The sequence below is a fragment of a genome, unplaced genomic scaffold (genome assembly GCF_019419815.1).
Source record: "Pyrus x bretschneideri cultivar Hongxiangsu unplaced genomic scaffold, Pyrus_bretschneideri_v1 Contig42, whole genome shotgun sequence".
Classification (NCBI taxonomy): domain Eukaryota; kingdom Viridiplantae; phylum Streptophyta; class Magnoliopsida; order Rosales; family Rosaceae; genus Pyrus; species Pyrus x bretschneideri.
The window spans coordinates 3,206,063-3,276,262 of NW_025999746.1; the positions used below are offsets into that span (position 1 = coordinate 3,206,063).

General features: G+C 36.8%; 9 protein-coding genes and 2 pseudogenes across 11 annotated transcripts; 4 read left to right on the forward strand and 7 right to left on the reverse strand.

Annotated features, from left to right (window-relative positions):
• Positions 1-1,509: 1,509 nt before the first annotated feature.
• Positions 1,510-10,145, forward strand: LOC103940325 (subtilisin-like protease SBT3.5). Of its 3 annotated transcripts, XM_018645759.2 has the most exons (10): positions 1,512-1,991; positions 2,212-2,303; positions 3,156-3,253; positions 3,341-3,694; positions 7,518-8,011; positions 8,139-8,224; positions 8,469-8,711; positions 8,804-8,918; positions 8,998-9,178; positions 9,305-10,145. In XM_018645759.2, exons 1-10 carry the CDS (start codon positions 1,872-1,874, stop codon positions 9,874-9,876), a joined length of 2,355 nt encoding a protein of 784 aa, XP_018501275.2. In that variant the 5' UTR covers positions 1,512-1,871; the 3' UTR covers positions 9,877-10,145. The 3 variants fall into 3 exon arrangements, with proteins under 3 accessions (XP_048422490.1, XP_018501275.2, XP_048422491.1); XM_048566533.1 differs by lacking the exon at positions 2,212-2,303 and having other exon boundaries at positions 1,510-1,991; XM_048566534.1 differs by lacking the exons at positions 1,512-1,991; positions 2,212-2,303; positions 3,156-3,253; positions 3,341-3,694 and having other exon boundaries at positions 7,668-7,810; positions 7,887-8,011.
• A 1,962-nt stretch (positions 10,146-12,107) lies between these two features.
• On the forward strand, positions 12,108-12,651 carry LOC103940324 (histone H4). Its single transcript, XM_009350420.3, has one exon. It carries the CDS (start codon positions 12,209-12,211, stop codon positions 12,518-12,520), a length of 312 nt encoding a protein of 103 aa, XP_009348695.1. The 5' UTR covers positions 12,108-12,208; the 3' UTR covers positions 12,521-12,651.
• A 923-nt stretch (positions 12,652-13,574) lies between these two features.
• On the reverse strand, positions 13,575-14,069 carry LOC103940323 (E3 ubiquitin-protein ligase RHA2B-like). The gene has a single exon (XM_009350419.3). It carries the CDS (start codon positions 14,067-14,069, stop codon positions 13,575-13,577), a length of 495 nt encoding a protein of 164 aa, XP_009348694.2.
• A 4,605-nt stretch (positions 14,070-18,674) lies between these two features.
• Positions 18,675-19,241, reverse strand: LOC125469369 (probable E3 ubiquitin-protein ligase XERICO). Its single transcript, XM_048566616.1, has one exon. The coding sequence runs from the start codon at positions 19,239-19,241 to the stop codon at positions 18,675-18,677; it is 567 nt and encodes a 188-aa protein (XP_048422573.1).
• Positions 19,242-21,866: 2,625 nt separating this feature from the next.
• Positions 21,867-23,875, forward strand: LOC103940322 (50S ribosomal protein L11, chloroplastic-like). Its single transcript, XM_009350418.3, has 4 exons — positions 21,867-22,205; positions 22,282-22,454; positions 22,537-22,600; positions 23,493-23,875. The coding sequence occupies exons 1-4, from the start codon at positions 21,968-21,970 to the stop codon at positions 23,702-23,704; spliced, it is 687 nt and encodes a 228-aa protein (XP_009348693.2). The 5' UTR covers positions 21,867-21,967; the 3' UTR covers positions 23,705-23,875.
• A 1,737-nt stretch (positions 23,876-25,612) lies between these two features.
• Positions 25,613-28,328, forward strand: LOC103940321 (metal tolerance protein 1). The gene is made up of 2 exons (XM_009350417.3): positions 25,613-25,756; positions 26,977-28,328. The coding sequence occupies exon 2, from the start codon at positions 26,977-26,979 to the stop codon at positions 28,219-28,221; it is 1,245 nt and encodes a 414-aa protein (XP_009348692.2). The 5' UTR covers positions 25,613-25,756; the 3' UTR covers positions 28,222-28,328.
• A 112-nt stretch (positions 28,329-28,440) lies between these two features.
• Positions 28,441-30,159, reverse strand: LOC125469328 (annotated as a pseudogene).
• Positions 30,160-30,578: 419 nt separating this feature from the next.
• LOC103940319 (protein DMR6-LIKE OXYGENASE 2-like) lies at positions 30,579-32,983 on the reverse strand. The gene is made up of 4 exons (XM_009350415.3): positions 32,709-32,983; positions 32,242-32,489; positions 31,515-31,836; positions 30,579-31,062 (listed from the first exon to the last, which is right to left on the reverse strand). The coding sequence occupies exons 1-4, from the start codon at positions 32,931-32,933 to the stop codon at positions 30,817-30,819; spliced, it is 1,041 nt and encodes a 346-aa protein (XP_009348690.2). The 5' UTR covers positions 32,934-32,983; the 3' UTR covers positions 30,579-30,816.
• A 6,392-nt stretch (positions 32,984-39,375) lies between these two features.
• Positions 39,376-40,079, reverse strand: LOC125469370 (annotated as a pseudogene).
• Positions 40,080-41,522: 1,443 nt separating this feature from the next.
• LOC103940320 (protein DMR6-LIKE OXYGENASE 2-like) lies at positions 41,523-44,050 on the reverse strand. The gene is made up of 4 exons (XM_009350416.3): positions 43,766-44,050; positions 43,266-43,513; positions 42,567-42,888; positions 41,523-42,060 (listed from the first exon to the last, which is right to left on the reverse strand). The coding sequence occupies exons 1-4, from the start codon at positions 43,988-43,990 to the stop codon at positions 41,815-41,817; spliced, it is 1,041 nt and encodes a 346-aa protein (XP_009348691.2). The 5' UTR covers positions 43,991-44,050; the 3' UTR covers positions 41,523-41,814.
• Positions 44,051-48,365: 4,315 nt separating this feature from the next.
• On the reverse strand, positions 48,366-50,509 carry LOC125469346 (mitochondrial import inner membrane translocase subunit Tim13-like). Its single transcript, XM_048566579.1, has 2 exons — positions 50,260-50,509; positions 48,366-48,686 (listed from the first exon to the last, which is right to left on the reverse strand). Exons 1-2 carry the CDS (start codon positions 50,371-50,373, stop codon positions 48,534-48,536), a joined length of 267 nt encoding a protein of 88 aa, XP_048422536.1. The 5' UTR covers positions 50,374-50,509; the 3' UTR covers positions 48,366-48,533.
• Between the last annotated feature and the right edge of the window lie 19,691 nt (positions 50,510-70,200).

A 70,200-nucleotide genomic window follows, 5' to 3' on the forward strand; every position in this document is an offset into this window, starting at 1 on the left:
TTCCACAAGAAAAACCATCGACACTTTTCCACAAGAAAAACAAAAACAAAAAGAGGATGTAAGAAAAAGACAACATCGACATTTTTCCACAAGAAAAACAAAAACAAAAAGAGGATGTAAGAAAAAGACATCGACATTTTTCCACAAGAAAAACAAAAAGAGAATGTAAGAAAAGACTTCTGTATTTGCATAGAAATAAGTTTTAATTTGCGCTCATATTATATTAAATTTACATGCAGTAAAACAAAAGAAAGAGAGTCCACCTGAATTTCTAAATTGAAGCTATATACACTTTCTAAAATTTTTAAGTTTATAAGTCTATCAATTTGCATCTAAATTATAATAACTTTAGACCAACAACCTATGTTGAACAAATTTAAACCCTGACCAGTTTTTCAATTTGATTAACAATGGCTGAATTATAAGTTTGATTTGGATGAGCGCAAAAGAATATGGGTTTTGGGCCCATCAGGAATTTTATATATACTTTTTGGTTTGGATTAACATTTTTATATAATATTATTTTATTATTTTATATATTATTATATTAAATATAAAATATTTTTGGTGGCCTCCTAAATTTTGGGGCCCATAAATATTGTCTAATGAGAATCTCATAATAGATGCATTGCATGGAAGCATGAATCCCGATGATCACAACATCGACATTTTTCCACAAGAAAAACCATCGACACTTTTCCACAAGAAAAACAAAAACAAAAAGAGGATGTAAGAAAAAGACAACATCGACATTTTTCCACAAGAAAAACAAAAACAAAAAGAGGATGTAAGAAAAAGACATCGACATTTTTCCACAAGAAAAATAAAAAAGAGAATGTAAGAAAAGACTTCTGTATTTGCATAGAAATAAGTTTTAATTTGCACTCATATTATATTAAATTTACATGCAGTAAAACAAAAGAAAGAGAGTCCACCTGAATTTCTAAATTGAAGCTATATACACTTTCTAAAATTTTTAAGTTTATAAGTCTATCAATTTGCATCTAAATTATAATAACTTTAGACCAACAACCTATGTTGAACAAATTTAAACCCTGACCAGTTTTTCAATTTGATTAACAATGGCTGAATTATAAGTTTGATTTGGATGAGCGCAAAAGGATATGGGTTTTGGGCCCATCAGGAATTTTATATATACTTTTTGGTTTGGATTAACATTTTTATATAATATTATTTTATTATTTTATATATTATTATATTAAATATAAAATATTTTTGGTGGCCTCCTAAATTTTGGGGCCCATAAATGTTGGCCTCCCAAATTATACATCTATTATTTTTGGTAAAATAATAGATGTTGTCAGATAATTTTGTTGGGGTCATGCTTCCATGCAATGCACCTATTATCTAAGATAACAAAATTATCTGAAAAATGTCGAAAATAATAGATTTTTTCAAATAATTTTGTTGTGGTTATGCTTCCATGCAATGCATCTATTATATGAGATAACAAAATTATCTGAAAAATGTCGAAAATAATAGATGTTGTCAGATAATTTTGTTGTGGTCATGCTTCCATGCAATGCATCTATTATCCGAGATAACAAAATTATCTAAAAAATGCCGAAAATAATAGATGTTGTCAGATAATTTTGTTGTGATCATGCTTCCATGCAATGCATCTATTATCTGAGATAACAAAATTATCTAACAACATCGACATTTTTCCACAAGAAAAAGAACAACAGAATGTAAGAAAAGACTTCCGTATTTGCTCCGCACATGGATCTCTCCACCGCGACGCGTCTGAAACGTGTCGACGTGTGCACGTGCGCCACTCGATTCCTCTCGTATAATTATCCGCATTCAATTCAATTTATTGCAGCAAATCTGTTTGAGAGAGAGAGAGAATGGGTTTCCTCCGGGTGAATGGTAAGATCGACAAGGCCTTACTATTTGTGGCAGTGAGTTTTTTGTTAGTTTTCAATGGCAACAACACTCTGATTGCACCAGTTGATGGCAAGAGTAAAGTAAGTCTGCTTCAAAAGCCTTCCGCACTCTTTTCTTTTTCTTTTTCTTTTTTTTTTTCTCTTTTTTTTTTTAAATTTATATCTCTAAATTTTCTTTTAATTTATTCGATCTGAAAGCCATATATAAAAGTAAGTATGCAGGTGGAGAAAAAATGGAGTGAAGAATTTTTGTTTTTTTTAGGTGGATTACTAACTGTAAATTACTGCCTATCCTATGTAGCTCCACATAGTTTATTTGGGTGCGAAGCACAATGAGGATCCTGAGCGTTTAACCGATTTACATCATGATATGCTGGCATCAGTTGTTGGCAGGTAAATTTACACACATAACATTAGCACCTCACGCTACTTCAATCTTCTCCATAAAGAAAGAGAGATCCTCTCCAGACTTCCTCATTGGAGATTTCAGGGATCAATTAATACAAATCTTCATAAAAAATTGTGTGATCATAGTTTTATATTTTTAATATTTTTCACGCAAAACGGTTGAAAATATAAAAAAAGAGAAAAGCTGTGGTTACACGATTTTTGATAAACGGTTGGTATCAATTGATCTTCGGGATCCTCAGTGAAGAGATATGGAGATGATAGGATCTAATTTCAGGAATGAGTTCAGTATAGACATCTGTAGATAAATTAGCTTAATTCATGGTTTTGCTGCTTTTTAAACTTAATTGCATGACTGAATGTGACTTAATTTAGTTTATTCAATTGAGAATTTAAGGGCTTTTAATTATTTTAATGAATCTAGAGATATTCAATTTGGATTTTAAGTAATTTTCTGAAATTTAACATCTTCAATCAGGATTTTAAGATAATTTATTAAAATTCTTAGAAATCTGGTTGTATTCCATTAGGACTTCAAATAAGTTTATAACATTTTCAGATGTATTTAATTAATTATTTGAAATAGTTTAAAAAAGTTGAGGAGTTTAAGGGAATTGAAGAGATTTTGTAGTGTAATTTAAGCATTCACAAATCTTTCCTCTCCTCTTGAGATTTCGAGGGAATTGAATCAAAATTTTGCATGAAATCTCTATAACTCAATTAATCTCTATGGATTTATAAATCTATTAAAATCTCACAAATTTTCAATTGAATACACGCAGATAAAATATCTAAAAATGGTTGCTAAATATGTGTGGTTTAATCCGTATGTCACAGCAAAGAAGCCGCCATTGAATCAATGGTCTATAGCTATAAACACGGCTTCTCTGGCTTCGCAGCCAAGCTTACAGGATCGCAAGCCAAGAAGATTTCAGGTGCGTACTTTTGAACATACAATTATGTTGCCCCAAAAATTTCGGATCATAACTAATGATTTTATTACTGCTGTTCAATCTTGATAGAGTGCTCTGGAGTTGTTCATGTCAGGCCAAATAGCTTTTACACACCGCATACTACTAGGAGTTGGGATTACCTAGGCATCTCTTCTCATTCCCCCACCAATTTAATGCATGAGACCAACATGGGAGATGGGGTTATCATTGGCATCATTGACACTGGAATATGGCCAGAGTCAAAAATGCTAAAAGATGACGGGGTTGGGCCAATCCCTACTCATTGGAAGGGCAGATGTGTTTCACGTTCAGAAGGCGACTTCAATGCCACAACAGCCTGCAACAGAAAACTTATAGGAGCAAAGATGTTCATAAAAGGATTCATTCATGAGCAACCATTCAATAAAACAGAATTTTTGGCCGTGGACTGTTGAATAAGAAGAGTATCCAAGATAACTCTAATGATCCCAAGAAGAAGAAAATAGAACACACTCTTAAAGAAAGCTCACAAAACAAACTAGTTAGCAAAGCTTTTCTTATTTAGCTCTAGGCTTTGTTTTTCCTTGGATGATTTACAATGCTTGAGAACTTGGGTATTTATAGCAAACCAAATGAATAAACTAAGATTATTTATTACCACACAAAACACATTAATTTCACCTAATTTATTTTTATTCAACCATGCCTAACATTGCCTAATTTTCCATACCTAACTTTGACATTGATTTTCAACATCTTTGACATTGATTTTCAACACTCCCCCTCAATGTCAGCTCTCATTCTTTGCACTGTGCTGAGCAGACAGCGAAAATTTTCGAGCTTGCCTGTACTTAAACTTTTTGTGAACAAGTCCGCAACTTGATCATTTGTCTTGACTTGTCTCATCTCAATCTCTTCTTGTAGAACCTTTTCTCTGATAAAGTGGTAGTGTACCTCCACATGCTTAGTTCTTGCATGAAAGACTGGATTTTCCGCCAAGCGAATTGCCGATTGGTTATCACAGTACAATGGTACTGGATAATCTACTGGTTGATGTAGATCACTCATCAACTGTACCAGCCATGCATTCTCTTGAGCTGCCATTGCTGCTGCTCTATATTCTGCTTCAGTGGTTGACAATGATACCGTCGGCTGTCTCTTGCTACACCAAGAGATGGTTCCAGAACCAAGCTTAAACACATACCCAGTTGTTGATCTCCTGGTGTCATGATCTCCCGCATAGTCAGCATCACAGTAACCAACTAACTTGCAGTCTTCACCTTTCTTGTACAAAAGACCATAGTCAATTGTACTCTTCACATATCTTAGTATTCGTCGAACTGCTTCCAAGTGAGGCTTCTTTGGATTTTGCATGTACCGACTCATCACACCAACTGCATAAGAAATGTCAGGTCGAGTCAAGGTTAAGTAGATCAGACTACCTACCAATTGTCGATACATCGTCGCATCTTCCAAATCTTTTCCTTCATGTGCACTCATTTTGACATTTGGCTCCATCGGCGTAGAGATCAGCTTGCATTCGAGCATTCCGAACCTCTTCAATAAATCTTTGGAATACTTCTGTTGACAGAGAAATATTCCTTCTTGTGTGCGATCAACCTCTAGACCAAGGAAGTGCTTGAGTTGACCAAGTTCCTTCATTTGGAAACGGACTGATAAATTCTCCTTCGTCCGAAGAATTTCTGCCTCATCATCACCGGTTATGATCAAGTCATCCACATACACTAGCACGATAGCTAGCTTTCCTTCATTGGCTTTGACAAACAAGCTGGAATCTGCAGGTGTTACTGAATAACCACTTTGTGTTAGAAATTCAGCAATCTTACCATACCACGCCCTGGGTGCTTGTTTCAAACCGTATAGTGCTTTCCTTAACTTGCACACGTACTCAGGATGAGCTTCGCTTTTAAAGCCCATTGGCTGCATCATGTAGATCTCCCGATCCAGCTCTCCATGAAGAAAAGCATTCTTCACATCCATCTGCCACAGATTCCAGTCTTTGTTGGCTGCAAGTGCAAGTAAGACTCGTACTGTTGTAAGCTTCGCCACTGGACTAAACGTTTCATCATAGTCTAGTCCGTACTGTTGAGAGAAACCACGAGCTACCAATCGTGCCTTATACCTCTCGATTGACCCATCTGGATGACGCTTTATCTTGTAAACCCACTTGCAGGATATGGGTTTCACATCTCTTGACTTTGGCACGAGATCCCAAGTCTGATTTTGCTGAAGTGCATCAAGCTCTTCTTTCATAGCTGTCATCCACTCAGAACTCTGCGATGCTTCTTCGAACGTCTCAGGTTCTGTTGCTTCTTCACTTATGGCTGCATTGGCATATTTGGGATTTGGTCTCCGTGCTCTTGTTGACCTTCGGAGTTGAGATTGTGGAGTTGATTCTTCCAGTACACTAGGCCCACCTTCTTCGTCTGGTTGTTGATACATGCCAGTTTGCCAAGTACTCTTAGGTACTTCTTGGTCGACATCGTCTCCAGTAAGCAAATCTTCAGGCTCATCTGGACTTGATTGGATTTGGGCAGCTTGGTCTCCCAGTTTCCCTTGCAACGTATCTTCAAACTCTTTTGGGTCAGGTGACGCCTCATTTTCTGAGCACCAACAAGATGATGCTTCTGCGTCCCATTCTTCCTCCACAGCTAGAGACGCAACGACATCCCAATCATCTTCAATTTCATTTTCTGAGCACCAACAAGATGATGCTTCTGTGTCCCATTCTTCCTCCGTAGCGAATAATGCTTCAGCATCCCAGCCATCTTCACTATTCTCCTTCGAACTGGAAGTAGCAGTATTACTTTCAACAGGCTCTTTCTTGGTCCAACAATCTTTCGCCATGTGGCCATTCTTTCCACAATTGTAACACTTGCCCTCAAATCTTTTATTATTTTGGGACTGACCACGATTGCCATGATACTTCGGAGCTCCCCCTGGCCGAGAACTCCCTCCTCCTTGATGACCTTTTTCCTTGTCACCATTTCTTTTAGATCCACCACCAGCACGCTGCTTAAAGCTGCCTTTGCTTTTGTTGGTGTAGAGCGCTTCCTCTTCACTCTTCAGTGAGACTCCTCCCATTTGCTTGGCCATAGCTTCTTGACTTGCAAGCAAATTTTCAAACTCAACAAGCGATGGTTGTGTCGGCCATCCTTGTATAGCGGCAATGAACCCTCGATATTCGGGTCTCAAACCATGGATAATTATTCTCTTCATCCTGGTTTCCCCAATAGGAGCTGTTGGATCTAATTCTGAAATTTCACGGCATATCGACTTCACCTTGTGAAAGTACTGGGCAATCGTCATGTCGCGTTGTACCATCGATAGCAGCTCATTCTCGAGAAGTTGCAATTTTGTATCGTTCCTCTTCGAAAAGAGTGTAACAAAAGTGTCCCATGCTTCCTTTGGCGTTCTAGCATCCCGAATGTGCTCCAACATCTCTTCTTCTATTGTGGTCTTTAAAGCAAACATTGATTTGCCTGCTTTAATTTTCCACTTCCGCAAGACGCCGTTAGCATCTTCTGCTGCCGGTTGTGTAGCTTCACTACCACCGACAACCTCCCACAAGTCTTGACCTTGAAGGTAAGACTCTATACACGTTGCCCACGTGTTATAGTTTTGGTTGTTGAGCTTCTTGATTCCTCCAACAACTTGAAGATCACCCATCGTATCGGCAAGACTTTGACTACACCGAACAAGCTTGAGTGACTACCGTGCAGAGTAATACACTACTCTCGACACAAAGAAGCTCTCTCTCAAGGTTTGTGATAACCCCAGCAATAATCTCAAGAAACCTTTTCTGATGTGGAAGATCAGTCAAAACTGCAACCACAGAGCATACTCGGAATTTCAAGAGACTTTACAACCAATGCTCTACCAAGAACGATCCCTGACCGACTTGGCTCTGATACCAATTGTTGAATAAGAAGAGTATCCAAGATAACTCTAATGATCCCAAGAAGAAGAAAATAGAACACACTCTTAAAGAAAGCTCACAAAACAAACTAGTTAGCAAAGCTTTTCTTATTTAGCTCTAGGCTTTGTTTTTCCTTGGATGATTTACAATGCTTGAGAACTTGGGTATTTATAGCAAACCAAATGAATAAACTAAGATTATTTATTACCACACAAAACACATTAATTTCACCTAATTTATTTTTATTCAACCATGCCTAACATTGCCTAATTTTCCATACCTAACTTTGACATTGATTTTCAACATCTTTGACATTGATTTTCAACATGGACTACTACTCTGCGAGAGATGCATATGGACATGGAACACACACTGCCACAACCGCTGCTGGTTCCTTTGTGGCCAATGCAAGTTACAAAGGGCTTGCCCTAGGAGTTGTCCGAGGTGGTGCACCACGGGCTCATTTGGCCGTGTACAAGGCATGTTGGAGACGAAGTGGGCCAGAACCCAGTTGCACTGATGCTGATTTGCTTAAAGCTTTTGATGAAGCAATACATGATGGTGTAGATGTATTGTCGATCTCTATTGGCAGTGACGATCCTAATTTTAAGTTTGAAGAGGTTGGTATGCACAATGGGATTGCCATAGGCTCATTCTATGCTGTGGCCAAAGGTATTACCGTTGTTTGTTCTGCAGGCAATGCTGGACCTGCTCCTCAGACAGTGTCGAACGTGGCACCCTGGATCATAACTGTTGCAGCTACCACCATGGACAGATCCTTCCCCACGCCCATCACGCTCGGAAATAACAAAACTCTACTGGTAACTCATACAAAATACGTTGCAAATTAACTTCTCTAAATTGATCATTAATATGACTTTCCTTTTTCTGATTAAGCATTAATATTTTTTACTTTTACTCCATTGATTTGTTTTATAAATATTTCAGGGGCAAGCCTTGTTTGTAGGAAAAGAGGTTGGTTTTGTTGGTTTGGTGCATTTGGAAAGCTTAGAACCCTTCCATACAGCAGATGGGTAATGTATTTATTCTCACTTTTTTTTCAGTTTGTTTGTTATCTTGTTTGCTGGTGATGTTGAAGAGAAAAACCTACCTAAAACCACTATGGCAGTATCTCAAGCTAATCATATACTGCAGTGTTGGAAAGTTAAAATTCACATCAATGCATGGTTGGCTTGGATACCGCCATAGTGGCATCCCCATTGTAAGTAAATTTCTTTCAGTTTTGGGAACCAAAACCATGACACAAAATACTCGCAGTGCCTGCAATTCCTTTAGAGTCGACAACAACACACTTGTGGATGGAAATGTAGCCATTTACTTCATAACGGAGATCTGGCAAGAATATGTTGCTGCATGTGCTGTTGCAAGGGCCCGCGGAGTCGGGTTGATTATTGCAAGGAATCCTAGTAGTCCCTTGGTTAATTGGAGTGATGACTTCCCCTTCATTGGAGTTGACTACGAACTTGGCACTGAGATAATGTCCTACATTCGTTCCACAAGGTATCTTCATTTTTCCACCACTATAATTATTTAAGAATCATTATTCTCTTTGTAAAAAAAAAAGTGACAAGGCTGCTCTTTGTGGTACACAGATCTCCTATTGTAAAACTGAGCCCTTCTAAGACACTGACGGGAAAGCCTGTATCGACTAAAGTTGCTCCCTTCTCTTCTAGAGGACCCAATGCCATCGCTCCAACAATTTTGAAGGTAGAATTTGCTACAACATTAGTCCTGTTAAGCAATGTGTCTTTAGATTCAGCTGAATATAGCTTTTTGTTGATCGCAGCCAGATATAGCCGCGCCTGGTGTGAATATATTAGCAGCCAGTCCCGCAGGGGATGGAGGATTTGATTTGATGTGGGGGACATCAATGGCAGCTCCCCACATTGCAGGCATTGTGGCACTTCTAAAATCATTGCACCCTGATTGGTCCCCTGCTGCAATGAAATCAGCACTAGTCACAACAGGTTGATCTAAAACCATAATAGTTAGAGTACAAGTGAATAGCAAGTGTCTGTAATGTGGTGAAATTGGATGGTTTCGTGATTATGTCAGCATACTAATAATAACAAAACTTTTTTCTTCTTTTGTAGCATGGAAGACTGATCCATTTGGAGAGCCAATCTTTGTTGAAGGGGCAGGGCTGAAGCTTGCTGATCCATTTGACTATGGAGGAGGATTAGTGAACCCGAACAAGGCAGCTTACCCTGGTCTCATATACGATATGGGCACCAATGACTACATAAACCACCTTTGTGCGTTTGGCTACGACACCTCAACTGTTACTCTACTTGTTGAACATGCCACGTCATGTCCTGTTCCAAAGCCTTCAATTCTTGATGTGAACCTGCCTTCCATCACCATTCAAAACCTAAGAAATCCTATCACACTCACTCGAACCGTAACGAATGTTGGTCCTGTCAGCTCAACGTATAAAGCCCAAATCGAGCCTCCACCAGGCATCAATGTAGTCGTCAGGCCAGAGACATTGGTGTTCAACTCTACAGTTAAGAAACTCTGCTTCACAGTTGAGGTTTCCACCACCTACCGAGTGAACACAGCATACTTTTTCGGAAGCCTGACATGGACTGATGGGGTGCATGCTGTGACAAGTCCTATATCTGTGAGAACACAAATCCTACGATCCTATACTGATACCAATTGAGCAGATCATATAGTCATCCAGTAAATTGTAATAGTAATGGGAATATTTCGGAAGATTAGGTCTACTTCCCCTCTGTTTTGTTGATTTTGTAATGCTTGTTGAAAAATGTATGAGGGAGTATGAATGCTTGATGAACAACTATGGACTCCATAAAGGAGAAATAATCACGCATAAGATTGTAAAAGGCTTAAACAGTTGTTGATGCTCAACTCAGTTAAATCTGAGAGAGGTTGTAAGTGCGTATTTATAGTGATGATTTACATCAGTAAGTTACAAGATGTGCTTGATACAAATAACAATTCTATAAATCCCCAAAGATAGGAGAGAATACAAGAAAGTATATCCGATGAAGAGTTTGAAGAGAAATGACAACTCTCAGCAGCAAACAACCTTGAGGATAAGGATAGGAAACTTATGGTTCATCACTCCATTGTCTTTCAATGTGGAATTGAAATTCTTATGAAAGTGGGTGCAATGGGGAACAGAGAACCAGGTTCCTTGGATTTCACTGGAGTTGTGTGCTATTATTTGTTTATCCCTCTCATCATGTAATTTACGATGAGAAAGATAAACACATACTAATATGTTTTTTATCTTCATATTTTCATTGTGTCATTTGATCTATGAACATAGATGGACATAGCTGCACCGGGAGTAGACGTCACAGCTGCATTTCGCTCACTTGACACGAAACATCGCAGCGCTTACGAGCTGCCATCGGGAACTTCAATGGCGTGTGGTCATGTGGCAGGAATAGCAGCTCTCATTAAGTCTGCAGTAAAATCAGCTATTACAGAGGGCATGTTGATCCAACAAGGCAATCGATCCAGGACTCATCTTCGATACTGGTACAGAGGATTACATTCAGTTCATCTGCTCCCTCGGTTACACTAGCGCATCGGCTACCAGATTAACCCAGAACACAGTAAATTGCTTAACGAAATGTCATGGAATGAACCTCAACCTACCTTCTATCACAATTCCAAACCTCGAAAGAGCGACAACTGTGACAAGAACCGTGACAAATGTGGGACAATTTAATTCGAAGTTACCGATATATCCACCCAAATTCTTTCCTTCAAAGTTACTTTCTTCTCTACTCAAATAGTGAATGTAGGTTACAAGTTTGGCAGCCTAACTTGGACAGATGGTGAGCATATTGTCAGAAATCCGGTGGGGATTCGCGTGATCGGATTCCAATCGTTTGTTGGTGTATGAGAAATCTGGCAAACAATGTGACTGAATAATAAACTCTTAAGGTTTGTGTTTTTGGTAATTTTGTACTTGAAAAATTAATCTGACGAAATTAATGCAATTGATATTGGCTTGGACTAAATTTCAAGCATATGTCCAATTGGATTGAGTTTCAAAATCTATGAATAAAATATCACTTGATTGGATAGTCAAATTATGAAATTTGAACAAAATGCATTGTCACTTTTTATTTATTTATGCAAACTATCTAGTGTATGTTTAAGACCCTATAATATTGAGATGGTGTCAAACGATAGATTGTGCTATACAATCAAGTTTTAGTTTTAGTGACGTTATTGTCTACTAAACGCTTGTTATGGTTTTAAAAGTGCACTTTTTGTTTTATAAACGATTGTGGAATGGATTGAGAGTGGAGAATTAAATACTTTGCAAATCAGTTTTTATGCTTTAAGTAAGTAACTAGCAATATCATTGTAATGTTACTAGCTAACTCTTGTTGACGAAGTCTTGAGAAACTAATCAAATTGCAATGTGCTTGCAAATTGATTGTGTTGGAGATGCTTTAAGAGCACTTAGCGAGGGGTGGAGTTTGAACAAATCCAAGCTAGTCTTATTAAACTTAATCTTTTACCGCACCAAACATGAAATTATAATCCCAATTAGCCTACTCCTCTTGAACAGATGTAACGAACGTAAACATGGAATTTAAAACAAAAATCCCATAGGCAAACTGGCGTCGTATTAATGAAAAGTAAAAGGTAAAAACTGCGGCAGCGGAAAAACCGTATTTGCACGATCTAACTTTTCTTTCCGTAACTTCTATCAGCCGTCCGATGACCCATAATCAACGGTGACCTTAAAGCAAATTTCCATTCACGCGGATCGACAAGGTCAGCCGTCGATAAGTTTCAATCCAACGGTGCTAATTGAAACAAAACGAAAAAAATCCGCGCACAAATCTGAGCTGAGGCGGCAACGCAAAAATTTAAAAGACCGCTCGATTCCGCTCCCCAGTATAAAATCCCCCCTTCCCTCTCAGTTCTTCATTCACCACTTTCACTTCAATTTTCACAAAAAATCTGTTTGGGAGGTCAGAAAATTTAAGTTTTCCGGGAAAATGACAGGGAGAGGAAAGGGTGGAAAGGGGCTGGGAAAGGGCGGAGCCAAGAGGCACAGGAAGGTGTTGAGGGACAACATCCAGGGGATCACCAAGCCGGCCATCCGAAGGCTCGCTCGCAGAGGAGGAGTCAAGCGCATTAGCGGCCTCATCTATGAAGAAACCAGAGGGGTTCTCAAGATCTTCTTGGAGAACGTGATTCGTGACGCTGTAACATACACCGAGCACGCCAGGAGGAAGACTGTGACTGCCATGGATGTGGTCTATGCTCTCAAGAGGCAGGGTCGAACCCTCTATGGTTTCGGAGGTTAAATCAACATATGTAGAATCAAATCCCTCGTTCAAATTGGGGCTTTTTGATTTTCTGAGTTCCCCTATGTAATTCCCAATCAGACTTGTTCTGCTTCCAGTTCCATCAACGAAGATATATTAGTTCAAAGAAATATTGTGCACAATTTGTTGTTCTGTTACACTTTCGGAGTGTCTGACTCGTTTCGAAGCGAATCCATTTTTTATTGCAGGCAAGGTGTTTGTTGTTATGTCCGAGAGAGGATTTGGAAATAAAGTATTTGCCAATTCGTTCGGATTTGAGGCTTATAAGAGCAGCTCCACCGGAGCTGATAATCCTGTGGACAGGGGACCAAATCAACCCAATCCTGTCCTTTCCTCACTTCAGCCCATGTGGGTGATTGGGCTATGGTGGGGTTGTGTGAGAGATCGACGTCACCTACCAAAAAAATGTAAAAAATTAATAAAATTTGAAAAAAAATTAAAAAATAAAAAAATGATTTAATTTTTCCATATATATTTTATTATTATCTTTTATCTTACATTACTATTTTATATTTTTTTAAATATTTTGGTTGTAATTTATTATTTAATAAAATATGATGTAACGAGATTGATTAAAAATATTATTTAAAATTACAAATAAAATTATTTTTTATTTTTTATAACATAGAAAATATTAATATATTAATACCTATTATTATGATTATTTAATTTAAAATTAAAAATATAAAAGATAATTACTGTTCATTAAAAATATATTCATTAGATGAGATTAATAGGCAGTTGGCTGGGGCCTTCCAACATTGGAAGTGCTCTAAGAATGTTATCGAATCTCTTCAAGAATTTAATCAAATTGGTAATTACCACTTAGCAAAAGAAAAAAACTAGTAATTTTGTAAGAAATGTTCATAGGAAAAAAAAAAATAAATATTTCTACTAAAATGTTCACATTTTGTTGTTTAATTCCAGTTTCTCAAGTGTTTCATGAGAAATATGTACACATCAAGTAATTGAATTGGTAAATTACATATGTGGCTTACCAGTAAAATTGCAGAAGTGTTCAAAGAAAAATTACTCATCTCACAATGAATTCTAACCTATCGAAGTAAGCGTCATCCCTCTCCGTCGACCCTAAATTTCCTCCGCCGCAGCTTGCTGTTTCGCTCTTGCCGGGAAACAGCATTGCTCGGCACAAAGGGCAGACCACCTGCCCCTGATTGACCCAACCATCCAGACACTTCCTGTGAAACACATGGTCACAGTTGCACTGCTCCCTCACCTCATGGCTCCTCTCTATGCACTCCAAGCATATACTACAAGCTGTATCTTGATCTCCAAGCTTTGTGTATTTTTCGAAAACTTGACCAAACTCTACCACCGGAAGCCGCCTCTTGATGTATTCCGTTAGAACGTGGATCGGGATCGAGACTAACGACGGGCACTGAGGATCGAGCGCCGGTATCGAATTGTTCGGATTCGGATGCTGGTGGTCTTCCATGGAGTTGGCAGTTGGCTCATTCATCTCTACTGCAGGTTTAAGCAGTCCCAGATGGCTAAGTGCTACTATCATTACGATCTTTAAGCAGTGTGTAAAGATTAGAAGTTTTTCAAGGCTTTTGCGCAATTTGGACATGCTAATAACGCAGGGGAATTCCATGGGGGATTAGAGGGGTGAGGGATTGGAGGTGTTTGTGTTGCAGAGAGAAAGCAGATGGATAAACATTTAAGTATTGAGGGTTCCTTTCCTTCCGGATTGGATTGGATTGGATTGGCTAGGATTCGGCGACCAGGAGGGAAAAAGTATAAGCAGCACTGGATGTCGGTCGGACTCATTGGGCGTTGGGATAAGAACAATATCTGCAACCCCAATCCGACGTGTGTCAATTTAGCCGACCTGTCACAGTTAGTTAACTTTTTGTATTGGACGGTTGGCCTCTGAGTTTTGCCCCGCCCGGAGGGAAAAGAAAGAGTCGTATTTTTAAAGTATTTGTACTTGGCCTTCAAATTGTCAATGTGCAAGTTGCAACAACATAATTGGAAAATAATAATTATACATTTTTTTTGGTTCTCTCATAACTCGTGTTTAATTTTAGTTGTTGTTTTAATTTAATTGTTTCATGACAATAAAATAAAGCGATGTTATGTGCCGATGGGCATTTGTCCAGACAATAGCAACAATGTATTGTTCACTAAATATTATTTTTGATTACTTATGTAAATAGTGTTAACCCTTGCTGCAAAAAGGTTTGGATGCTCCGGATTACCGGTAGTCGGGTATTTAACCTTTATTGTATCATGTAGACTAAAATTACGTACAACATTGTGCATATTTGTTTTTTATCTCGCTATTAGGCAACACCTTAGAGTTTCAGGAGGTGAAGATATGTATTATCGAGGTAATATGAATGTATTATAGGTGAAATACGATCGTATGTACCCAACCATGTGATCTTGAAGAATGTCTACGGAATCTACCACAAGGATTGATAAACATTTGCTTTTCTGGAGGCCATCAAATTTGACATGACGACTCAACCACTTCCACTAGACCAAAAAGAAGCCGGGGACTCATTGAACATATATTTCATTACAGTGGGTATTCATTGTCATTTCTGCCCCTTGAAGCTCCCAAAAGCTAAGCCAATGGAATTTCGGAATTGGATCCGTTCTGGATTTTAGAGATCAAATTATCTAAACTGCTGATTGGTGTGTAAAAGAAATTAAAGTCGTTTGTTTTGTGTGGTAGGTCAGAAAAATGAGTTAATAATGACCTTGAATTGAATTTGTACGGTCCAGATCCTTAAGTTTCGGATACTAGGGTCTTGAGCAAATCAAATTCCGAATTTCATCTTCAACTTCAGTTTAAAGTTAATTGTCTATACCTTATTGAGAGATTTATCATATTTATTATCATGACAATTCGTGCAACTAATACACGGTGACATAGAAAAAGTCTAATACATAATCTCATCTTATTTATTGAAGACTTTATATGACAATAAGCTTATTTCACTTAAGTCGTTCTCTATATAACGGGCTACTCATTTTGTTGAGTTACCTAAAAAGTCAAAAACTAGTAATTTTGTACAAACTATTTAAATAAAAAAAGAAATTTACAGTTAGGGAGGCTTGTGGGAAAGAGCAAGGCCGGTCTAGAGATTTTGAGACCTGGGCCGACGTTAAAAAATGTACCCTCACTTCATATAAAGAAATATTTTTTTTACACGCAAGACATCGATAAAATTATATTTAGAAAAACATTTCAAACTCACTAATTTAGAAACACCGAAAAACTAATTTATTTTGTATTGAGAGAAGGAAACCAAAAAACTTCAAGCTTACAAGTAGATAGATTATGAGTTTTGTCTTCCATCTGAACTTTTAAAGTGTTTTTGTATAATCGTGATGCGTTTTTTTCTTAGTTACTAACCTCGTCAATATAGGACTAAAAAAATAATGATATTTTTGAGTCTTTAAGGATATGTATTAGTAGTGAATGGGCACCAAATTAAATCTTTTGATGACACGTCATATGATTTGCAAATTTGGTCTAAAAATTTAGTTTACGCATTACCCTTTGTTGAAGATTAGACTTGAATTGGAATGAATGTTTAAAAATAGCAACCCACATAGTTACTAGCTAGTAATTAAAAATAAATTAACAACCAAACAAAAATTCGTAAAAAATTGAAAAAAATAAAGGGGAAACTTAATATGAGTCCAATTTTATGAGCCATTAATTATTAGTTACAGTCCAATTTTGTTTAAATTTTAGGTTAGGTCCAGTGATTCATTGTCCACATAAGCTTATAATTTGTATTCTCTTGCCAAATTTACCCTTAAATTGACCAATTAAGTAATTACTGTTTTTTTTAAGTTTCTGATTAAGGTTAATCTTATCCTTAAGTATAGGGTTAGGGATTTAAATCTCCTTTTTTTCTTCTCCTTCCCCAAGTCGTTCATTTCTCTTTTCTTGTTTCTCCCTCACAATATCTTTCTCTTCCTCCGTTATTTTTCCTAGTAGTCTTCTACCATAATAATTTTCTTCTGCTCCTCGTTTCATAAGGATGATCAATATACATTTGGTTGGTTTAAAAAAAAAAATTGTATTAGTCAATCTTGTGTTTTGGGTTCTTCGTCTCATCTTTTTTTTTTTTTTTTGGCTTCGTTCTCCTTTTTTTATATATATTTTTTAACTTTGAAGTTCTATCGAATTAACATTTTCTCTAATGTTTCCTCCCTCAATATCATTTTTCTTCACGATTTTTTTTTGGTTTTTATCTACCTATATCACTTGTCATTTTTTTTTTATCTTTTTATATTATACTGTGCCTGTATCATGAATAATTGTATTTATCTACCTATATATATTACATATTTTTTTGATAATTTATCTAAGATTAATTCTGTTTATCTACCTATATATCACAAATTAATTGTGTTATCTACCTATACAATATGTTTTTGTTCATAGTCTATTTGTATCGTAGATTATTTTGTATAATCTATCTATACAATAGGTTTTTGTTCATAGTCTATCTCTATCATAGATTCTACCTACATCACAAATTTTTTATTTTATTTTTTATCTACCTCTGGCAACGTTTCTTTTAATTTTTGATAAACTTATAAGATTTGTAATAATGCCTTTTTAATTAGAAAACGGGTAGATAAAGGTATTTGAAGATTCAAATTTTAAAAATTCAAATTTAAAGAATGAAAAAAAAAAAAAATTCGAGGGGCAAAACATGTGTAATAGAAAATCAAATAAAACTGGACCCAATTAAAAAACAACTGAATTTTTTGGACTTGAATCAAAGTGCCTCAAAAATAAACATGCACATAGCATTTTGAACTTAAGACCTCTTGTTAAATTTAAATACAAAAATCATTGTTTCTAATTAAACTTCTGATCATTTAGCCAAATTTTATAAATTTATACTGTTATGAAAAGAAATTTGTAAAAATTGGAATTTAAATAAGCATACATAGTGTTTTGAACCCAAGACCTCCTCATTAATTTCAAACAACAAAATTACTGGTTCTAATTAAATTTCTTTGTCATTAAACCAAATTTTATAAATTTATACTCTTATGAAAATATATATAAATATATCACATCAATAACTTTGGTGCCCTAATTTTTTGGATCCCGGACAGTCGTCCTGCTCATATTGGGCCTTGGCCGGCCCTGGGAAAGAGTCAACAAAAATTTACTCATCCCACAGTGAAATTCTAAGTTCTAAGTTCTAACCTATCAAAGGTTCAAAGTAAGCATCCCTGTCCACCGTCCATACATTTCCTCCGCCGCAGCTCGTCTTTTCACCAGTGGCCGGAAACATCACAGCTCTGCACAAAGGGCACGTCACCTGCCCTTGATTCATCCAACCATCTAAACACTCCCTGTGAAACAAATGATCACAGTTGCACTGTTCCCTCACTTCATGACTTCTGTCAATGCACTCCAAGCATATACTGCATTCTGTCACCTGTCCTTCTTGCTTTGTGTATTTTTTGAAAACACGGCCAAACTCCACTACTAGCTACCCTATTCCGCCGTCATGGTTATGAGCAGGATCACCACCAACACCACTACTACCACCTCGATCACTAGCACCTTTTGCCTTAGCCATCACCATGGCCACATTACCACTACTCTACCACAACAATCTCACCACCCCTATTGTGATCACCGCCACCAAAGACACCACATGTACTATCACCACTTGCCAACAATCACCACGTGACACTTCCACCATCATCGTTGTTGTTACCGCCTCAAACGACCACTTTTTCATGGTTAAACCACCATTTCAAATAATGAAAAATTTCAAAATAACAATGTTTATTAATAAATTGATTATTAAAACTTCCATGATAATTCACAAAGTTGTATTAAATTAATAATAAAGGTCTCACAAACTCCGTTAAAACGTATTTAAAATTCAATTAAAATCCACATGGATTTATGGAAATCAACTAAACTCCCCCATAACTCTATGAAAACATGGGAATCCATCAAGCTCTATATACAATACGCTCCGACAGTGAATGAATTGTTACTTAAGTTACCTACGGAAAGAAAAGGCTAGTAATTTTGTAAAAAATGTACATACCAAGAAAAATTATTTCTACAGAGTCTGAGGCTTGCGGGTAAGAGTTCATTATAAACTATTCATCTCACGATGAATTCTAACCTATTAAGGTAACCATCCCTGTCCATCGTCCCTGACTTTTCTCCACCGCAGCTCGTCGTTTCTCTCTTGGCCGGAAACAACAGGGCTCTGCACAAAGGGCAGGTCACTTGCCCTTGATTGACCCAACTATCTAGACGGTCCCTGTGAAACACATGATCACATTTGCACTGTTCCCTCACCTCATGGCTTCTCTCTTTGCACTCCAAGCATATGCTGCAAACTGTCTCCTGAGTTTCATGCTTTGTGATTTTTTCAAAAACTTGACCAAACTCTACCACTGGAAGCCTCTTGATACATGCTGTTAGTATATGGAGAGGCACCGGGGATATCGACGGGTACAAACGGTCGAACACAAGTATTGAATTGGTGGGATGATTTTCCATGGAGTCAGTAGTTGGTTCAGTCATCTGTTGGAAAGGTTGGAGAATTCCCAGATGGCTAAGTGCCACTATCACCAAGATCTTGATGCAGTGTACAAGGACTAACTCTGTCGTTAAGGTTTTGCATGACCCTTTCTGCATCTTAATACCAACACAGAACGCCATGGATGTAAAGGGAGTGAGAGGGACTGAATTTGAATGTATCTGAAGGAGTTGTGTTGCAGAAAACACCGCATAGATGGATGACTATATAGATAATAGATTCCAGGACAAGTTTATTAAAATAAAAAAAAAAATTCCTTGGAGCTTGCATAATATTGTTGGCCGGTCAAATTTAATAAGATTAGGTCATTTTTTCTTGTCGCCATAAACTAAGTATTGGATTAGAATCAATCTGGGCAAACCTACATGATTGTTTTGTGGAATCTTAACTTGTCGCGTGTCAATTGTGCTGTGCCCATATTTCACTAGTTTTAAATCTTTTGATAGCACGGAAAGGAACCCCAATACGAAAATGAAAGTTGATTGTTTAATGGGTCAAAATATATCTAAACTACATATTTATAAAATTTTCTTGGGGAAACTTGATATAAGTTCAATTTTTTGAGCTAATAGTAGGAATAGTCTAATTTATTAAAATAAGTCCAATTTGTTATATTTAATTATTTAATTATCAATAGTTATCTGTTCAATGATAAGATTTATTATAAAAATCAAATTGCTTCCCAATTATCTTTACTTATTTCTTTTTATTTATCTTTTTGTTATTTCTCGTTCTTCCTCCTACTTTAAACCCCATTTATAGATTTTATTTTTAACTTTTATAATCAATCTATATCACAAGTTAATTATATTTATCTACCTATATGACGGATTCTTTTTTTATAATCGACCTGTCATAGATTAATGTGTATTGCTTGTAGGTATGTTATGATTTTTTCTACCTTTTAATTAGGTTTCATATCTCACTTATAGGTATTATATACATTCATATATTTGTTACTTGAGTTAGGGTATAATGTTTTGCAGATAAATTTATGTTAGTATATTAGTTTTTTTGTTATAAGATATTAAATATATTTTTTTGGAGTTGGAAAATGCATAATATTAGAAGATTTTAATTGATTTTTAATATTTTTAGAAAATATAAAATGAGTATAAAAGAAATAAAAACATATAATTAGATAACTGGACTCATTCCTAAAAACACTCTATGTTTTTGGACTTGGATCTAAAAGCCCCAATTTTCTTTGTCAATCAAAAGATGATGAAAATACTATTTAGTCTTCTATAACAACAAAAAAGTTAAAGAGCAGTAACGTAATTTGATAAAATAAAATTTTGCTGTTTTTTGTTTAAACATCACCTACATGTGATTCTAACATTTCTAATTTAAAAAAAAAATTAAAAAAAATTAACCTCTCTCAATCTCTTCTCACTCCTACGTTCTCTCTCACTCTTTTCCTCTCTCCTTCAATTTAAAAAATAAAAATAAAATACTTCGCACACTTTGTGTGTGGGCATATACTAGTTTCTAATTATTTTAGGTATGTTGTACTCTCGTATTTTATGTCCTTCTTTAATTTGGGTTTTGTGGAACTACTTACACAACTTTTAGAGTTGTATTGCGAACATGTTATCATATTATTTAATTGAAAAATCGAGAGTTTCTCTCAAGCTTATGATGTATCTAAAGATGATGGTTTGTAATTGCAGTACTTGTAGCTTGTGTTGTCAAGAGGTCTGATATCGGTTGCTCATGTTGAACGGTCTAAAAGCTAAAACACCGGCACTAAGTGTTGTATTTTGCGTGCCAAATGTGAGCGGTTCTTTTGTTTCACTTTTAAGAAACAATTTACTTGTTGGTTTGATTAGCTTAAAAAAGCGACATAATTTGGTGAAAGCGATTCCATATTGCATCCAACTAAACCATGTGCAGTCTCTATTATTGCATCTCCCAAGTATTAAGAATGCAGTTAGCTACAGAGCTATTCACGTAAACAAATGTGTTTACAGGATATTTTACTACCTTAATTCCCCGTACCTTTTGGGAGAAATTCATGGACACTCTGATTACATTATTGTGCCTTATTTGGTGAATGGAACTTGATTAATTAAAATGGACAATTGTCCAACTTTCTAAGGAATGGGACTTGACCAAATGGAGGCCTCGTTTGGTATGAAAAATTGTATTGGAATACAAAAGATAGTTAGATATTATTTTTAACGTATGTTGAAGGAAAAAATAAAAAAATTGTGATAAACTTGGAGGGAGGATATAGATTATTCAATAAGAAAACTTATTCATTTCTATCATCCTCAAAAATTGTAGGATTAGAAAGAAGAAATTTTCTTCTTATCTATCTGTTGGCCCTAAAAACAACTAAGCTTACATGTTGTGCATGCTAATAAGCATTAGATTTGGATTGGTGTAATTCAATGTTATGTTTGGTACTCAAAATTGATAGATATTGGACATAATCAATCCGACCGTAATTTCATATCATGTGCATTTTTGTTGGATTAGTGTAACTAATCCTTTCAAGAAGTTGGGACAATTAAACCCAACTAATTCGACCCCAATATCTAAACCTAGGGACCCAAATAACCCAACTAAATTGATCTTGTGATTTCAACTGCAAACACTCCACATTGACTTAATTTGTTCACGTCCGATGGGCTAATTAGGCCCACGTAAATCCCAGCCCAAAACGTATTTAACTGCTCGCTGCTACCGCTAAAACCAGCAAACAACTACTCTGCTATTACGACGTCGTTTCCACTGCGTTATAGAGATTCGGGTCGTCTCTTGGCCTAGGACTCCACTGGGTTTTATCCAAAAAACTGTGACTTCCTGCTGAGACACTGCTCAGTGAACTCAAACCTCTCCCATGGCGTCCTCCGTGTCTGCCTCCCACCACGTCCTCTCCTCTCTCGCCTCGCAGAGTACCAACAGCCGCGACAATGTGAGGAGTCAGCTCTCTTCCTCCCTTTGGGGCTCGCCGATAAGCATAAGCAGCATGTTCTCCTCCAACCCCACCAGCTCCGTCCAATTCCACACGCGGAGGCGCCTCAGCGTCACCGCCATGGCTCCACCTAAAGCCAAGCCCGGAGGAAAAGCCAAAAAGGGTATTCCAAATTCACTGTTTTGCTTCGCCTCCGACGAATTTGAGTTCATTTCGTTGATGGGTTTTCGGTTTTGCAGTGATTGGAATGATAAAGCTGGCGTTGGAGGCCGGGAAGGCGACTCCGGCTCCGCCGGTCGGCCCGGCGCTGGGTTCGAAGGGTGTAAATATCATGGCTTTTTGTAAGGATTACAATGCCAGGACGGCGGACAAGCCCGGCTATGTCATTCCAGTTGAAATCACCGTCTACGATGTTAGTCTGCGTTGCGAATTTGGTATAATTTTTCCAACTCTTTGCAAGATTGTGACTTTGTTATCAGATTTTTTGATGCCAGGATAAGAGTTTTACTTTCATTCTGAAGACCCCACCTGCTTCGGTTTTACTTCTTAAGGCTGCAGGTATGATTGTTTTCTGTTATATCATTGTGCCATCTATCTGTTTGATGTGGGGTTCTTTGAATTTTGCTCATACATTGGCATTTCGTTGAATCGGAAGATATGTCGCCGTGTTTATTTTCTAAATGCTGCTGCTCAACCAGTGGATAAATGCAGATGTTCTTGTGATAAGCTTTGTGAGTTCACAATTTGTTGAGAATGTTATATCTTATCAACAAACAAGAAAAATGAGTGGAAGATGTAGTAGATTGAAATCTTTAAATGGGTATTGATGTCTTCATGGCTGGCGGGCCCTATCTTTTGCCAAATAGTATTGGTGTATATAGTTCATGTATATATGTTTCTGTGTTAAAAACTGGGAGCATTTTGCATTACATGAAGAAAATGAGGAAATTTTGATTAATGTGAGGAATGTTGAGTCAGCCGTTATGAATTGGCCGTTGAGCTTTCATCTGACACTTAGTTAGGCATTCTTTCTCGTTCGATTAAGTTTTAAACCTATAGCTGGAATGCTAGGACAAATCCAAGTATAAGTGGCAAGCTTACTTTCATGCTTGTGGCTTCGATTGTTATTCTCTTTGATCTGTACAATAATTGGTTTTGATTACAAGGACTTCTAGTATGCTCCGGTGTACACCGGAGAATTTTCATTGATTATATCTGTCATATCTGCTATAAATCAAGTCTTGGCCACTGTTTTGGAAATATCACTAATCTGGACATGTTGAAATAGTTCGGCTTTGTTATAGTATGCCATCACATATATGATTATAATCGGACCAATCACATAAAAATCTTTTCTTGATTAAATGCGGTTCCTTAATCCTTACTAGCATTTGAATACCATAATTGTGCAATAGCTGTTCATCTGTGCTGAATGGTATGCACTCTGCAGGAGCGGAGAAAGGTTCAAAAGACCCGAAGATGGAGAAAGTGGGAAAGGTCACCATCGATCAGTTGCGTACAATTGCGCAAGAAAAGCTGCCGGACTTGAACTGCACGACAATAGAATCAGCAATGCGAATCATAGCAGGGACTGCAGCTAATATGGGGATCGATGTCGACCCTCCTGTTCTAGAACCCAAAAAGAAGGAAGCTCTGCTGTAGTTCTGCTCTCAGCATTTTGTTTCCTCGATTAGGCTTTTGTTTCTTGAATCATACTTCGTACGTTTCCAGAAGGCGGATGGAAATCAGTATGTACAAACTACTACCTCCGATTTTTGTTGTTGGTTGTAAAATTCTTCATCCATGTATTCCATAGAGCTCTGTTTTCTCTTCTCTTACAATCTTTATACTTTATTTTTTGGTCCCTAAGGCTCCATCGTAGCGGTTGTTGGAAGATAAAGCGAAAGCTTTACTTCAAGCAATTGTGATCAATTGGGAACGAGGGAGTCGAACTTGATGGAAACTATCTCGGCATTGGGGAATCGAATTTGAAACTTCTTTTAACATTAAGAAGACGAGTGTCACTAGATTTAAATAAAAAAAAAATAAAAAAAAGAACAAAAGCGATATTCTACAATAATCTACACTAAGTAGAGCGATAAGATTTAATTCAAAACGCAATGAGAAGAATCTAATAAGATTTAATTCAAAACGTAATGAGAAGAATCTAACGACCAAGACAATCCACAGAGTCATTAGGCCAAGCCCTAATCAATTGTTGCTTCAGTTTTGGTATTATTCAGCTTCATTATTTGGATTTGGAATCCGGAATGTGACAAGTAGACTGATTCTTTTATCTTTCTTTTTGGACAAGACATTGGAATTTAGGTGTCGTCCACTCTACTCTTATGTTTGTTTTCTCTGTTAACCAAAAATGCAGTAAAAAGACAACTCTACCCTTATGTTCAAACAATCAAAATTATAATTATGGATGATCATTACTAGTCTCTTGCCACAACTGTACACGTGTGGCAATTTGCTCTCTTTATTTTATTATTTATATTTCTATTGGAACTAGTTGGTTTATGCAATTTGTATTTTAATTCATTGCTCTGCATTTAGTGTTCTTCAGAATTAGTCAAAGACAGCTGGTGGATGAGAGTAGAAAATTCCCATGTGATTAGTTTAAAGGTTAGGATATCGATAGTATGTTTGTCATAAATTATATGTTTTTTTCTTCTTCTAATGTGTGTTTGTGCATGGATACGTTAACTCAAAAAATTTAATAAATGGGAATTTAGCCTCATTCGTATTCTCAAGTTGACTAAAATTTTTTAATGTGCTTTTAGAATGACTGAAAACGTTTTTGGTGAAAATGTTTTTTAAATTAATCCTTAGCAAAAATTCAAGTGGATTTTGAAAAAGCACTTTAAGTGCTTCATCCAAGAAACAGATATATGGTGCTTCTTCCAAAGAACAAAGTGTTATTGGAACCAAAAATCAATTTCAATAAAAATACTTTCAATCATTTTAAAAGCACTTCCAAATGAGTCATGACTCAACAAGTCAAAATCATATCACAAAGGATTACCATCTTTGTTTGGATTTCCTAGTTGTTTAGGTTTTTGCTTTGTTTTGGGATTAGATTTAAGTCATGTTAAAGTAAGGTCAATTTATTTTACTTGTTTTCTACGAACAATAAAGGAATAAATCGAACTCAAAACTATCAATACACAAGTTTTTTTTTTTTTTGAACAAACGATACTATCTATACTCCAGGAGGAGGGGTAGACTAAAACTCACAATGAACTAATAATAATATGGTTCAAATTTGTTTTTGACGAGAATCCAACATAAATCTCTTACACAAGTTAGACACTTAATAAAATACCGAATGTTATTTCCATCAAAACAAAAATACCAAATGTTATTAGATTTTTTTTTTAATTTTTAATTTTTTTTAATTTTTTTTAATTTATTTTTTATGACAAGAACGTCATCAGAGTCTTGAAAGGATTAAAATACCCAAAAAACCATTCCACGTGTTGGCGGTCCAAAAGGCAGAAGGCCTTTTAAAGGCAAAATAATAAAAATAAAATCAGTCCTTAATTGTCATTGAATGAGAAACAAACAAGGAATGCAAATTATCACCAATTGGATAGAGGAACCTTCTCCACACAAGTTGGGATTCTAAGCCCATTATATATATGGGATACCTATGTATCATGTTCCAAGCATCAACCTTTCCCTTCTGGGCAATACCGTATTCAAAAGGTATCACTCTCTCTAACCCTTTATCTCTCTCTTGATTCATTAAGTGTTCAAGTTTCGATTTTTATGTGGCGGAATTCATAAATTCGATGTCTTTTCAATTACCCAGATTCTCAAAATCGAGGGAGATGTTAAGTTTTTAATATTATCTCGTTTGGGTCTGTTGGTTTTGATTACATGTTTAGGATTCTGCTCTGTTTTTCTGCACTTTGTTGGTGATATTCCTTGTGGGTCTCGTGATTTTTGTTTGGTTGTATTAATGCACTCGTTGCCCACCGGTGTAAAGATTTCTTGGTTGCCAGTTGGGTTTTTGAAAGATAAAGTTCCATAATTTATATAATTTTTATGTTCTCTGATTAAGGTATGCATTCTCTGTTGATTGCTTGCCAGAGGATTGCTCAATCGTACCCCTATTTATTGTATTCATGTATCCCTCGTGAAAATTTTATTTTATTCTTATGTATAATGTATCTCAATTGAATTTTCGTGATGTGGCGGTAGCTGTATACTGTGTTTTTCTTCAACTAAGTAGGTACTAGTTATTGTATAAGCATTAATGTTGCAGGGATGTATATTATTTATGCTTCACACCATATGTTCTTGTCGAAAGGGTCACGGTGCTTGACGTATATGAAGGAGCTCTACCCAAAATTTCCAGTACTTTCTCCCTCCGATTGTTTGTGGCTTTGATTTGGGTTGCATAGTTTTGGTTGTACACTTCTTGTAGGTTTGGCGTCTGAGCAAATTTTCGGATTTGAAGTCCAGTATTTGTAGACGCTGTCTAACCTGTGATTATGATTGTTGGGAAGACAAATATACCCTAAGTGGGTTGGTTTTCGATATCTGGCAGATGGTTGAGTAAATATCGGATTGGGCAGAGTACATTACATTCGTTGTGTATGTATCGAGTGTTCTGTTGAGCGTCTGTTATTCAAATAAACTAGTTAGGGAGGTGACATAAGAGAACACATATTTCTTTTGCTCCTATTGATTTTCAGGACAGCCAATAAGATGCTTGTTGAGGTGCTTGTATTCTCTATATCGTTTTGGTTTGCTGCCTTATATTCGTTGAGTTAGCTCTATGTTGTCCTTTTCCCGCTGTTATTGTTCTCAAGCTTGTTTTTATTATTTACTATATGATTCGTATGGTTATATCTGACAAAAAGATTTGCCAGAATTTACTAAGGCTTCATCATCTCTTACAATTTCTTATTGCCTTTCAGATGGAAGCTCAAAATTCTGGGCATTCGCATATTGTTGAAGTAGGTGGAGATGTGCCAGCTACAGATACGAGCTTGTGTGGGACCAAGATTTGTGGGGATGCACCGTGCGGATTTTCAGATGCTAAAACTAGTTCCAAAGACACACAGGAACGGTCAGCATCCATGCGGAAGCTTTTGATAGCGGTTGTCCTCTGTGTCATTTTCATGAGTGTGGAGGTTGTTGGGGGTATCAAAGCCAACAGTCTTGCGATTCTCACTGATGCGGCTCATTTGTTGTCAGATGTTGCCGCATTTGCAATTTCTTTGTTCTCACTTTGGGCATCAGGATGGGAGGCAACTCCTCGTCAGTCGTATGGCTTCTTCCGGATTGAAATACTAGGTGCTCTTGTTTCCATTCAGATGATTTGGCTGCTTGCTGGGATCCTTGTTTATGAAGCCATTGCAAGACTTATCCATGACACTGGTGAAGTTGAGGGCTTTCTCATGTTTCTTGTTTCTGCGTTTGGTTTACTGGTTAATATCGCCATGGCACTCTTATTGGGTCATGATCATGGGCACGATCACGGACATGGACATGGCCATGGTGGGCATGGTCATGGACATGGTGATCATAATCATAGTCATGAGGATCATGATGAGACCCATAACCATGGGATTACTGTGACAACACATCACTCTCATCATCATGAGGCGCACTCGAATCATGACGACAAGCACCATCATACCGATGTAATTAACATCACAGAACCTCTGCTCAATCATAGCTCTGAAGGTGAAAAGAAACCAGAAGGTAAAAAGAAGAAGCAACGAAACATCAATGTGCAGGGGGCTTATCTTCATGTACTTGGCGATTCCATTCAGAGTATTGGAGTGATGATTGGTGGAGGGCTTATCTGGTACAAGCCAGAGTGGAAGATTATTGATCTGATATGTACTCTTGTATTTTCAGTAATCGTGCTGGCGACAACAATCCGGATGTTGAGGAACATTTTGGAGGTTTTGATGGAGAGCACTCCCAGAGAGATTGATGCCACAAAGATTGAGAAAGGTCTCTGCGAGATGGATGAGGTAGTTGCCATTCACGAGCTGCACATATGGGCGATAACTGTTGGGAAGGTGTTAATGGCTTGTCATGTTATCGTTAAGCCGGATGCTAATGCCGATGTGGTGCTGGAAAAGGTTGTAGACTACATCAAGAGAGAATATAATATCAGTCATGTAACGATTCAGATAGAACGTCAGTAGAGATGGAGAGAGACGATGTGTCAATGCCCGACTGCTGTAATTAGGTCAGTTTGGAGTTTTTAAGACTTTGACAGATTATAATCCATCATCCCATTGTTTTGCTCTTATATGTTCCTTATATGTTCCTTTCTTGTTAAGTATACTTATCTCGTCAATGAATGAAAGTTTAGTATAATGTTTTTGAAACTCAAAAGATTACAGTAACAAAACATATCCAACTGGAAACTACATATTCTTTAACAGTTCCAGGATGGAAAAGGTAAAAGCGGAACAAGCAACTCGAATGTCTGAAAATCCTGCCGCTTTTGCCAAACTTTGTAATTCTCTCTCTGTTCTCTCCTTTCCCATCACATTGGTATTCATTAGGCACACATCAAACAGAAACAAACTTTTAGCAGAAAGAGTTGTTTCAGGGGCTTCTTGTATCACCATATCCACCACTATCACTTTTCCGTTGTTTGGCAAGGCCTCATAGCAATTCTTCAGTATCATCAAGCATCGATCGTCATCCCAACCGTGTAGTATCCATTGTTAATAAAATCATTTGCATTAGTTGAAAGCTGTCGAAAGTGTAACTAGTTGAATGATATTGGGTTGGATCGGTTTGAACACGAAACTTAATTGTAGGGGTAAACAAGCTAGAGTGCCCATAGTTGTATTAAAAATTTTGGTTCAGCCGAAGTAGATGTTTGCTTTTGAACTTGCTTTGTAAATAAGCAGTCGAATAATTCTCAGAAACCTCACCTTCATGAAAATGGCATCGCTTTTCGGAATCCTCACAAACATAGCTGCTGTAATGTGCTCTATACCTGAAGCAAAACTCTTTCAGTGAGTTAGCAAAGCAAAGTGAACTACGAAGAGCTACACGAAATTGTCCAATGGTTAGTGAAAAATTTATATCATACTGGGATGGGAGGGAGACTTTTCAACAACTGAAGGCAAATCATAGTTGATGCCCTTGATGACAGGGTGCTTGCAGATTATCATGTTAAGAATAGTACCGTCGCCACCACCCACATCTACCAGTGTACTTAGACCTTCGAAACCCGTGTAAATCTTCAGAATCTCCTTTATAAAAATGAGGTTAAACTCTTTCATTGAGTCCTGAAACACTCCACCAAGTCTGTCATCCCTACCAATGTAATCCACCACATTCATTCCATAGGCCTGGCTAAATGGGAGTCCTCCTTCCAAAACTGCATCTTTCAAATGGTACCTGCAGGAATGGTGACCTATGAAGATGGCTGCACTGATGCAAAAGAAATGAACTTTGTTAGGTTCTTTACTTGCAAATCAATAATAGTTTGACGCGTATACATAAATAACTTGTTTATAACACAACATGAAAAGTTTTTGCACACGTGTCATACTATCAGTTCAAACAAAGCTGATTAAATTAACAGGGTTTTGTAAAAGGTTGTACTAGTACCAGCTATATAGGATGAACTTGTCATGGCACAAATTGAGTAATGGTGCCAGAGACGCACCATCCTGGTTCTTAATAAAGTATTTGGAGACAGGTGCCAACCCATAAGCCCTAATAACCTTCCCATTAGCTTGGATTGTCGAGCAAGTGAGAATAGAGTAAGCAGAAAGAAGGAAACATGCGATCAAGAACTGAAGGGGCTTCCGGATTGTGGAGAGATCGAAGCTGAGACGCTATTTGGGAAGGCGAAAGCAGGGCTCCCGTGCCAGCTTTGTGGATAATGTCAAGCACACCAAGCTGCTTTAAGCACCATAGGCAATACTGATACGTTTGCCAATTGCAAAGCATATTGGGAGTCAGCTTCCTCTTCTCCATTAATGGTGGACATTTCAGCCGTTTTTTCCTTGTCTTGGAGTTTTGATTTTTTGTTTGGAATGCTCGTTTATGTTGTTGTGAAATGTTATATAGGCATGAGAGGTAAAAAGGGTTTTCAAATTCATCACGATTCTGAAATTGTGCATGAGACTAATCTGTTTTCGTGTAACTTCTATTTTGGGGGCTTCACTGCACCATTTTATATTTAACGTTGGTCTTCTTCTAGAAAACGATATCATAACATATGGCAATGCGTTAGTGGATGGAGTCAGGAGCTCCTTAAGTTATGGCATTGAGAGTAGGATTATCTTCCCTTCTTAGTTTTCCTTCTCTCTTCTCCTATTTGAATAGTTACGATTAAACCACGTCAACGTTTTATGTTAGTTTTTTAATAGCCAGAAAATGACAAAAAACAATATGTGAGAGGAGAAGAAGGGAAGGGGATGAAAATTCGAGAAGATAAAATTTTACTCCATGACATTAAGGCAAGTACTGTAAAATTCTCAAATAACTTTATTACTATAGCTATAGCAGATTCAAGTGGAGATCAACAATATCGACATAATAGTGATACTTTATTGATTCTAATGTAAATTACGTACTTTTTATTTTCGTATTTATTCTTAAACTTATAAATGAAATAAAAAATAAAAATAGTTTCAATATCTATTTTAGATAAATATACGTACTACTGAAAATATAAGACATCTCAACACTCAAACTAAAGTAGACCATTTTTTGAGGCCATTTGTGTACTTGTCCAAAGGTGGTGACATGAAATTGCACGCACATATTCAAGTGGGTTTAAACAAGTCTAAGCAGCACTCAGTCGCAAGTCCTTTATTCCAGAATTTCTCATAGTACTCGGCATATGTGAAGTTCCTGTACATGGCTGGGTGGTCATAGTTGAGGAGCTCCTTGGCAGGCCCAATTACTGCATCTGGTGATGGACAGTAGAAAGTTGGAATCGATATTCTCTCTGAGTTACTGTTTACCACAGCTCTATGGAGTACACTCTTGTACCGATTGTTGCTAATTACCTGATACCAAATAAAATGGTAAATATGTTCAAAATCAATTTCAAATTTTACTCGTGTCACAAAAGCTTTGTCCCTCTACTTGGACAAGTCTCGCTTGCTAGGAATAAATGAGCTTAATTATCTTGGGAGTAGTACCATCATCTATTATTTCATGTCTTATGTAACTGATCAAGTGAGAAAAAAAAAAACAAAGAAATCAAGATTTCATGCCGTGGAGGGATTTTCCAATATGCTCTTAGAATTTGTATAACCCATGTGATCTGTTGGCCATTGGGTCCTTGGTCAACAATCCAATAACCAAAAATCAATTAAGATAGAATACATTGAAGCGTAGTAGTATTATTTTTCAGTCATTAGATCCTTCATCCATGATCCATTGACCAATATCTAATGACAAAATTTTGTTTGATAAGATACACCGAAACATAATACATTTTGGATATAGTGTTTACCTGCATCATATCACCAATATTGACAATGAAAGTGTTGGGAATAGGGTTTACAGCAATCCATTTGCCATTTCTAAGGACCTGCAATCCAGGCACTTCATCTTGGAGAAGGACGGTGATTAGGTTGGCATCAGTATGTCCAGGCAATCCATAAGTCAGCTCTGGCTGTGGACAAGGTGGATAGTAATTCAAAGCCATATGCTGCCCTTGCTTCCCCAATGCCTTAACAATACAGTTCTTTTCCAAGCCCAAACTCTCTGATATGGCCTCAAGCAATCTCAGCACCAATCCTCTCACATTTGTGCAGTACTCACCCACTTGCTCCCTGTGAACAAAGTGCATCTCATTCAGTTGTGTGACTTGGATGTAATTAATTAGAAACAAATGAACTTGTCTACGACGATGCTCTTCTGTTAGACTGGAACTTAGATCATTGGTCAGTTTGATGTTTGACAAGATGTATATATAGTTCATATTCAAAGTTTGACAAGATGAGCATTTATTCAGCAACATAAACCAGACAAGGAACGTTAGTCTGAGACGATGACAAAAGGCTGCCCTTATTTAACTAAACTAATAAATTCAATTGGACAATATTCTTTTGCTAGACTGTGTATGTGTGCTCAGATTTACATCTTAACAATATAAGAAGTCTGGTTAGAAAACGCTAGTTGGTTTGAATATTTAAGTACTAGCATAAGATGATGAAAAAGAAGGCAACCCTATTTACCTGAACAATGGGGGATTTTTAGGCCATTCTTGGACATAGTCTTGAAGAGGGTAGCAATGGAGCCGAAGGAAGTCCCTCCAGTTGGACAGTTTTTCAGTCCGGACATTGAAACTGGTGGAGAGCCTGGTTGTCTTAGAAGGGTCATCTGAGTACATCTTCAACCTCTCGCTCTCTGGTAATTGGAAAAACTCTCTTGCTATATTCAACATATTTTTTATCATTATCTCTGGAACTCCATGGGTTTTCACCTGATATAAAATGGTTGGTGCATAATTTAGTCGTAATATATAGTAGTACTCACATTCATACTAAACATGTACTTAAGTATAATTAAGTATAAAGTAATGGGATACTAAGTATACAAGGAGAAACAACGGCACTAATCAACAGGGTATGCAGATGGAGAAAAGAGGTGTCGAAATCATTTGCCGAAGTATATACATATATATGTGTGTTTTAATTGTTACCTGAAAGAAACCATCAGTCTGGCATGCTAGACCAATCTGTTTGATAATATCCGAGTGCTTTGGGCCATGGAGGTCCTTGAGATCAATTAGAGGAATGGAGGAGGCATCTGATACCTGAAAATCAGTGAGATTTGGACGGTCGGAGATGGGTCTGATGTAGTTTGAAGGGATATGGTTCACACCAGACATGAGGTCTGTAAGCAGTAGGTTTGTTGTGGTGGCCATTTTGCTTACGACTGAAGAGAAAAGTTGCAAAACTAATGAAATTTGTAGGTTTGGTGAATGGGGCTTTGGATCCCTATCCTTATTTATAGCATATGAGTTGGGATTGGTTGTTCTAGTTGTCAGATCAGCATGCCCACAACCTACTCATTATGGGCTGCAGACAGATTTGTTTGAGGTAAGCCTATGACGTCCTTCTGCTATGTCATTCTCTAATGCAATTTGTTATTTTAAGGGCATTTTTCGAACCATGGTGTGGAACGTGTGACTAAAACGTTTTAAATATATTTATATGCGTTAATTGTTTCAATAAATTTTTTTATAACAAAAAGAAAGTCAAATATTTGAAGTAAATGAATAATATTCGACCATACTAGAAGAAACCTCTCATAAACTAATCAAAGCAGCTAAATCCACATAATAAAATCGGTCTTTCAATTTCCATCTACATTATATTGAATTTACATTAAGAATAGAAAAAATAATATTTAATAAACAACTCAGTGAATTACATTATTGCTTGCCAATTATGAAGCTAAACCCATTCCCCCTCCCCTTAGTGTAGAAAACATGGTTTGTTCGTTCATTAAAAAAAAAGGAAAAAAAAAAAAGAGTGTTTGACAACTAATTAAATTACAATATTATGCGCGTGCGAAAAACCTTTTTTTTTTTATAACTGGCACTACATGCCTCTTAAGTGTTTAAAAATAGAGAAAATAAACAACTGACTGAATCGCATTATTATGTGCGTGTGAAAGATCTTTTTTTATCACCGGCGGTACGCGGCTCTTAAAATGTTTTGAACATGTTTAAAAATAGAGAAAATAATATTTAATAAACAACTGATTGAATCACACTATTGCAAACCCATTGTGAGACTAAGCCCACTACTCTGCCCTTTAGTGTATATAATATTGTTTGTTTGAAAAAAAATCATTTGACAACTAATCGAATCACGTTATTATGCGCGTGCAAAATACCTTTTTTTTATAACCGGCACTACATGCATTTTAAGATGTTTTGAATGTGTTTAAAAATAGAAAAAATAATATTTAATAAACAACTTATTGAATCACATTATTGCTAACTCATTGTGGGGCCAAGCCCACCCCCTCACCCTTAGTGTAGCTAATATTGTTTGTTTAAAAAAAAAATCATTTGACAACTAGTTGAATCACATTATTATGCACATGCGAAAGGTGGCACTATGCACATTTTAAGATGTTTTGAACATATTTAAAAATAGAGAAAATAATATTTAATAAACAACTTATTGAATCACATTATTGCTAGCTCATTGTGAGGCTAAGCCCACCCCCTCACCCTTAGTGTAGGTAATATTGTTTGTTTAAAAAAAAAAAAAATCATTTGACAACTAGTTGATTCACATTATTATGCACATGCGAAAGGTGGCACTACGCACCTCTTAAGATGTTTTGAACATGTTTAAAAATAGAGAAAATAATATTTAATAAACAACTTATTGAATCATATTATTGATAGCCTATTGTTAGGTACTAATTATAAAAAAAATGTACAAAAAAATTAATTATTAAAAAATGATGTTTATATGACAAAAATAATTCTGCATTATTTTGGACTGCTTTTGAATTTTTTTTGTTTAGGGGCATTTATGTCCACTTATTTTGATGAAGCTGGTGACCCCAAAAGAAGCTGTTGGCTTTATATATAAGATTTAATCAGACGTCATATTGAGATGTTTTGTTTTGAAATGAGGTACTTACGGCTGAAAATATTCAATTTAATTTAACATAGTTTTGTTTTGTTTTTTTTTCTTTCAAAAGCTTAAGAAAAAGTTGAATAAAGCCGGAGTCTGCATAGCTAGAGAGATGTGTTTTTCTCCTCTTCTCAATTTTTCTTTCACCCCAATTGTAGTATGCATTGTGACATGTAAAACTGTAACATGTAGTAATTTAATTACATAATTGTTATATTTTGTGAGTAGAGAAATTTGAATTTAAAACGTTTACTGATTTTTCCATGAAAAATATTAATATAATCATTAGTTACACGTTTCCTTATATAATGAATCTAGAAATCAGTCACATTGTAGTTGAATGAGCGTTCATAAATCGATAAGATCGGGCGGGTGTATAGAATTGACAGAAGAATAAAAATCAGAAAAAATGAGTAGTTTTGACTGATGCGCATGTCAATGTGTTGGCAAGGAGCAATTTTTCGGTGTACCCGGTACACCAAAAAAATTTGGTGTACCCTCACTCATAATGGTGAGGGTGCACCAAAAAAATTTGGTGCACCCTCACTTTTTGTACACCAAAAAAATTCTAATGAGTGAGGGTACACCTAAAAATTTTCCGTTGGCAAGAGCCCCAGTGCACCACGAGGAGATGGAAAATGGAAAACGAGTTAGGCAACTAGGCAAGAAAATAATTGGGCTGCCCCACACTTCGTCTTAGTCAGAAGCAAATTAGAAGCTGATCAGCTACGTCGGCAGGTAATATGATTTTATTCTAATGACGTAATCAAAGTGACATCACAATATCACACGTCATTCCCTACGATCGCCGTGATGTAAACTAGTAGTCTGCATCCGAGCCGGAATAAAAACAAAGACAGAGAAAAGAGACTGAAAAAAATCAGAGGGTACCAGAGTCCTGTTGTAGTCCTATTACGTGTGATTTTGTAAATTCTAGTAGATTTAAGAATATCTCTTATATTCTTATTAGGAGTTGATTACTTATTAAGAGTTGTAATTCTAAAAGGATAAGAAATTAACCTTCTATATTACTATAAATAAAGGCACAATGGTGTGAAATATAACACACCTCACAATTGCACATCGCTCTCTTTCTCTCTATTATTGCCGCACCCCTCTCTCTATAGCCTCCATAATTGTTTAGTGAACTATGCTTGCAACACGTTATCAACATGTTCTTGACGCTGCGCTAAAGAGAGTTTAATTTTCAATCAAGGGAGTATTACGTTTTAATCATTCATTTTATGATTAATTTATTATTTTGAATTGATCTACATACTATTGATTCAATTTAATTTTTCTGTGTTGAACGTGATACAACGTATTGGAGATGCAATACTGGCTTTCTGAGATGGATCTTCTACAAATTCAAAGGCTTTTGTTGTTTTCTGCAAATCAGGTATGCTTAAAATAAAGAAAGAAATTTGAAACGACCATGAAGCATGAAAATATTCCTCATGATGCATGAACCCCCTACATTTATATTTACCTTCCGATATATATATTGTATATATGTTCATATATTCGTCAATATATATATATATATATATGTATGTATGTATGTACGTATGTATACGTTCATGCATTACGCAATTATAAATCGCTATGTGGAATTTGTGAGTCAAAGAATTGAAAGAAAATAGAAGCAATTTTGGATTTTTCCAAACCCTAGAAATTAGGGGAAAAAAAAGGAGAAATATATATGGGCTTGCTATGAGCTTGGGTTCTTCATGTTTGGGCCTGGAGCCTTATAAGAAGACAACTTTGCTGGGCTTTTGTCCAGCCCACACTCGGCCTGCCTACTTTTTATCTCTGCAGCCTGCAGCTGCATCCCTGACTCTACCCAAATAGCTGATCTCTCCATGCAGCAGCCACTGGTAGGCTTGCAGCTTCAACAGCCTACACCAATTTGTGCCACCTCATCAGAAGCCAGCCTTGCTGGGCTTCTGCTCCCTGGCCCACGTTGCAGCAGCAAGCCTACAACCTTGTTTTTGATGGGCTGCCTGCGGTAGCCTCATGTAGCCCAGAGCCATTTTTGGCTTGTTTTTTGACTCGATGCATTTTTTTGGGTATCCCCGCTTTCTAACCATAGCCAAATATTTTTTTGGGACATTTTTGGTTAAACCCACACTAGGCCATATTTTAGTTATCACTTGGCATGAAGCCAATCAAAGTTAATATGACCTAAATGTCATTATTTTGCTTCTACAATCAACCCCGAATGGTCCCGATCTATTGAATTAATTAAAAGTAATATGACAAGACATCCAAAATTATTGACCTAAATATCACTTTTGGACATTAATGATTCAATATTTTATTTCTTTTCTTTGAATCGTTGACTCAATTTCGTAGTCCTGAAGCACTTGCACTTGAGTTCCTGAAGCAACTCAAATCCATTACACTTAAAATCAGCATATTGCATTCTGTGTTCTTGCAGGAACCTTTCTTTTATGAACTAAACGTTCATAAACTAAATTGAACCTATAGTTTCAAATTTAGTGCCTTTGAAACCCGAAGTTTTCATAAAACAAATACACTTATGAAAACCCGACGTTTTTCATGAAAACCATGTCTTAGAACTCAAATGTTCTAACTTTGATGCTTATGGATAATTCATTCCCACAGCACCAATCACAATCATGTTCCCTCCAATTCAATGGATTGTTGAAATGTCACAAGTTCAATTTTCTTGATTTGGACGTTTTTAATAGAAATCACTTTATGTGGGTTGCAAGACGTGAATCTCCACTTGACTATCAAGAAGCTGAGAACTAATGAAGCCAACAATGGCAAGGAAGGGCTAAATAAGCCTCCTCCATGATATTCATTTGAAGACTTATGCCTCAAGCATTACCCATGGAAGTAACTCCCGAACGAGGATTCCTTGACTCTTTGGCTTACTCCTACGGATTGTCTGATTATGCAAGATATTGCCTAAGCACATGATGAATACGTCCATGAATGAGTACAATTCTGAAGTTTATAAATCCGATAGAATTTCAACTCAAGAATACTTTTTCTCATCCTTCCATGTTTCCAACTCGTTCCTGAAGCAGCAATGTAGAAAGCAGAAGTTTACCAAATTATCGAATTTGATTACTACCACAAACATGAGAGAATGGTATAGACTCAGTTCGGCTACAGTCTAACGAAATGGCTCAACTCAGTTCGGTTAAAGCTTACCGAACAGTGATGCCCTGCTTTCTCAGGGATGCACCGAAGGGCATGCTATGCTTCAACAGAGGTGCACCGAATGGAACTACTTTGCTTCAACATAGACCTATCGAACATACCCCTCTAGCTTCGGCTGGAGCCTATTGAACCCAATTTAGGGTCTGTCTCTCTCACAATCTAATTTCGAGTTTGTTTTTACAACATATGGTAGAATCAAGGCCTGCCAAGGTATGGCATCATGCCCGAAGCATAATCCTTGGCACCTAAGACCCAAAACTTCAAGAATAAAGGATAATATTTCCAAACCTTAACCCTGCAGAATCTACTTCTGTCTTCATGGAATAGATCATTGGTTATGTACTTGTTTGTGCCCCTACCAATGTTGTTAAGGAGTACCATTCTAATAGTCAACATGTAAGATTGATTTTGCTCCACCGAACATCGTTGAAAAAGTAGAATTTTGACATGGATAGCCTTGTTGGCCGAATCCCCTTAGTAAACCATTTACTTTGTGAACACTTTTCCATGTTCTTGGATTCACATTTGATGTTTGTTTTAAGTTATGGATAATCTTATTGATATTGTCTTAGAATATGAGTTAATTGAATCATGTTTCTTGTATACATGTGACCAAATTCAATTAAACACGTGATTAGGTACGAATATGAGAAAGGTAATTACCTGAATGAATGCGATACTATGTACACTAACTTTATACCTAAATCACATCTCTAACAATGACTTCAGGTCTATCCAACCTGATTAAGAGCATTGACATGCTCCTCGTTGTATAAATGGTACTGAATTACTATGTCAGAGACCTTATATTCTCCCTGTTCCGGAAGAATGTCATTGAGGGATATTTAAGATGACAATGATCATAAATGAAACCACTGATGGAAAATAAAGTGGAATATCTTTGCACCACATCCAAAAATGAGCCTGAAGTTTTGTTTTGGGGCCAATAGGTTGTCTCTCAACTGGGAACACACCACAAGTGGCCGATCTGGAGCCTGGTGATTGAGCAGTTTACTTGTTTTGGCACGACCATTTAGGACACTTAGTTCGAACAATGATGCAATAATGCATCTCCTTACCTGAAGTAAGGATTTTATGCCTATAAACACACTTTGCCAAGCCTGCTCATTAGGTAAATTGATTTTCTAAATCATGCCTCGCAAATATACGAAATCACCCTTTTTCATAGTAGATGCAAGCGAATATATGTGGACTAATCCAACCAAAATGCAAACCACATAAATACTTATGGTTTTGGTTGATGAATCGACAAAATGGTCATATGTTTGTCCACACACATTGCTGCTAAACCCCCTGGCTATATAAATGAGCAGTTGAATAATTCCCAAGAACGTCACCCTCATGAAAATGGCATCACCTTTCGGAATCCTTACAAACATATCTCTTGCAATGCGCATTGTACCTGAAGCAAAACTCTTCTATAAGTTACCAAAGCAAAGCGAACTACGAAGATCTACACTAAATTGTTCAATGATAAGCTAAAAATTTACATCACACCGGGATAGGAGGGAGACATTTGACAACTGAAGGAAAATCAGAGTTGATGTCCTTGATGGCAGGGTTTGGAGATTATCATGTTAAGAATAGTACCATCGCCACCACCCATATCTACCAGAGTATGTTGACCTTCAAAATCCATATAAATGTCCATAATCTCTTCCTTAAAAATGAGGTTAAACTCTTTCATTGAATCCTTAAACACTCTGAAGTCTGTCATGCCTACCAATGTAATCCACCACATTCATTCCATAGGCCTAGCTAAATGGGAGCCCTCCTTCCAAAACTGCATCTTTCAAATGGTACCTGCTTGAATGGCGACATATGAAGATAACCGCACTGATGCAAAAGAATAACTTTGTTTGACTCTTTACTTGCATATCAATCATAGTTTGACTACATAAATAACTCTTTTATAACACAACATGAAAATTTTTTGTACACGTGTCAGACTGCAAGTTAAAACAAAAATAATTAATTAACAGGGTTTTGTAAAAGGTTGTACTAGTATTGGTGCAGAGACACAAATTGAGTAATGGTGCCAAAGACACACCATCCTGGTTCTTAATATAGTATTTGGAGACAAGTGCCAACCCATAAACCCTAATAACCTTCCCATTAACTTGGATTGTTGAGCAAGTGAGAACAGAGTAAACGGAAAGAAGGCGAAGCATGCGATCAAGAACCGAAGGGGGCATCCGAATTGTGGAGAGATTGAAGTTGAGACGCTTGTAGACATGTAAATTTCGTTGCATACAAATGATGCATCACAAAGCTCTAATGAACAAGTCATCAATGACATGTGGCACAAATCAAGCAAAGGAAGCCTAAAAGCATTCCTAAAATTCAGCAAAGGGGAAGAAATCTCCTTAAAATTGGCAAGGGGCCCAAATTGCTCCCAAAACCGGAAAGAAAGCTAAAACATCTTCACAAAACAAGCAACAATTGAAGATTGCTCACAAAATAGGCAACACGTCCTATAGATTTCGGCCAAGCTAGGGAAATTGGCTAAAAACAAGACATAAAACATGCCTAAATTCTCCCATGGATGAATCAAGCCACAAATCAAAGCCAAATCCACCCAAAGGCATGGTTTTGGAAGTCTATAAATATAAGGTCCCAAGACAAGCGTAAGGGTTTGGAATTTCTACATTGAAGGGCCGAAATTCTCACAAAAGGAGAACCTCAGCCAAATCTTTGAAGACTAATATGTTGCCAAAGCTCTATTCGAAGAACGTACAACCAAAGCCGAAGCTTTCTTGTGACCAAAGCTGAAACATTCCCTTGAAGAATCGATAAACACTTGTGTCGATTCCTTCAAGACTTTGTTGCAAGCTTAAAATTTGTAACGACGTTCAATTCAAGATCATGTCACCAAGACTCTTGAATCAACAAAATCCCACATCAACATCACCTTTGCCGCATGTCATACGCAAACCTAGAGGTGAAGACTATCCAAGCGTTATTTCAAGCTCGAAACTTGAAGCAATCGTTCAATCGTTCATTCGAGATCAAGTCATAATGACCCTTGGATCAACAACCTACGCATCTACATGAAATTTGAAGACTGAATCAGAAGAAAGTTGTAAAAAGAGATTGTAACCCTACAAATTTGTCAATACAAATCTACTTTGTACACGTGTTCTCGTTTCATTCGTTACAGAATTTTCATGTTTACAACACTATTTAGGAAGGTGAAAGCATGGCTCCGGCTCCAGTTTTGTGGATAATGTCAAGCACACCAAGCTCTATGGCTGCTTTAAGCACCATATGTGAGCTTCCTCTTCTCCATTAATGCTGACATTTTAAGCTATTTTTTTTCCTTCTTTTAGAGTTTTGATTATTTGTTTGGATTGCTGGTTTATATTGTTGTGAAATTTTATAGAGGCATGAGAGGTGAAAAGGGTTTTCAATCTAATCACGATTTTGAAATTTCTTAGTTGCTACATGCAGAAATTTTGAATAAGACTAATATGTTTTCGTGTAACTTCCGTTTTGGGGGTATGACTGCGCCATTTTATATTTGAAGTTAGTTTTCTTCTAGAAGACGAAATCATAACAGATAGCAATCATTGACTGGACTGGACGGAGTAAGGAGCTCCTCAAGTTATGGCCTTGAGTCAAGTATTGTATGATTCTCAAATAACTTTATTACAGTTGCAAATTCAAATTGACATAAACAGTATCGACATCATAGTGATACTTTATAGACTCTAATGTAAATTTAAATACTTTTTACTTTTGTATTTATTAGTAAACTTAAAAATGAAATAAAATATGAAAATAGTTCCAATATCTATTTTAGAGAAATAGACGTACTATTGAAAGTATAAGACATCTCAACACTAAAACTAAAGTAGACCATTTTTTTGAGGTCATTATTGTACCCGTCCAAAGCCAGTGACATGAAATTGCATGCACATGTGCAACTGTTCAAGCGGGTTTGAACAAGTCTAAGCAGCACTCAGTTGCAAGCCCTTTATTCCAGAATTTCTCATAGTACTCGGCGTATGTGAAGTTTCTGTACATGGCTGGGTTGTCATAGTTGATGAGCTCCTCCGCAGGCCCAATTACTGCATCTGGTGATGGACAGTAGAAAGTTGGGATCGATATTCTCTCTGAGTTACAATTTACCACAGCTCTATGGAGAACACTCTTGTACCGATTGTTGCTAATTACCTGATACCAAATAAAATGGTAAAAAAAGTTAAAATCGATACAAATTTTACCCCTGTGTTACAAACTTTGTCCATCTACTTGGACAAGTCCCCCTTGCTAGGGATAAATGAGCTTAAATATCTCGGGAATGGTGCCACCATCTATTAGTTCTCTCCTCATGCAACCAATCAGGTGAGAACATAGATTAAAAAAGAAAAATCAAGATTTCACGCCGTAACATGGACAATTCATCCCTAGCTAGCTAATGGAAAATATATGGGGCAATTTTCCAACATGCTCTTAGAAATTGTATACACCGGATGATCTTTTGGCCATTGGATCCTTTGGTTCCATGGACAACAATCCAATAACAAAAAAATCACAAAAGATAGAATACATTGAAGCATTGTAGAATTAGTTATGGCTATTAGATTCTTCATCAAGAAACCAATGACCAATATCTAACGACCAAAAATCTTGATTGATAGATACACCGAAACATAGTAAAATTAGGATATTATATTTACCTGCATCATATCACCAATATTGACAATGAAAGTGTTGGGAATAGGGTTGACAGCAACCCACTTGCCATTTCTAAGGACCTGTAATCCAGGCACTTCATCTTGAAGAAGGATGGTGATTAGGTTGGCGTCAGTATGTCCAGGCAATCCATAAGTCAACTCTGGCTGTGGACAAGGTGGATAGTAATTCAAAGCCATATGCTGCCCTTGCTTCCCCAATGCCTTAACAATATAGCTTTTTTCCAAGCCCATACTCTCTGATATGGCCTCAAGCAATCTCAGCACCAATTCTCTCACATTTGTGCAGTACTCACCCACTTGCTCCCTGTGAACATAGTTCCGACTCATTCAGTTGTGTGACTTATAGATGCAATTAATTAGAAACAATTGAACTCGTGTAGGGTGATGCTCAGTGAATTTAGATCATAGATGGGTTTGATGTTTGTTAAGATGTCTATTCTATATAGTTCATATTCAAAGTTTCACAAGATGAGCATTTGTCTACCAAACTTAAGCCTGACAAAAGAACGTTATTTGAGATGATGACAAAAAGGCACCCCTATTTAACTAAACTAAGAATATTCTCTTATTAGACTTTGTGTGTGTGCTCAGATTCAAAGTTTGACAATACGTTACTCGGTTTGAATATTTATTATTTAAGTAACAGCATAAGATGGTGAAAAAGAAGGCATCCCTATTTACCTGAACAATGGGGGATTGTTAGGCCATTCTTGGACATAGTCTTGAAGAGGGTAGCAATGGAGTCTAAGGAAGTCCCTCCAGTTGGACAGCTTTTCAGTCCTCACATTGAAACTAGTGGAGAGCCTGGTGGTCTTAGAAGGGTCATCTGAGTACATCTTTAACCTCTCACTCTCTGGTAATTGGAAAAACTCTCTTGCTATAGTCAACATGTTTTTGATCATTGTCTCTGGAACTCCATGATTTTTCACCTGATATAAAAAGGTTGGTGCTTAATTTAGTTATTATAAATAGTAGTACTCATATTCATACTATACATGTAATTAAGTATAATTATGTATAAAGTAATGGGATATATACACACACACACACACACAAGGAGAAACAAAGGCACTAATCAACAGGGCATGCAGAAAGAGAAAAGAGATGTGTCGAAATCATTTGCCGAAGTATATACTTATATATGTGTATGTGTGTGCGTGTGTGTGTTTTTTAATTGTTACCTGAAAGAAACCATCAGTTTGGCATGCTAGACCAATCTGTTTGATAATATCAGAGTGCGTTGGGCCATGGAGGTCCTTGAGATCAATGAGAGGAATGGAGGTGGTATCTGATATCTGAAAATCAGTGAGATTGGGACGGTCGGTGATGGGTCTGATGTAGTTTGAAGGGATATGGTTCGCACCAGACATGAGGTCTGTTAGCAGTAGCTTTGTTGTGGTGGCCATTTTGCTTATGACTGAAGACAAAAGTTGCAAAACTAATGAAATTGGAAGGTTTGGTGAATGGGGCTTTGGATCCCTATCCCTATTTATAGAATACGAGGAAGCACTATTATATGGAAAATGTTTTTTTTCTTCTAAAATTGTCAAATTAATTTAGGGAATTGTTATTAACATTCCAAAAATCTCATTCTACACTCCAAACTTTCTAGATTAGGAAAGAAAAATATACTTTGGAAGAGTGTAGAATGAGATTTTTAGAGTTTTAATAACACTTATCTTAAGGCAAAGTCAAATTATTACTTCTATAATTATAAAGCTCCATTGAGCAATTTTTTTTTTTTTTTTTTTTTTGGAGAAAGTTAATGTCATGCTTTAGCTTAGCTCTTTAATATTGAAAAGTGAATTCACACATTTATTTATATTTATCAAACACTTTCGTTAATTTTTTACGAGTTAATCTTATTCATTTTATTTGATCGGTGACCAAAAATTAAAAAAAAAAAAAGTATCAAAAATAAAAAAGAATCTGTAAATAACATTACTTTTAATCATTACGGTGCTACAACAAAATGTTCCGCATGAATCTGGCCTTCTCATATGAACTTGGTTCACATCACTTTTTGCTGCTGGACCGCCGTTATAGTACTTGTACTTTGTAATGATAAAGTTAATGTCATGCTTCTTACGTTCATCATTTTAAATTCCATGCACGAGTTTAATGTGTGTTATATTGGAGTATACTCTTTATTTAGACTCTCTTCATGTGTTTTGCATAAACCAAAAACAAATCATTTTATTAATTAGCTGAGTATATTTTACTTTTTTTTTTTCTTATCACGTGGTATATCTCTATACTAGAATATTCTAAGCATTTATCTGTTCACTTACATAAATTACATATATTAATTTTTCATGTCTCTACAACAATGCAAAAAAATGAAACGTCCAATTTACGCGTCGAATAGAGATTTAATTATGCTGATATATATGTTGTGCCCCCCTCACCCCCCCCCCCCCCCCCCCAAAAACCCCCAAAAAAACCGAAAAAAAAAAAAAAAAAAAAAAAAAGAAGGAAGAAAGTGATGAGTTGGGTTTGCCAACAAATTTAGACTTAAAAAACGTTATCTAATTTCGTCGAAGAAAGATAAAACTATGATCCAACACCCCCGGTGAGGTATCGTGCACTGCGAGGAGATGGAAAATGGAAACCGAGTTTGGTAACTAGACAAGAAAAAAATTGCGCTGCCACACGCTAAGTCTTAGTCAGAAGCGAATTAGAAGCCGATCAGCTGTGTCGGCAGGTAACATGAAATAAAATCACAGATTTTATTTTCAATGATGTAATCAAAGTGACATCACAATATCACACGTCATTCCCTACGATTTCCATGATGTAATTGTAGCCCTAGTCTGCATCCGAGGGTACCAGTGTTGAACAATTAAACTTGTGACACGTTCGTCACACGTGTCAATATCCCTCTCTCTATCCCCTCGCCGACTCCTCTACCTTGTTGATGTAGCAGAGCTAGGTAAAGAATATCTGGAGAAAGCGGATTGTAAGAAGAACAAGTACATGGTGGTAGATCAATCCACCTACTCATGCGTTCATTCATTAATATTAATTGCATTTAATTCCAAAAACTTAGCTTAATTTCCTTTAAGCATCCGGTAACCTCTCCATCTCCCGCAGCTACGCAGAGTGCAAACCAACACACTGCTACCGCACCCATGTATCCAATTCAAGCCGGATTTTCAGAAGATGCAGTTGCGCCGTCGTCTGCGACCCAACCCTCCTCCCTCTGCCTTTCGTCACCAAGTGCCCATCTCTACCCCTGTCCTTTCTCTTTCCTTCGTCTCTTCGCACATGATTTTTTTTCCTTTTTCTTTTGCCGGCCGAAACTTGAATAGACAATCAACTAATTAGAAACAGTGTTGTTTACTTGTTCAAATTGAAGGTGCCTCTGCATCGTTTGGTTTTATGGCTCCAATTTGTTTACTTATTCAAATTGAAGTTGTCGTCTGATGTCAACACAGTTATGTTTACTTATCCAAACTAAATATGTGTTGACATGAAAATTATGATAGTAATTTTTTTCTCAAGGGTAAGAAGGGTTACGCATAGAGTGATGACTTTCGAGTAGAGTATTTTGAGTTGTATATTGAGTTGAAGGGACATTATATGTTGCAAATTCCTCATATATTTATATGAATAAATTTTTTGGTGTCTAGTCTCTGAGTGATAAAATTATGATAATATTCTAATTTCTCAGCATATTTTTCGAATATAAACATAATTATTTTCGGCCAAAACTCTATATTCATCATTTCTCAGCCTCTTCCACTTAAATTAATACTCTTAATCTAGTTCTACTATGCGTTCAATTTCTCCTTTATCCCATCAGCCTCAATCTTCGATCCTAGGAATATTTTGATTCTCATCAGAAAAACATCTCAATCCTTACAAGCCTAGCTTATCCAAGATTCAGCTACTCCATCAGCACCAAACCATTGGGCCTAGACTCATAGCCCACTTTCTAGACTGACTTCAATTGAACTAAAAATGAGTTTGGGCCCAAACATTGGCCCTACTTCCTTGAATATTGGCCTGTGGGTCAAATGTTTAGGGAAATTAATCCCTTGACTGTTCGCTTCCTCAAGTTTCTCGGTAGCGAAGTACAAGATCGAAAATAAGATACCGCAGAACTTGATGAGACAATGGTATGAATCTTTTTGGCTAAAGTAACCAACCAGTCCACTTGGAGGTCTACCAAATAAAATGGGTGGCCATTAAAATTGAACTTTTTTTTTTTTTTTCCAAATGGCTTATTGCCCCCTTTATTTTCTCAAGCATCAACTGAAACAACCGAATGGTTAAGAAAAGAAAAGTTATTTTTTTAACAAACGAAAATAAAAATGGCCAAATCATAATGAGGAGGCCAACAATGCTTTAGTCTGAGCTGAGATCTTTTTACGCTAACGTTTTCAATCTAATTTTGCTCCAAGCCAAATAAAGGATCATCTCCAAATATTCTTAATTTGGCCAAATATTTTCGATTCTTGATGGCTAAATGCGCGGAGTTATTATGCCCTCAAGCATAATCACTTCGTCAACATTGACTTTTAACTTGAGCACTTCAGCCAACGGAATTGCTCCATATTGGCTTTATTTCCAATAACCAGATCACTTGACATGGTTTTTTCATTTGAGACCGTGCTTCGCCTTTGTTGTCATTGAAGCATTCATTTGACAAATTGCTTTCTTAATCAATTTTTGTATTTGACTCATAAATTTGAATTTCTTCTTCTAGGCTAACCAAATTTTCTAACTCAATCGAAGGAATAGGTGGCTTTGTTTCTTTCTCGGCTAAATTGACAATCCTCTTAGGTCGGGACTTGCCGCTCGGCCTTTTGATCCAACCACACTTCAAATGAAATTGATTTGTATGTAGAAGCGTAAAGGAAGTCTTTCTTATCTAACCAGTACTAAAGTGGGTTTTGTCTTCTTCTACCCATGCCTCTTGTAAGGTACTTGGAGCTTTCATTTTCGAAATGTGGGTGAAAGACTATCACATCTTTTCATGCGCATTAAGAATTTTTGTTTGCTTCCCATGTTCTTTTATTCTCCTCACATTTTTTAATGTCTCTCTCCACTTGCACTTGAATCTCGTCCAATCGGATGAATTAAGCCAGATTGAAATACCGAAATATCATATGAACTTCTAGTTTGTAGCATTAGGTCCCATTGGGCGTGCCAAAACGTTGACTTTAAAAATTACAAAGCCTACATTTTGTCGCTGACACAAAAATTGTTTATTTTTAAATAATAGCCTCCTTTGAATTTTGCCCAAGCCCCCCAAATAGCTAGGCCGGCCTTGCTAAGGTTCAATCGTCAAAGGCCAGAATCAGGAGGACTTGCAGCACGGATTTACCGCTATGTGGTGTCTCGTGCCAACAAATAAGAACATGTCCTTTTTTTTTCAGTCTTAATTATTAGCACATAATGTCACCGTGACGGTGAATCTAAGGCATACAAGTTATTCTCCAAAACAAGACCAATCCCATGAACATGACGGTGACGCCACAACTAATCCTAGCACTGCTCTAATTGTGTATTGGTTCATTGGGGTGTATATTCAATAGTTTTCGAGCAGATTTTAAAGCAAACATCTTAGGGTGTGTTTTTCGGCCACAAGATTAGAGATTATTAGGTATAAGAATAAAGAGAGACGTTAGCTAACAGTAAACCCGATGGATGCACAAAATTTTGTAATCCATTGATTATGTATTAGTTCTATAGTATCATTTGATCGACCAACAGATCTTCCAACCGAGCAGATAGATCTAGCATCTAAATCAATATGCGAAAAGGAAGCGGAACTGAGGAAGGGAATCTCAATAGCTAAAATTCACGTACAAAAATTAGCAAGAGTGTGCACCGAACATCTGTTCCAATGAAAATATTATCTTCGAGATAGAATACAAAGCGAAAGTAATTTTCTCTGAAAACTTCAACTTTCGTCAAGAAAGCAATTTACACCCCGTAAGTTCATTGATGGGATGCACTAAAGAGAGCTTTACTGATGATGCCAGTGGCCTCAATGTAGCGATCCATACATCTAGAGATGCAGCTACTCTCACTCCCACTTATGCTTGTTCCTGGTTTTGTGATGCACTTGTCAAAGCACTTTGACCTCATGGTCTACGGGACAAATGAAAAACGATCAGGGAGAAGAAATGTCAGCAAAAGAAAAGAGTTACTAGCATATACAAAATACAATAGACGAGTGAATTTCACAAACGAAGAACATGAAGAAGTTTTCTTTTATATTCAATGTAAGTAATCAATAACACCACCTGTAAATTTGGTAAAGAAAACATATGGTGGTGTCACAATGTTCTTTGACCTTTAATGGTCCTCATCTCTAAAACATATGCATACACATGAAGATAGCCGAAACATCAGTATACTCACCCTGTCACCCACCATAATCATCTAAGCTGTCTATGTAGGGGTATACTCACATATAGTTTGGTAGGGGAATTGCCGGAACTGGGATTCTATGTAATTTCATAGTTCATAACCCCAACATCTGGGAACATTTCCAGAGGAAGCTTCCCAAGAATATGCAACTCATATTTATTCATAAAACGCATCAGGAACACACATGCAAGTGTATGCTGCATATGTGTGTCTCAAATAGCTCGTAGCCTAAGCTTGGAAAACACAAGAAAAAACAGAAGAAAAATGAAATATATGTATGATGAGTATTTGCTATTTCAAAGAAATAACCAACCTATGTTTGCATAAGGGGATTTCAAAATACCAAGGAACTTTAGAATCAATTGTTAAAAGGGAAAGCACTACAAGATGACTACCGATTAACTAATCAAGCACTACAATGCTCATACTAAAACACTACAAAGAAACTAAACAAAGGATTTCCGATGGAACTTAAAAATTTCCCTCAAACGTAGCATCTTGTCATTTTAAAGCCCGTCGAACAAAATTTTTAATGCATTCCTAGCAAATTTAGATTAAGTTCCACGGAACTTTAAAGTCCCTAGTCCAAAAATAGGGTTCCCCATAACATGCATAAAACAAATAGCCAGGCAACCTCACCCGAAGAAACTCAAGAGGCTAAACCAGCAATGCCATTGTGTTTCAAACAATTGAACAACTTGCGCTCAAGCAAAAGAGTCCCTTTTCCAAGTAAAACGAAAATTGGAAACAATCAAACTCCAACACATAGGAATCCAAAGAAAATACAGACCGGTTTCTATTTCATTCATCAAAATATTTTCCTTTCAACACAACAAATCAACACAGCATAAACTAGGATTAAAGGAACAAAATTCTATACGTTAATACCTCGATAAGTTCAAAATTAGCTTCACACATTCACAGAACAAACATGAATATGCATTCGTGTACTCAGATCATCAAACCAATAAGGGCATCCCTTCCATCGCAAGTCTAAAGCCAGGGATCCACGCAAACAACTAGCATTGAAAGAACAAAATTTTAAACCTTGAGGGCTCAATATTCGAACTAATACTATGTATTGCATACTCAAATCAATTACCCATCAAACAAAAGATAAAACAACCCCAAAACAAGTAAACAACAAATCAATAAATTTATATTAACTCAAAGATTAAAAATTTACATAGTACAAATAAACTCGATAGAAAATATAATGATGTGAACAAAAAAAAAAAAAAACCATAAATTGATAAGATGTAGAGAGAGAGAGTAGAGAGAGAAAGAGCACCTCAAGGAACTCCTCGGCATAAGCCTGAGCAAGCTGGTTCTTAAGCTGGTCCTTGAAGGCGTCAGGATTGAATTGGCCTGAAGATCCGCCTGACGGTGATGAAAACGAGTCCATGGCTGATTGTTCTCCTCCCGCCTCCGCAACCCACAGACACAACTCTATATAAATCTTGTCTTCTAAAACCCTACACAACCCAACCCTATTCGCTACTATTTCTATTTGCCTCTGTTTCGACTTGTCGCCGGATTTTGTGAGGCAGTGAATAGGGTAGAGACACCACCGCTTTTGGAGTTTTTGGGCCCAAAATGTTCTTTTTGCAAATCTGATTTCTTCTGCTTTAAGGCCTAATATTTTTATATTGGGTCTAAATGTTTATTTAAGCCCAATAAGGTCCATTAATTAAGTTTTCATTTAGTGGGTTGAAGAGGAATATTCTAGCTATTAAGGCAATTATCGAAAATTAATTTAGTTGTTGAGACAACTCAAAATAGAGCTCGTTTGGATGTACTTTTAAAATGACTGAAAAGGGTTTTGGTGAAAATGTTTTTAGAACCGATATTTAGTAAAGATGCAAGTAAATCTTAGAAAAACACTTAAAATGCTTCCTGGAAAAAGCACATAACTTCTTGCATAAAGCACTTTAAGTGTTTTTTGGAACCCAATAATATTTTCTTCAAAAGCACTTTCAATCATTTTAAAAGCATATCCAAATGAGCCTATATAAAATGATACGTGTTAAATTATTATCGATTCATGTCATTGGTGACGATCCAGGTAACAAGAGAAGCATTCTTGAAAAATTCTAGGACTCTCCCTTTTATTGTTAATTGATTTTAGGATGGATGCTAACATTCTAATAGCCCTTATTTATATTGGCTTCAAATCATTATAACTCCCTAAAGGGATTAAACTACAGAATATGGTTGGAATAGTTTTACAAGGAGCTCCCAATGTCTTTTTAGCGGAAAACTAAGATAAAACTAGGGAGCATGATTATAAGATCCGGGGAAACAACAATTTCTTGTGAGCTTATTTAGTTTATTTTTTTTAGGTTTCTTAATTACATAGACACAATTGTGTCACTAGTACTACAGTTAACTAGTCTTCTCTTGTAAGTGAGAGGGTAGGAGGTCTTAGACTCTTAGGTATTATTCTGTTCTTGTAAGTGAAACGTCGGTCTCAAGTTCAATATCAAATTAGAACTAGCCTATTGCATGACTTAACTTAAATCTCCATGATTGTATCAAAATAATCTACATAGACACAAGTGGTAGTTTGAGACAAAGAGAAAACTTGAGCATTGGGCTTTGCAATTCAATCCCAATTGTCAGCCCGCTGTGATGGGTTTGATATTTTGTTTCGACACACCAAACTATCCTTTCGTAAATCTTGACATTATGCACTGAGACATCAAAACTTAAACGAATAATACGCACATCATCCATTATTTAAGCCTCCAAAATAAGCATTCAGAAAACTATTTGCAGGTAAATTAGTACTTGTATATATCGTGCTTGATTACTACTTCTGCTTAATATGTTAGTTAACAAATCACGTCAAATCTGTTTTGGCCCACAAAAAAGAAAAGAAAAATAAAAGATCCCGGTCGTATCTGCAATATAAATTAGGATTGCTGCTCGATCAACCTTTCTCTCTTTCTGCTTGTTTCATCATTTCGAGCTGTATTTAGATGCAAACAAATTGATAGCACATTACTTTACTACTTCCTTTAATTTCTCTCCTGACCAATACAGTCAGTCAAAGAGAGAGAGAGAGAGAGAGAGAGAGATGCATCATGCATGTAAGACATGATAGCCGCCAACTGGAGGGTAGGGTGTGCTTGGCCTGCTTAACTGGGTGGTCCAATATTCAAGTTTCTGAGAGGCGTGAGGCGTGGTCCTATATATATAATCTATCACTCTACAACAACATGCATCAAATACTACTAGCTCGTGGTAATTTACATAATTTGCTATATTATTGCAAATTTCATTACTCCATACATGCAGTTAATACAAATATATATACAGTGAATAAGAATAAAAGGTGTTAAATTGGCCGGTGGGAATAGGATAGGACGAGAGAGAGAGAGAGAGAGAGAGAGAGAGAGAGAGAGAGATTGTATTGTATTGTACATGTAGTCCAGCAAAAAGGCTTCATATGCACGCATATGATACGTATAGTCACGTCACTGTTAGAACATTGAAGGGTGATTAAAGTCATGATAATAATAATATTTTGTGTCATCAATGTTTCTTTCTTAGCACTAATTTATTTAACAGAAATAGGGACGAAGGAACCAGATTTTAGAAATAGGAAAAGTAAGGAAGGGAATCGAATCAACTATACCCTAGTTGATCTAATTTATGATTTTTAAGTATTTGGTTACGTATCTCGAAGGGAGGCACTTTTTTTTTATTCCATATGTCTTAGCTAGTAAACACATTTAAAAGTTAAGAAGTGAAATATTTTCTATACTCTATATAAGTTAACGAAAAGGAATTCAAGAATCAAAATGATTTCAAATCACATTCCTTGCAAGTAAATGTGTATTGCAAATAATTTGATTTTCTTTTTTCTATGTTCTAAACAAAAACCATGAACCGATGGATGTGAACATAAAAGTAGAAATACAGCCCCAACCTAATCTGATCCCAAGTCCCGGCCCCCAACCCTACAAACCCTAACCCTAAGTATAGAGTGGGGTGAAGAGAAAGGGAAAAGGAGAGAACAGTAGAACACAAGAGAGGGGAAATTTTGATAAAGGTAATCCATAACTAAGTACAGGTAAGGCTTAACGAGAGGCATGAGATCAAACGTATATAAAGGCTTAGCTATTGATCTTTGTCAATGGATGCTTAGGGTTAGGGGGTCCACTAATAACTCCAACGGGTGAGACATCGTAGTCCAATCCCCCATCCCTCTGCACAATATTGGTTCATTTGGATTGATATATATGCATGCTACCTAGCTGGGGCACTTGACTTGGGGAAAACACAAATTCATTTTATGGCTGGGACTATGTGCAATGCCTAGCTACATATAAACTTTACATTACCAACATTTTATTTACTTCTTTTGTTTTCTTTTTGATTCATTTATAAGATGTTTGAAATCAACCTAATTTAAGGGTTGGGGGTGTGGCCTTGATTTCTTCTTCAGATTTTAGTTAACCAGACCCATCATGTGCTGCAATTTTTATCTGTATATATTAATTACATATGTGGGAAATTTTCTTTTGTTATAAGTTTGTCAAACAGTATGATTATGGTATGTTTTCGAACTATGCCTTTAGATTGGCAAGAAATTTTGGTGTATTTGCAATTCGCTAGCTAGATTTCACGAGAGCTTTTTCAAGGGTGTTAATTCTAGTTGTTTACTGCAAATTCGGTACCTAAAACCATTTATCCGATCAAATATACAGTCATTAGTGGGCAAAACAGGTTTTCATGCGGGTATTTTTTACCTCAACGGATCAGTTTGTTTCCCCCTTTTTCCCCTCTTACTCGAGTAAAATAACAAGAATGATCTTGAAAAAGGTTATTTGTTCTTTTCTTGTGTCATTATTTGACGGAAATGTGGATGAAAGTGGACAAAACTGTTTGAAACTTCGGGTGGCTAATTGTAAATGTTTTAATTTACGTGGTAATTGCACAAAACTAAATAATTCGAGAACAATTTGTACATATTTCTCTATTGATAAATATATGTTGAAGGAAAATTTAGAGAGTGAGGATATAAGATGGAAGACAAGAGAATGGCTTAGCTTTCTGAATTGATATGCTCCCATGTGGTTTTATGTCTTTATTTGTACTAATCTTATGGCTTTACTCGCCTTACAAGTAAATACAAATCATAATCCCAAATCCTATTGGAATCTACTTCTAGATTTACAAAATCCCACTCCTAAACAATATTAACTACCACAATATACATGTATTTGAAATTTAGAACATTACAAATTTGTAAGAACCAATTGACAACGTTACTGTCATACTAACTACAATTAGTCTAATACCATAACATAACATGTATTCATAGTAAGGTATTTACCCTAAATGCATAGAAACACATAAACATACTATAGCCTAAGCCCACACACTTTGTCTGAAGCAGTTTTTTTGTTTTTTGGGAAGATATATGGAGAGAGAGAGAGAGAGAGAGAGAGAGAGAGAGAGAGAGGTTGGAAAGAAATGTAATAGAAAGAGGGAGTGAGATGAGAGAAAATGTGGGAGTGGAGAGAGGTTTATATTTTTATTTTTTATTTTTTAAAATTAGAGAGATATGTTATGATGATATGTGTGTGAGGCAAGGAAAAAAAATTAAATTTTGGTTTATGCAAAATTATATATATTATGCCGATGATTTTAGTTTGTGATATAAGATCAAATTGTCTTTTCAATATCTTTTGATTGACAAAGAAGTTTTTGACAATTAAAAACGATAGATACGTAGGCATTAGAAACACACACGGACTCTCCAATTATATACAATTAATAGCAGCTTAACTAGTCGGCCTATGTTAATTATTCCTTACGCCTAATTAAGTTCCAATTATTCCTAACCCCATAGTTTGATTTGACACTAATACGTCGTGCTACAGCTACGTCACCACCTATGTTGGCTACATATCAAACTAGCCACTTGTTTATGAAAAATATAAACAGATCAAGCGCCAAAACCTAACTAGAAATAGTAGAGAACCCGACCATTGCAAATTGGCAATATTTTAATAGGAATTCCTAATCAAGCAATCGAGCATCGGTACACGGTTAATGAAATTTTTCTTAAATATAATCACTAAGTTTTTTGAAGACCCAGAAAAGGCCAAGGATACCAAATCTTCCCTGATGATTTTTCCCCTATCTATGCCATTTTTTTTTTTAACTATCTCCTGCATTAGATCTTTTTTCTTATACAAACAGTATTTGAGTAGATAAAAATCAAATACACAACCTTGAGTATATATTGAGCAACCAATACTTGTAATTACCTTAAACGTTTCCCATCTTATAGTACATGACCGTCTTCAATCCTTACTTAGCTCTATTGTAACCGTGAGATCCCGTATTTTAAAAATACGAGTATTACTATTAATAAAGTTTTTATTAGATTATTTATTTATATTTATATACAGAGTTGGTTAGCATGAGATTTTCACGTGATATCCTTGTACTACAAAAACTAGCCATAGTTTTATATAAATAAATTATATATTAACTTAATGAGTTCTAGTATTCCATAGAAATCTCCAAAAAGATTGCTATCTATTTCATTTAGTTGGAGGGGGCCTACCTTTACACGCAAATTGTGGAGGTGGCAATTGAGTTTGCATGCAAGGACGTATGTACGTGGCTAGGAATTAGATCACTAGCATAAGCTGTTGAGTTGTGGGAAACAATGATCTAAATTTGGAGAAAAAACCTACCAGCTGGGACTAACCGCAAGAATTATCCAATCAGGGGCACTTAATTGGTTACCTCCTCTTTGCCCTATAAATAGGAGTCTCTACTCCCTTTTTATTTTAGAACATGAAAATGGCTTCAGTTGGTACTAGTGCCTTACGGAAAAGAAAGGGAAGAGAGAGATATATAATGAAAGAAATATGGAGAGTTTTACGTATGTAGATTACTAGTTGGGTTGTTTTGCCGAAGTTCGGATTATCGAGGAGTTGATCAAGGTGGTGGATCATTGTGATATTAACTTGGATATATGCTTTTAACTTTTGGAATCTAGGTAGGAGAATTTCAGGGAACCCTTATATTTATATATGTTAAGTTACATGAGTTCATATAGATGATTATGTGATATGTATTATTTGGTTCAATTGTATAATTACTTGATTGACATGGTTCATATGTTCATGAGTATAGCTTTAATTCTTGAATAACATTGTATATTAGAATGTCATGTTGATTTCCGGGGCACCAAGTGTCAAGGACGGAGCCTATGGGCTCATTGGGACTGATGCCCCCCACTCACATGGTTTGCGAAAAATGGGTACATGTAATATCAACCTCCAAATTAAAACCTCACCTAATAACCCATTCTAATGAAATACAATATTCACTTATATTTTGCCAACAACACCCCTCCCGTTATCTTATGCCATATGCAATAGAAATTAAGCATAATCGACCTAATTATATTCTGACTTGGAGTTTTTATCATTTTTGTGTACTTGCTTTATTGGTTATGTTTCTTCTTGCTTGCTTATGCATATTATTTATTGAATTTTAACATCGTTTTGATTTATCAATGTTTGTTGTTTTTACATGATTTCCACACACTTATCTTCTCTTCTTACATATTCTTGTGTATTTATAGTTATTAGATTAAATCATTTAAAGGAAAATCAATCAACATAAATAAATAAATGTGTGCGTAAAAGGATAAAAGAGGTGTGTGGATATCATTCATTTCTCTTGATAAATTCTTTTTTTAATGCATCTTTGTGTTAAACACGTTAATTGGTGCCAATCAATAGGGGTTGGCATAAAAAATGTGGAACCACGAAACCGAATCGAACTTGGACAAAATAAACCGTAGAAAGTTGTGTTGACCAAACTGTTCAGACCAGTTTCGATTCCAATTTTCATATTGGAAGAACTGCTCAGAATCGAATTGTGAATATAAATATTTAATTAAATTTAATAGTTGTGTATATAAATGTCACTAAATGAGTGGTGAAAACTAAACTGGTTTCACCTAGTGCGACTACGTGGAAGCATTTCTCAATTAAATCTTTCATTTTCAGAGTTCACCTATTAATGAGAGTGATCATGATTAATGTATTTAGTGAGCAATTGTGTCAGAATTACCTTGTGAGTGATCATAATTCATGTTAACAATTAATGCTCTTGGGAAACAAAAAGGACTCCCTTAAAAATCCCAGCCTGTACTCCAAGATTTTGCACCGTGTATGCTGTTTCGAAAGGAAATTTGACATCGGTGCGGTGCCAATTAAGGAGCTGCCAAAATTTGAAGTTTTTTGTTTGTTTGATGTTGCAGCAATGAACATTTGAATTGCGCTTTTTTTTTTTTTTGTTTTGTTTGCTTGGTGCTAGGGATATTTGCATTTTGATTTAGTATTTAAAAAGGATTTGTTTTATTTGTGACTTTGTGTAACTATTTTAGAAGTCATATTTGAATGCAAGCATGCAAAATACAAGAAAAAAACAAGTAAACTTTGAATAACATTTTGATTTGGTATTCAAATGATTTAGTATTTGGAACCGTAAATCAGCATGTACCGAACCAGAACTAGTGTGAACTGAATTGTACGATTTTAGTAATAATTAATTAAGTGAAACCACGCCGAACTACACCATGTCCACCCCTAATTATCAACATGTAATGTGCTATATGTATTGAGATGAATTCTTTGTAGAATTGAACTATAACACAGTTATATAAGGGAAAAGAGATATTAATGACATTGGACTGTTCTCAAAACATTAAGCAAATGGAGGAAAATTATAATGTATACACGTAAGAGATTATGAATTAACATATAAGTGTTTCACTTAATATATATATATATATATATATATATATATATAATGTTGTACTTTTTAATTTTATGTTGTTTTAAGATGCTCCTATCCAATAAAAATATCTAGCTTTGTCCCTGCCATGATCTATATTCAGCCCATAGTGCACAAGAAAAGGGAATGAAGTCCTTTCAATTAAAGTCCGATAAAATGATCAAATCGGGTTTTGAAATTCAGAACTAAGAGTTTGACAAGATGACTAATGAAAAGAAATGGGATTATTTGTTAACTGGGTTTCCAAAATTATGATGAAAGAAAAGAAATGGGATTATCGTTACTTCTGTTATGGTAAATGCATAGTGGTTATTACCTTACTAAGTTAGTAGCTCACCCCTTATAGATTATTGATATTGACAATGTTGAACCATGGACTTGACAAGTAGTCGACGTTCACTAGAAGTCTTATAGAAACTTTATAATGTAAATTAGAGTGTGATTGTGAAACCTTATAATGTAAAATAGTAGTTATTTATTTTCATTTTATTTTTATTTGCGCAATAAATACGGAGTTATTTTTCCACCCAAGCCAAATCTAGAGCGTGACAATAATATCTGGTCTTACTCTCCAGCATATGCATTCAGTATTAGATGCTTTCAACAAAAAGCGTATATATGCAAGGAATAGTGATTCATCGCTTAATCTAGAGACTTAATGCCATGTGTTGTAGTGCTTCGACAAAAAAAAAAAAAAATCCGTATGTTTGTAGTGCACGATACATAACTATCTATATATACATGTCACATCCCGGCCCGGGCTCCCACCAAATTCCGGGCTCGATTCTATTGTAGCACGATATTGTTCGCTTTGGGTTCCGACCATGCCCTCACGGTTTTGTTTTTGGGAACTCACACGAGAACTTCCTAGTGGGTCACCCATCATGGGAATGCTTTCTCGCTAACTCGCTTAACTTTGGAGTTCCGATGGAACCCGAAGCCAATGAGCTCCCAAAAGGCCTCGCGCTCGGTAGAGATGAAAATATACATATAGGGCTTACAAGATCCATTCCCTCGAGTGATGTGGGATGTTACAATCCGTCTCCTTAGGGGCCCGACGTCCTCATCGGCACACATCTGACATGAGAACTTCCTAGTGAGTCACTCATCTTGAGATTGCTCTCGCGCGAACTCACTTAACTTCAGAGTGAACCCGAAGCTAATGAGCTCCCAAAAGATCTCGCACTAGGTAGAGATGAGAATATACATATAAGGCTTATAGGATCCACTTCCCTAGATGATGTGAGATGTTACATATATATATATATATTAAGTATTTGTCAATATAAAAGCTTAAAATTAGATTACTGTTCAAGAAAATTACTCAATGATGATTTTTGAAATGTCGCGATAATATAATCCAGCAAAGATTTCCCTAGAGACAAGATGTTTCTCAAAGGAACAATGTTATCATCATAACTCAAATAAGCCAGAACGTTCCGTACATATTATTAGGGCGCTTATATATTATGGTTTTCTATTCCATAGTTTTTTTTTTTTCCTTTTCCTTCATATGTGTGTGTGTTCATGAAGGGGCATAATATCGATAAGAGCAATCTGTTTATCATATTGGCTGCCAGATGGGTGATCAAGGGATTACCAGAAAATATTTCGCAATGAGAAAATTAAGAACAAATGGAATCTGCTAAGGAAACCATATTAATGACTTTTTGTTGTGATGAACCACAATATATTGTGGAAGAAATACTTTTGTCTTTGTTGTTATTTATTATTTTTTTTTTTGGGTTGGATAAATGCTTCTGTTATTAGTGTGCAAAATACATTATGGTATGAGAAATAATGAAGTTATTTTTTCTTTCGTGAATGGTTAACGTAAATTATATCCCCTTTGTTTCAATTTGCTTTGTTTACTAGAATCAGATGCCAACTCACAAGAGAAACAAGTGTATGTCATAACTCGCTCAGAAAGAACACACGTATACGGTATACCTAAATCATGCTAGATGTCCATGGAATAGGATGTAATTTGGATTGAAATGATGAATTTGACTCATCCACGTGATAGTCACATGAGTTTATTTAACATAACACTAACAAAAGTTTGGATTTGGACCTCAATTGCTAACAGTACTCACCACTGGGGTTCAATTAATAACTTTTTCACCACAAATGTCACATTGAAAATACCATGTCATCACAGGAACCAAGAAAAAAAGTTGGCCAATTTTTTTTATCTCTCTATCATTACCCAAAACAAATACATCAATTCAGATATTGTCACAGTTTTTTATTATCATAGTTTTTATTATCTGCAAATAGAAAGCTAGGGAAGGCATCACATGATGAGCATATAATAACATTGAATAGAATTCATGCTACTTTCAAGTTACAACATTTTGTCAAACATGCCACAGCATGAAAGTTGATATCTTACGTACTCTCCGAATTTTCGCGAACGCTACAGCATTTTATAAGATGTTTAACTAAGACATGGTTTTACCTTTAAAAAATAAATAAATAATTTAAAATGATATGCAGTGAGCTTTTCTATTTTTTTTCTTTTTTTTTTTATTTTTAAGTACAGATATGCAGTGAGTTTGTGTTTATTATTTACCTCGACAAGAGTACGTACTCTTCTAAATAGTGAATGTATACTCAACTATTCTAAATAATGATTGTATTAATCAAGGGTATGGTGACCACCCTTTGGTTTCAATTTTCATCATTTTTACTTTTTAGATACGAATGAAAAAAATCTCTTTTAAATAAGGAGTGCATATCGATGGTAGTAGAGGTTGTGGAAGAAATATATGTATATGAACGGTAAGCGAAAATGACAGTTAAATGGTCGTTTGATAATTATTTTGTTTTTGTTTTTTATATTTTTTTAATTAAAAATTGAAATCTTGTTTGGTAACTATTTTTAGTTTTTAGTTTTGACATCAGAAAGTAAAAAATTTTACAAAGGGTTATAAAGTATTTGGACACTCCTACCATTGTCAACTAATTTATAATGAAACTTTTAACACTTCCATCAATTAATTGATTCTTAGTTGCTTCCTTCAATTAATTAATCAATTAATTGATTCTTAATTTGCTAGCTAGCATAAGATTAATGGCACATGAGGGAAACCGATCTGACGCGTACATCGAGATATATGAGAAGGGAAACTAAATTAAATTTCAGCGCTAAAACCACTAGCAAGCCCTACACTACTAGAAATCTCCACAAAGCACACCCTTTTTGAAGTATGGCCAAAATTTTCTTTTCCACACCGTTCATTTACAAACATTAATGCATATGGGCGAGCACAAGGCACCAATACCAAACCGTGAGGAGAAAAGGGTGCCAAATGCCCACATGTTTAGTAGTGCTAGAGTCCACTAAAAAAATTGATAGAAAGTTCACGTTTATTGAATAATAGTTGAAAGATCACAATTCCAACACCCAAGTGGTATATTTATATGCCAAAACATAAAACCAAACCCTAAAAGGTCTTAAAGTTTGAAGAGAAAATAAAATCAACGGTTAATAAAGTACCAAAAGTACCCTAAAATTTCAAATGCTGTTTTGAGATTGTAAACAAAGAAGTATGGTCCATATTGCCCCATGTCACGATCAAAAGTGGTGAGTATTGTTCCTCTCGTCGTTCTCTTCGAAACAACATATCATTTATCTAATTTTGACGCTGGCGCATAAATATGCATCCCTTGAACCTTGCTGCCAGTTTTGCGCCTTCCAAAAATGTTGTTCATCAATCTTCTTAGCCATGTGTTCTACATCACATTAAACTCTAGATTAATCAGCTAGCTGGAAGTTGCTTCCTTTACAACATTCTTGATTGTTACTAGTGTCACAATTTTTAGCAAGTAAATTATATAATCAAAGCTTAGTTTAAGGGGAACAATAAGACAAGAACCCTGGTTGGGCGTCTAAAACAAGTGGGGGGTTTTACGTTTTGGGGATGCCAAAATTGCAAGTTGGATGGAAAGTTGGGACAGAGAGAACTTGGCCTCAAACACTTTTAAGTCAAATGAATCGTATTATCATACACTTAATAATTACTATAAATTAAACAGAGTTTCTTTCGATAAAGACAAACGTCACTGTTCCGGGAGGGAGGGAGAAGGGTGGTTGTGTTTTTGGGGGGGGGGGGGGGGGGGGGTTGGAGAACATGACGACAGCCGCATCTTATGTAGCATCAACTTATAAGATAAATCATGCATGCTCATCGAAACCATAATCATGAGTTATATAATCTTGTTTAATATAAGCCAGTATACATAAATGTTTTCTCAGGCATTGAGTGATTAAAGAATACATGGTTACTTACTTTAAGATGTAATATTACTAGAAGAGCATAAATGATACGTGCTATTAATATTTTAATTTAAACTGATTCAAGAGTGAATGACCATAAATTATTGATTACGTGACTAAAAAAAGAGACTCCGCCACAATAATATCTATCCAAAATAATTAACTAATAATAATAATAATGTTATTATTATTATTATTATTAAAATTATTTCCAATAATAATAATAATAATAATAATTACATATCTATAAAAAAAATTCCTGTCTAGGGTTTCCTTAGGGTTTCTCTAGGAAAGTGGTAGGGTTCAAGATTTTGACGTTGGCGTTGATTTTGATCACTAATCTTACGGGTTCCAGTTAGTGTAGGGGCTAACGAAGGCTATTGAGTTTGCTGGGCAGTGAATGTTTCTCGGTTTTGTCTGTCGCGTGGGTGGGAAGCATTAGGGTTGGTATCAAATGTAACATCCCACATCGCCCAAGTGAGTGGATCCTGTAAGCCTTATATGTATAGTCCCATCTCTACCTAGCACGAGGCCTTTTGGGAGCTCACTGGCTTCATGTTCCGTAGGAACTCTGAAGTTAAGTAAGTTCGAGCGAGAGCATTCCCATGATGGATGACCCATTGAGAAGTTGCTTATGAGTTCCCAGAAACAAAACTGTGAGGGTGTGGTCGGGGCTGAAAGCAGACAATATCGTGCTACGACAGAGTCGAGCCTGGGATGTGGTGGAGCCTGGGTTGGGATGTGACAATTTGGTATCAGAGCCAATCCCTAGCCAGAAGTGTGCCGACGAGGACGTCAGGCCCCTAAAGTGGGTGGATTGTAACATCCCACATTGCCCAGGGGAGTGGATCCTGTAAACCTTATATGTATATTCCCATCTTTACCTAGCACGAGGCCTTGGGAGCTCACTGGCTTCGGGTTCCATAGGAACTCCGAAGTTAAGCGAGTTCGGGCAAGAGCATTTCCAGGATGGGTCACCCATTGGGAAGTTGCTCATGAGTTCCCATAAACAAAACCATGAGGGCGTGGTTGGAGCCCAAAGCGGACAATATTGTGCTACGGCAGAGTCGAGCCCAGGATGTGGTGGAGCCCGGGTCGGGATGTGACAATGTCAATCTAACACGCCCCGACCCCAATGTCATAGGAACATTGGGATGGTCACGTGCTGGCGGACACCCTAAAGGTGACGAAAGCCATTTAATTTATGCAAAGCTATAAACATGTGACACATGCATGCATATTGGAATTTATCATGCAATAGGAATGAATAACACAAAACTAAAGTTTAATAGCTAACAATTTAACATTAATTGTCACATCCTGACCTGGACTCCACCACATCCCTGACTCGACTCTGCCGTAGGACAATATTGTCCTCTTTGGGCCCCAACCGTACCCTCACGGTTTTGTTTCTGGGAACTCACGAGCAACTTCCTAATAAGTCACCCATCTTGGGAATGCTCTCGCCTGAACTCGCTTAACTTCGGAGTTCCTACTGAACCCGAAGCCAGTGAGCTCCCAAAAGACCTCGTGTTAGGTAGAGATAGGAATATACATATAAGGCTTATAGGATCCACTCCCCTGAGCAATGTGGGATGTTACATCAAACAAGTCTGCAAGCGGCACTATAAATGATGGATGACATGGTGTCGAAGTTCGCTGAACGGTTTGCTCTCACCGCAAACAAACAGAGGGTGATGGTGATTGACGATAAGAACAATGCGATGCTCTAATAAGGTCTTCCTAGTTTGGAAGGTTCTTACGAGTAAGGCTTTCAACAAAGATAGGTTTAAAAAGCAAATGTTAAACATGTGGCATCCAAAGGCTAGGGTTACGATTGTGGAGTTGGAGGATGGGTTATTCTCTTTTGGGTTTGATAATCTTAGAGAGAGGGCAATGATCTAGAAGGGGACATGGCTATATGATGGTGCTTTGGTAGTTTTGGTGAAGGCGAATGACTTTGTGTAGCTTGCATCTATCCTTTTGAGTTCTCAAGAGTTTTGGATCCAAGTTAAAAGGCTGCCTCTTGCGTATGTGACTCGACACATAAGGCAGTTCATTGGGAACTAGATTGGAGTACATATGTTAATGGATCTGAGTATAAGGAGTGTTAGCCACGATATCATCTTACGTATTTGAGTGGCAATGGATATTATGAAGCCATTAAGGAGAAGTTTGCTATTAGTTATTGCGGATATTGAATTGGGGATTGATCTATGGTACGAGAAAATTCCTATAACCTGCTTCCTTTGTGGAATTGTAAGACATATAGAGGAATACTACTTGCACTTCACGAGGAAGAATGACGACGATAAGTCGAAGCCGTATGATCAATGGTTCTAGTTTGATGTTCTGGGTAAAGCTTATAGGAAACTGATAAGCAAACGTTTTGGGCTAGATATAGCACACGGGTGGTCAATGACAGCCCCCATGCATATGGAGGAGAAGAATGAGGAAGGTGATTGTATGCCTAATATCCCAATCCCTCGTCATGGTGTAGTCGTGACAGAGATAGAAGACGGGGCAAACCAAGGAACCAGTGGAGAACATGAGGGCTTGTAAGTTGAGGATAGTGAAAATGGTGTGTACAACTTGCCGGATTTGAATGTCACTGTTGATATGGCGAAGATGGTAGTTGACTCTATGGCCATTATTCTTTTCCAGTAGCATAATACAACCTAGGCAGCACGTGAGTTGACCTTGTTTGGTGTTGCTTTGAATGTTGTGCCATCTTAAGGGGAATAGGACATGCCTAGCCTACCAGTAAATGACTCGGGAGAGAGCAGCATCTTTTTGGGATTGCAAGAGGTTGGTGCTACTGGACCCCTTAGTGATGGGGAGTACGTGTTGGGCCAGTATATGAGCACGGGGATTCAGGAGGCTAGCAAGGTGCAAATGGGTTGGGTCTACCATTTGATGGTGGTGAGTGGTCTGGGCTAGAACCTGAAATCAGAGAAAGGAGAGAAGAGAGATGGAGAGGAACTAGTCAGATCCTGTGACCCGGTTCCTATTCTTCAACTCGACCCTACGGAAACAATGGTTTCCGAGGGTTTCTCCTTCCAAACTCAGGCTACTTGACATACCCTGACCAAAATCAAGGCGTGCTGGTCGTCACGTGAGGGTGATGTAGCCATGTGCATAGTGCAGAAATGATATTGATAAAAAGAAATGTGAGTAACTGAGAACCAAGCTAGCTAATTTACACAAAGCAAAAATAAGTGCACATCTCGATATTTAAGTGTGATACACCATAATCAGAGCACGGGTAGCCTAAGTGCAGTCCAACAGAGCAAGTACTAATTATACAATACCAGAAGTGGTCCTACATTAGTGATAATCTATCAGAACCATTGTCAATTCCTCGTAAGCCACCAACAAGCACTCATACCTAAAACCTGGAGGGGTGCAAAACAAAAAGTGTGAGTGGGCAAAAACAAAGCTTTTCAAAACCATTTCACTTATCAAAGGTAATAACCCTTCGCTGTAAAACCTGTATAATTTCCCAGAAAATAGAATACATACGTATATCAAAACCATGCTTAAAATAGCAAAATCCACATATATACCATGTCAAATATCTTAGCATAAAATATGTAAGTCAGGTGATATAAATCAATGCAAATGATATGTCAGCCGGAGTCACTTAATATGACATGTACGGCTGAATCTATAGCTCATCCATCTAGCGGGAGTCATCTAATATGACCTACGCAGCTCAACCAATAACTCAACAAGTATGCTTGCACGTGATTCAGAACTACCTAAAGTGGTCTGTACGACATGACTGAGTGTAAATAAATACGCTCAAGTGCTACGATCACGTGAAGACTGTGCGAATGATCGTGGGCCACCTACGAGTCAGAACCACCTATAGTGGTCTGTATGACAGGACTGTGCACTTAACTTGGATCCAAGGTGAGCGTATTGTGTGGGAGGTGAACATCACGTGAAGGACTGTGCCTTGACCATGAGCGAGAGCACTAACACCGGGGTGCAGGTTTATGAGCTATAATACATCTCAACATAATCATGCAACTCACATCCGCAATCTATCAACTCACAGGGCACTTACCTGAGCTTTGCCAGCGTCAAATATAAATATGTGCAACTACTAAATGCATATTCTAATTATAAAATATTTGGCATGGCATTTCAAAACATAAATCCATTTAAATGAGTTTTTGGGAAAAATACCAAGCATATATATATATATATATATATATACACACTAAAAACCAAAAGCTTACTCACTGACATGTGGCAGGGTTGTAACCCCCGAGCCTCACCTGACTGCTCGTCCTCTGGAAACGTCTCACCTATATGTGAAACAACTATTTTAACGTTATTTTAAGCACATAACCAAAACTAGGTAATAACTTATCATACATTGCCTAATTGGGGTATTTGAATATACCATCGTGGCCTACTCAACCCCACGAACATCCTCATATTTTTAGAATAATTTTCTATGTTCCCAAGCACCCTCACGTGCCGGCCAAGGCAAGGCCACACGCGCAGGCACGTGCTTGGCACTTTGGACGGAATCCCTAATGGTGTTAGGGAATATTTCGTTAAATAATGGAATATACAGTTAAATATACCTGACGCCGTTAGTAATATTCCTTCAAAGTCGACGTAATATTCCCCTTCTCCTTCATTAGTTCGCCAGAGTCCGACACCGGTCACCTCTGCACTCGCCGGTTTTTGGAAAAACTTTGAATCTTAATATGTCACTCATTTCAACACCAAATTTCATGAAATATGTACCAAAATAAAGCTCTCAACAAGGAGAACATGATCTTACCACTTTGGGGTCTAAAACCAATGGAATTTGGCTGGAAAAATCTCAATAGCTCGGCCAACCCTATAACTCGACAAACTCGAGTGTCCCGACATCCAAAATCCTTCCAAAACTTCTCTATAAGCTTCGTGAAGTTACTTTAAGACTCCCTAGAACTTTAAAACTCCGTGAAACACCTTCGATCATGATGGAGTAACAGGACACCTCGTTGAAACTCCCTGGTTCTCGAGTTCCCGAGGTCCATCCTCCAAACTAAGGGTATAGCTCTGCTCCTGAGCTTGCAAGGAACTTGGAAATGGTCTCCACTATCTCGATCTATGCAAGATGAAGCTAGTTGGGTGCATGTGCATACGGACTGTACGGACGGAAAGAGGGTTTGAGACGAGAGTGACAGATGAAGGTTACATGTGTGTGAGTGTGTGTGTCTTGATCCGGATTGGGTATACAAATATAAAAATCCTTAAGCTCTAATTGGGCCACCAATCATAGGCTAAGAAAATCATCCAAAAAACCCCCAAATTTTAATTGGGTCCAAAAAAAGAAGGAAATGAGATAATTGGTCCATTTTTCTTAGCCCATGTATACCTTCACAACCCAACGCTCAAGGGTAAAATCATCTTTTCCACACTTTAAAAAATAATACATATTATAATCCGTGACGTGTCATCACACTACTTACACCAAATTATCACTTGGGAACAAATCTCCGACCTTCCTTCTCCCTTTTACACCAAAAAATCGAAGAAATTCGGCCAGATTTCATGATGAACCGCATCAGTGGGTATGGTGGTTCCATAGCGATGATCCGTCAATCCTGAAGCAAACTCCTTCAATTACCACCACCACAACACTCTTCTAGAAGCCAGGAACAAAGCCCAAATAGTTTTAGGGGCCGTGTTGCTGATTGATTGAATTGAAAAGCACCCAAAATCTAGGGTTCCGGCGGTTTGTGGGAAAATTCAGGCATTTCCTAGCTAAATTGGACTTGGCCACATGTATGAAAATTGCTCCCCTCACTAAGAACTACTTGCCTGTAAAATTCGGTAATTTTTGTAAATAATTGAATTTTTCTAGCGAATCAGGGTAGTTGACCGCCACCCGCGGCGGTACATAGCCAGTGGGTTGACGTTGCTTTTTTATGCAAATTTTGATATTTTAAATCCATAATTGGTACCCATTTGGTGTGATTCCAGTGTGAAAACTAATGTTGAATATTTTCGTTATTAGAGTATTTTCGAAAATGGATAAAAGGATGAATGGTGAACTACGAAAGGCTTTATCCCGCTCAAGGGTACATAGGCAGTCTAACAGGGTTAGATGCAGCCTTAAATAATTGAGATTAATCTTTTGTTGGGAATTTGAATTAAGAAAAGAAATTTGGTGACTAATTGAAAAATTAAGTCTTATGTTTTGGTATTTAAATTTTGGTTATGTATTTTGAGTGATTAATAAATATAACTAAAGAATTGTGATTAATGGTAGTTAAATAAATAAGATTTTAATTTGGCCTATCACATAAATTATATTCCAAAACCAATGTTTCGGGGCGAGACGTTACACCCATCATTGAGCATAACCAGAAGGTTTGGAAAAGGAAGCATAGAAGAGAGAAATTAGTGAGTGGTGTCCATCTGGGCACGGCTCAAGCTAATGCTAGACCATAGGTGGGTGGTCCCCTACCCGAGCTTGCAAAAGACTGGTGCGAGAAGACGAGGTTGTGGTAACAAGTAATGGGGGTTGAATGAGATTGTTGGCTAACTCGGAGATGGTTAGTTCATTGGCGAAGGTTGGCTTGGCTCAACCCCATTGTCAAAAATAAATTGTTTAAGTTGGAACTATCGGGGGCTTGGGAACCTCCGAGCAGTTAATGCACTCCAACATCTAGTTTATGCTCAAGATTCCACTGTGGTGTTCTTGTGCGAGACAAAAAGTAATTCTCGTCACATAGACCGTTTACGTTTAAAGTTGAACTTCGATCGTAGTTTTATTGTTGATAGTAGAGGTAATTCAGGTGGTTTGTGTGTTTTGTGGAAGGAAGAAATAAATTTATCCTTAAGGTCTTATTCTCAAAACCATATCGATTTTGATGGGGGTGTTCCGGGGGATGTATCTTATTGTTGTTTGACTATCTTTTATGGTTTTCCTACTACAAGTGATTGCCATAGGTCTTGGAGATCACTTGAGTCTTTTTGTGGCACTGATTCTATACCTTGGTTGTGTATTGGTGATTTTAATGAGATCGTCCAAACTAATGAACATGAACGAGGTAATGTGAGGCGAGATCGACAGATGGAAGGGTTTTGATCAGTAATGGAGCATTGTAATTTCATTGATTTAAGATATTCGGGGAACAAATTTACTTGGTTTACGACCAAATGGGGTGGATTCAAGGTAAGACTAGATCGCGCCTTGGGTAATCAGGAGTGAGTGGATAAGTTCCCGAGCTACATAGTAAATCATCTGAGCAAAGCTTCATCAGATCATGTTCCGATGCTAATTAATTAGTTGGGGCGTTTTCCAATTAGAGCTGAAAACAGTTTCGGTATAAGGAATGTTGTCATATGTGGTATGTGCTGAAGTGGTGTGAGAGGGATGGGAGTATGTTGTTGATGGTTCGCTGGTGTTCCAAATTACGGAGAAGATTAAGATGACTCAGATGAAGTTAAATAACTTGGCGATGAGCAATGCTAGGTCCGGACCGATTGAAATTCAAGAAGTGGAGGATAAGTTGATGAATTTGTTAGGGCAACCATTTTCTGAGGAGTCTATAGCACAAAAAAAATGACTTGATAGGTAGGTTGAACTAGCTTCTTGAACATGATGAGCATTTTTAGAGACAACGATCTAGAGAAAATTGGGTCAAGCTTGGTGACCATAACACCAAATATTTCCACGAGAAAGCTAATAGGAGACAGAAACGTAATGGTATATTTGGTTTAATATGATTCAAGGGTTTGGTGTGAAGGCCGAGTTAGGATAGAGGAGGTTATGGTGTTGTATTTCTCAAAGCTATTTTCTTTCAATGGTGTTCAGAATTTTGAGGATATTTTGGGCAATATAGTTCCATTAGTAACGGAGGAGATAAATGCCGATCTTGATCGCCCATTCACGAATGAGGAAATTAAGAGTGTTGTATTCCAAATGCATTCTATGAAAGCTCCGGGTCCTAATGGAATGTCACCTAGGTTTTACCAAAAACACTAGGGAGTGGTTGGTGCGAATATATGTAATGGTGTTTGGTCCATGCTTATCTTGGGACAAGTTCTACGGAAAATTAATTACACCCACGTCGCACTCATCCTCAAGGTGAA

What these genes read in the sequence shown, in the direction of transcription:
- LOC103940325 (XM_018645759.2), top strand. Translation starts at nt 1,872, where the DNA reads ATGGGTTTCCTCCGGGTGAATGGTAAGATCGACAAGGCCTTACTATTT. An exon ending in TAAAACAGAATTTTTGGCCG is followed by an intron (nt 3,695 to 7,517) that starts TGGACTGTTGAA and finishes TGATTTTCAACA; the next exon opens with TGGACTACTACTCTGCGAGA. An exon ending in TCGCTCCAACAATTTTGAAG is followed by an intron (nt 8,919 to 8,997) that starts GTAGAATTTGCT and finishes TGTTGATCGCAG; the next exon opens with CCAGATATAGCCGCGCCTGG.
- LOC103940324 (XM_009350420.3), top strand. Translation starts at nt 12,209, where the DNA reads ATGACAGGGAGAGGAAAGGGTGGAAAGGGGCTGGGAAAGGGCGGAGCC.
- LOC103940323 (XM_009350419.3), bottom strand. Translation starts at nt 14,069, where the DNA reads ATGATAGTAGCACTTAGCCATCTGGGACTGCTTAAACCTGCAGTAGAG.
- LOC125469369 (XM_048566616.1), bottom strand. Translation starts at nt 19,241, where the DNA reads ATGGCGTTCTGTGTTGGTATTAAGATGCAGAAAGGGTCATGCAAAACC.
- LOC103940322 (XM_009350418.3), top strand. Translation starts at nt 21,968, where the DNA reads ATGGCGTCCTCCGTGTCTGCCTCCCACCACGTCCTCTCCTCTCTCGCC. An exon ending in CGGAGGAAAAGCCAAAAAGG is followed by an intron (nt 22,206 to 22,281) that starts GTATTCCAAATT and finishes TCGGTTTTGCAG; the next exon opens with TGATTGGAATGATAAAGCTG. An exon ending in TTTACTTCTTAAGGCTGCAG is followed by an intron (nt 22,601 to 23,492) that starts GTATGATTGTTT and finishes TGCACTCTGCAG; the next exon opens with GAGCGGAGAAAGGTTCAAAA.
- LOC103940321 (XM_009350417.3), top strand. Translation starts at nt 26,977, where the DNA reads ATGGAAGCTCAAAATTCTGGGCATTCGCATATTGTTGAAGTAGGTGGA.
- LOC103940319 (XM_009350415.3), bottom strand. Translation starts at nt 32,933, where the DNA reads ATGGCCACCACAACAAACCTACTGCTTACAGACCTCATGTCTGGTGTG. An exon ending in AGACTGATGGTTTCTTTCAG is followed by an intron (nt 32,490 to 32,708) that starts GTAACAATTAAA and finishes ATTTTATATCAG; the next exon opens with GTGAAAACCCATGGAGTTCC. An exon ending in AAAAATCCCCCATTGTTCAG is followed by an intron (nt 31,837 to 32,241) that starts GTAAATAGGGTT and finishes CTTTGTTCACAG; the next exon opens with GGAGCAAGTGGGTGAGTACT.
- LOC103940320 (XM_009350416.3), bottom strand. Translation starts at nt 43,990, where the DNA reads ATGGCCACCACAACAAAGCTACTGCTAACAGACCTCATGTCTGGTGCG. An exon ending in AACAATCCCCCATTGTTCAG is followed by an intron (nt 42,889 to 43,265) that starts GTAAATAGGGAT and finishes CTATGTTCACAG; the next exon opens with GGAGCAAGTGGGTGAGTACT. An exon ending in ATATTGGTGATATGATGCAG is followed by an intron (nt 42,061 to 42,566) that starts GTAAATATAATA and finishes ATTTGGTATCAG; the next exon opens with GTAATTAGCAACAATCGGTA.
- LOC125469346 (XM_048566579.1), bottom strand. Translation starts at nt 50,373, where the DNA reads ATGGACTCGTTTTCATCACCGTCAGGCGGATCTTCAGGCCAATTCAAT. An exon ending in ATGCCGAGGAGTTCCTTGAG is followed by an intron (nt 48,687 to 50,259) that starts GTGCTCTTTCTC and finishes TTTGTCCCGTAG; the next exon opens with ACCATGAGGTCAAAGTGCTT.